The sequence below is a fragment of the Oncorhynchus mykiss genome, chromosome 12, assembly GCF_057628025.1.
Source record: "Oncorhynchus mykiss isolate SJ-2025 chromosome 12, ASM5762802v1, whole genome shotgun sequence".
NCBI lineage: Eukaryota > Metazoa > Chordata > Actinopteri > Salmoniformes > Salmonidae > Oncorhynchus > Oncorhynchus mykiss.
Genome location: NC_143033.1, coordinates 10,815,480 through 10,887,568, shown reverse-complemented (window position 1 = coordinate 10,887,568; position 72,089 = coordinate 10,815,480). Strand labels below are relative to the sequence as shown.

Below are 72,089 nucleotides of genomic sequence, written 5' to 3'. Positions count from 1 at the left end.
GATGAAAAAAAGACCGAAGTGTGATGACTGTTGCTTCTACATTGATAAAGTTTGATCGTAAAGTGACTGGTCCCCTCCTCTGGGACAAACACTTAAGGAGACGGCATTATTAACCCCTGAGAATCGATTGGCGCACACACACAAAAAAAATCCATCAGTTTAAGCTAGAGATATCTGTCTCAATCCACAACATCCGTCAGTTTCACACTTCCGCATCTGTGGTGAAAGATGGCTAGAGTGGTGTTTGTCAGACCATGAGACATCCTGAAAATCGGTCTTCTCACGAAAAACGTCTGTACCGTCCAAACAGTTGAACCTACAATCTATTACTAACTATTACCACTCTATATACCACTATATTACCACTCTATATACCACTATATTACCACTCTATATACCACCCTATGGAAAGGAGAGACTCTCGTGAACACGACGGTGTTCTCCATTTTACTCTATGACCCCCACAGGGGTCACGGAACTTGTCTAACGGTAACCGGTACTGTTTTCTGTAACGAATGGAAGTATGAAGGTAGCTTTGTGCCTAGCCAAAAAAAAGGGGTTAATATGTGTAAATATATATATATAAATCTCTCTCTATATATATATACAGTACCAGTCAAAAGTTTCTACATTGTAGAATAATAGTGAATCAAATCAAATCAAATCAAATCTTATTTGTCACATACACATGGTTAGCAGATGTTAATGCGAGTGTAGCGAAATGCTTGAAGTGAAGACAACATAACTATGAAATAACACATATGAAATCATGTAAACTCAGCAAAAAAAGAAACGTCCCTTTTTCAGGACCCTGTCTTTCAAAGATAATTTGTAAAAATCCAAATAACTTCATAGATCTTTATTGTAAAGGGTTTAAACACTGTTTCCTATGCTTGTTCAATGAACCATAAACAATTAATGAACATGCACATGTGGAGCGGTCGTTAAGACACTAACAGTTTACAGATGGTAGGAAATTAAGGTCACAGTTATGAAAACTCAGGACACGAAAGAGGCCTTTCTAATGAAACTGAAAAACACAAAAAGAAAGATGCCCAGGGTCCCTGCTCATCTGTGTGAATGTGCCTTAGGCATGCTGCAAGGAGGCATGAGTACTGCAGATGTGGTCAGGGCAATAAATTGCAATGTCCGTACTGTGAGATGCCTAAGACAGCGCTACAGAGAGTCAGGACGTACAGCTGATCGTCCTCACCGCATGTAACAACACCTGCACAGGATATGTACATCCGAACATCACACCTGCGGGACAGGTACAGGATGGCAACTAAAACAGCCCAAGTTACACCAGGAATGCACAATCCCTCCATTAGTGCTCAGGCTGTCCGCAATAGGCTGAGAGAGGCTGGACTGAGGGCTTGTAGGCCTGTTGTAAGGCAGGTCCTCACCAGACATCACCGGCAACAACGTCGCCTATGGGCACAAACCCACCGTCGCTGGACCAGACAGGACTGGCAAAAAGTGCTCTTCTCTGACGAGTCACAGTTTTGTCTCACCAGAGGTGATGGTTGGATTCGCGTTTATCGTCGAAGGAATGAGTGTTACACCGAGGCCTGTATTCTGGAGAGGGATCGATTTGGAGGTGGAGGGTCCGTCATGGTCTGGGGCGGTGTGTCACAGCATCATCGGACTGAGCTTGTTGTCATTGCAGGCAATCTCAACGCTGTGCGTTACAGGGAAGACATCCTCCTCCCTCATGTGGTACCCTTCCTGCAGGCTCATCCTGACGTTACCCTCCAGCATGACAAAGCCACCAGCCATACTGCTTGTTCTGTGTGTGATTTCCTGCAAGACAGGAATGTCACTGTTCTGCCATGGCCAGCGAAGAGCCCGGATCTCAATTCTATTGAGCACGTCTGGGACCTGTTGGATCTGAGGGTGAGGGCTAGGGCCATTTCCTCTAGAAATGTCCGGGAACTTGCAGGTGCCTTGGTGGAAGAATGGGGTAACAGCTCAAGAACTGGCAAATCTGGTACAGTCCACGAGGAGGAGATGCACTGCAGTACATAATGCAGCTGGTGGCCACACCAGATACTGACTGATTTGGACCTCCCCTTTGTTCAGGGACACATTATTCCACTTCTGTTAGTCACATGTCTGTGGAACTTGTTCAGTTTATTTCTCAGTTGTTGAATCTTGTTATGTCCATACAAATATTTACACATGTGAAACGCAGTTGACAGAGAGGACGTTTCTTTTTTTGCTGAGTTTAGTAACCAAAAAACTGTTCAACAAATTATAATATATTTTATATTTGAGATTCTTAAAAGTAGTCACCCTTTGCCTTGATGACAGATTTGCACACTCTTGGCATTCTCTCAACCAACTTCATGAGGTAGTCACCTGGAATGCATTTCAATTAACAGGTGTGGAATTTGTGGAATTTCTTTCCTTCTTAATGAGTTTGAGCCAATCGTTTGTGTTGTGACAAGGTAGGGTAGGTATACAGAAGATAGCTCATTTGGTAAAAGACCAAGTCCATATTAGGGCAAGAATAGTTCAAATAAGCAAAGAGAAACAACAGTCCATCATTACTTTAAGACATGGAACATTTTCAAGAACTTTGAAAGTTTCTTCAAGTGCAGTCGCAAAAACCATCAAGCGCTATGATAAAACTGGCTCTCATGAGGACCGCCACAGGAATGGAAGACCCAGAGTTACCTCTGCTGCAGAGGATGAGTTCATTAGAGTAACCAGCCTCAGAAATTGCAGCCCAAATAAATGCTTCAAGTAACAAACACATCTCAGCATCAACTGTTCAGAGAAGACTGTGTGAATCAGGCCTTCATGGTCGGATTGCTGCAAAGAAACCACTACTAAAGAACACCAATAAGAAGAAGAGACTTTCTTGGGCCAAGAAACACAAGCAATGGACATCAGACCGGTGGAAATCTATCCTTTGGTCTGATGAGTCCAAATTTGAGATTTTTGTTTCCAACTGTCGTGTCTTCGTGAGAGTCAGAGTGGGTGAACGGATGATCTCCGCATGTGTGGTTCCCACCATGAAGCATGGAGGAGAAGGTGTGATGTTGTGGGGGTGCTTTGCTGGTGACACTGTCAGGGATTTATTTAGAAATCAAGGCACACTTAACCAGCATGGCTACCACAGAATTTTGCAGCAATACGCCATCCCATCTGGTTTGGGCTTAGTGGGACTATCATTTGTTTTTCAACAGGACAATGACTCAACACACCTCCAGGCTGTGTAAGGGCTATTTGACCAAGAAGGAGAGTGATGGAGTGCTGCATCAGATGACCTGGCCTCCACAATCACCTGATCTCAACCCAATTGAAATGGTTTGTGATGAGTTGGACCGCAGAGTGAAGGAAAAGCAGCCAACAAGTGCTTTATCATATGTGGGAACTCCATTAAGACTTTTGGGAAAGCATTCCAGGTGAGGCTGGTTGAGAGAATGCCAAGAGTGTGCAAAGCTGTCATCAAGGCAAAGGGTGGTTACTTTGAAGGATCTAAAATATAAAATATATTCTGATTTCTTTAAAACTTCTTTGGTTACTACATGATTCCATATGTGTTATTTCATAGTTTTGATGTCTTCACTATTATTCTACAATGTAGAAAATAGTACAAATAAAGAAAAACCCTTGAATGAGTCTGTGTGTCCAAACTTTTAACTGGTACTGTAGGTGTTTCAAAGAGCTGCCAGTCAAGGCGAGCTCATGAATATAAGCTCCCCACCCACTCAGCCTCTCTATTCAAACTTCCTGGTCATTAAAACAATATATATGTTTTTCTCAAATGTTGAGCATTTCTACCCCCCCCCCCCATTTTATTTATTTATTTATTTATTAATATTGATATTGAATTACTCAAAAGGCTATTTTACATGGGAATCAGAATGACTTTTCGGGACCTTTAAACGTTTCCCAAACTTTTTGTTCAGTCTGTCATTTTACAAGTGTCTGTTGTGTGATCTCCAGAATTACTAAGTCTATAGAGAGGGAATAGTCAACCGTACCTGACCTGTATGTACACAACCATACTCTATTCCTCTCGGCTAACTGGACATTCCTTTCATATATACAGAGTTAGGTATATCAGCTTTTAGGGGGTGTTATGCCTCTTATTTGTGAAACAATCTTCAAAATGTTCTTAATTTTGATGTTTTGGTGCTTCTAGGACAATTCAGAAAGATGATTGAGGACCTTATTACTGATGAATGTGTTTGGTTTTATTGACTCTGTTTTTCTTTCTTTCTGTTTGCATTTTGTATTTCTATTTTGATGTGTGTATTTTCTGTCATTTCTGTCATTTAGGGGTAATCTGTAAAAGACGTCTCAGTATGACTCCCTGATAAAATAAAGCTTAAATAAAATACTCCTGACAACTATACCTACTCTTCTCTACCTACTCTACTCTACCTAACCTGTGGCCCCCGCACATTGACTCAGTACCGGTACCACACTGTATATAGCCTCGCTATTGTTATTTTACTGCTGCTCTTTAATTATTTTTTACTTTTATTTCTTATTTTTCTTTAGGTATTTTTCTTAAAACTGCATTGTTGTTTAAGGGCTTGTAAAGTAAGCATTTCACTGTAAGGTGAATGAATACCTGTTGTATTCGGCGCATGTTACAAATACAATTAGATTTGATTTGATAAAATGACACGACACCTACAATCTTAACATAGTCAGACAGCCTGACACCACTTTAATTCACATAAACCTGGTTAATAGTTACAGTGAGACTAGATAAGAATGTAGGAATTAAAGTGGTGGCAGGCTGTCTGACTAGATAAGAATGTAAGCACAGCGCTTCACAGGTAATGCCATCCCAAAGGCCAGGTTGTCTGAATACAACCTGCAGTCAATATCAGGTAAGGCTAGGTGAGGAGGCAAGGTGGGACAATCTGCAGTCAGTCTCAGGTGAGGCCAGATGAGGCCAGGCGAAGGTGGGACAATCTTCAGGATCTCAGGTGAGGCTAGATGAGGCCAGGCGAAGGTGGAACAATCTGCAGAATCTCAGGTGAGGCCAGGGGAAGGTGGGACAGGACAGCTGGCAGGTACAGTATGGGAATGAGGAAGGCAAGGAGCAGGATGTTTGCCTTGGGTGTGTCTGTCAGCTCGACAACCTCCTGAGGCTCAAGGGCCTAACCTCACCCACCCTTAACATATACCCTACAATGATCTACCCCTACGCTCTCCCTACCACTGACCCACCCTTAACATATACCCTAAAATGATCTACCCCTATGCTCTCCCTACCACTGACCCACCCTTACCTTATACCCTACCCTGACCCTACCCCTACGCTTTCCCTACCACTTACCGACCCATACCATATACCCTACCCTGACCCTCACCCTACCCCTACACTACCACTCAACCACTCTTACCGTATACCCTACCCTACCCCTACGCTCCTCCTACCCCTCACCCACCCTTACCTTATACCCTCACCCTAGCGGGGTGGGGGGTATAACTGTGGCAACAAATCCCAAGCATGTGCAGACAATTAAAGAGTTTCTTTTCTCGTCTATAGGCTACACTCATTGCACAGAGTTAATAATAGTGTTCTTCACCAAGTAACATTAGCCTATGGAAAATGAACGATTACCCCGCTGAAATGAAATCAAAAGTTCAGTGCTATCTTACAACATTACAGAAAAACAGGCTTCATTTTTTTTATCAATATCATGCAAATCATTACATGTGGTAAAAGCTCATTGCTAGTGAAAATGTGGGTATTAGTGAATGCAAATCAAATGTTATTTGCACAGAATACAACAGGTGTAAACCTTACTGTGAAATGCAGAATACAACAGGTGTAAACCTTACTGTGAAATGCTTACTTACAAGCACTTAACCAACAGGTGTAAACCTTACTGTGAAATGCTTACTTACAAGCACTTAACCAACAGGTGTAAACCTTACTGTGAAATGCTTACTTACAAGCACTTAACCAACAGGTGTAAACCTTACTGTGAAATGCTTACTTACAAGCACTTAACCAACAGGTGTAAACCTTACTGTGAAATGCAGAATACAACAGGTGTACCCTTACTGTGAAATGCTTACTTACAAGCACTTAACCAACAGGTGTAAACCTTACTGTGAAATGCTTACTTACAAGCACTTAACCAACAGGTGTAAACCTTACTGTGAAATGCTTACTTACAAGCACTTAACCAACAGGTGTAAATCTTACTGTGAAATGCTTACTTACAAGCACTTAACCAACAGGTGTAAACCTTACTGTGAAATGCTTACTTACAAGCACTTAACCAACAGGTGTAAACCTTACTGTGAAATGCTTACTTACAAGCACTTAACCAACAGGTGTAAACCTTACTGTGAAATGCTTACTTACAAGCACTTAACCAACAGGTGTAAACCTTACTGTGAAATGCTTACTTACAAGCACTTAACCAACAATGCTGTTCAAGAAATATAATTAAGAAAATATTTACTAAATAAACTAAGGTAAAAAAATATATATATTTTTAAAAGTAACACAATAAAAAATGACATAACAATAACGAGGTTATATACAGGGGGTACCGCCGGTCAATGTCAATGTGCGGGGTATAGGTTAGTCGAGGTCATTTGTAAATGTTGGTAGGGATGAAGTGACAATACATAGATAATAATCAGCGAGTAGCAGCAGTGTAAAACCATGGGGGGGTCAATGCAAAAAGTATGTGTGGCCATTTGATTAATTATGGCTTGGGACGTAGAAGCTTTTAAGGAGCCTTTTGGACCTAGACTTGTCGCTCCGGTACCGCTTGCCGTGCGGTAGCAGAGAGAACAGTCTATGACTTGGGTGACTGTAGTATTTGACCATTTTTGGGGCCCTCCTCTGACACCGCCTGGTACAGAGGTCCTGGATGGCAGGAAGCTTGGCCACAGTGATGTACTGGATCGTACGCACTTCCCTCTGTAGCGCCGTATGGTCAGATGCCGAGCAGTTGCCATACCAGGCGATGATGCAATCGGTCAGGATGCTCTCGATGATGCAGCTTTAGAACTTTTTGAGGTTCTGAGGACCGAAACCAAATCTTTTCAGTCTCCTGAGGGGGAAAGGTGTTGATGTGCCCTCTTCACTACTGTCTTGGTGTGTTTGGACCATGATAGTTTGTTGGTGATGTGGACCCAAGGAACATGTTCGGCTCTCATTTTCCTGTAGTCTGCAATCAGCTCCTTTGTTTGGACCATGATAGTTTGTTGGTGATGTGGACCCAAGGAACATGTTCGGCTCTCATTTTCCTGTAGTCTGCAATCAGCTCCTTTGTTTGGACCATGATAGTTTGTTGGTGATGTGGACCCAAGGAACATGTTCGGCTCTCATTTTCCTGTAGTCTGCAATCAGCTCCTTTGTCTTGCTCACATTGAGGGAGAAGTTGTTGTCCTGGCACCACACTGACATTTCTCTGACCTCCTCCCTATGGGCTGTCTCACCGTTGTCTGGGATTAGGCCTACAACTGATGGTGTTGGAGCCGTGTTTGGCCACACAGTCATGAGTGAACAGGAAGTACAGCAGGGGACTAAGCACGCACCCCTGCGGGGCCCCGGTGTTGAGGATCAGCGTGGCAGATGTGTTGTTGCCTACCCTTACCACCTGGGGGTGGCACGTCAGGAAGTTCAGGATCCAGTTGCAGAGGGAGGTGTTAAGTCCCAGAGTCCTTAGCTTAGTGATGAGGTTTGTGGGCACTATGGTGTTGAATGCTGAGCTGTAGTCAATGAACAGCATTCTCACATAGGTGTTTCTTTTTTCCAGGTGGGAAAGGGCAGTGTGGATTGAGATTGAGTCATCTGTGGATCTGTTGGGACGGTATGCGAATTAGAGTGGGTCTAGGGTTTCCGGGATGATGGTGTTGATGTGAGCCATGACCAGCCTTTCAAAGCACTTCATGGATACCGACGTGAGTGCTACGGGGCGGAACCACCAAGACTCTTTATAGAACTGGCTGCCCGGACAAAATGAGCAATCGTGGGAGAAGGGCCTTGGTCAGGGAGGTGACCAAGAACCCGATGATTCCTCTGACAGAGCTCCAGAGTTCCTCTGTGGAGATGGGAGAACCTTCCAGAAGGACAACCAACTCTGCCGCACTCCATCAATCAGGCCTTTCTGGTAGAGTGGCCAGATGGAAGCCACTCCTCAGTAAAGGGCACGTGACAGCCCGCTTGGAGTTTGCCAAAAGACACCTAGAGGACTCTCCATGAGAAAGAAGATTCTCTGGTCTGATGAAACCAAGATTGAACTCTTTGGCCTGAATGACAAGTGTCACATCTGGAGGAAACCTGGCACCACCCCTGTGGGATGTTTTTGAGCGGCAGCGACTGGGAGACTAGTCAGGATCGAGGGAAAGATGAACGGAGCAAAGTACAGAGAGATCCTTGATGTAAACCTGCTCCAGAGCGCTCAGGACCCCAGACTGGGGTGAAGGTTCACCTTCAAACAGGACAACGACCCTAAGCACACATCCAAGAAAACGCAAGAGTGGCATTTGGACAAGTCTCTAAATGTCCTTGAGTGTCCCAGTCAGAGCCCGAACTTGAACTCGATCGAACATCTCTGGAGAGACCTGAAATTAGCTGTGCAGCGATGCTCCCCATTCAACCTGACAGATCTTGAGAGGATCTGCAGAAAAGAATGGGAGACACTCCCCAAATAAAGGTGTGTCAAGCTTGTAGGGGCATACCCAAAAGACTCTAGGCTGTAATCACTACCAAAAGGTGCTTCAACAAAGTACTGAGTAAAAGGTCTGAATACTTATGTAAATGTGATATTTCGGAGCTCTATGGATAATTCCTTCGACCTCACGGCTTGGTTTTTGCTCTGACATGCACTGTCAACTGTGTGCCTTTCCAAATCATGTCCAATCAATTGAATTTACCACAGGTGGATTCCAATCAAATTGTAGAAACATCTCAACGATGTTCAACACAAAAAAGGATGAACCTGAGCTCAATTTCGAGACTCATAGCAAAGGGTCCAAATACTTATGTAAATAAGGTATTTCTGTTTATATTTTTAATAAATGTTTTCATTTTGTGTGTAGATGATGATGACACGTTTTCTTTATTTAATCCATTTAAAAATAAGACTGTAACGTTACAAAATGTGGAAAAGGGGAAGGGGTCTGAATACTTTCCGAATGCACTGTACATGTATACTTTCATATAATTATATGCTGCTACTGCACTGTACACTATTCCACTCCAGTCACATGGGAAAACAATGTCCATACAAAATTGTGGCTATTTTTTTAAAATGGTATTTTCAGTTATATGTTATATTTATATCTGCATGCCTCTTGTACTTGATTTAGTTCATGTTGTCCTTTTTATTAGGCCCTACGCTGTTATTAATTTACAATTTCACTTATTTGCTTGCTTTCCTGTGTTACTTATTTGATTACTTTGTCACCTTTGTCACCATTGCACTACTGTGTGAGAAGCCTGCAAGTACATGACAATAACGTTTGATTTAGGTGGATTTGATTCGTCGTCACCAGTGGATCCACGTGACCAGGACTGGCCCTTGTTATCTGATATATTACACACATTAACAGTATTTTTCCACAAACCATTTTTAAATGGACATGGCATACAATGTATCTTAAATAATAAATATAAATATATAAGAAATAAGTGGTGTCAGGGTGTACGCATACCGCTGGCTTTGACGCTCCAACTGGCAGCTGTAGTGTACCCGGGAGAAGGGCGGCTGCCGCTTGACAAGTTGGCATATTCGCGGGCGCCCGGTGAACGTGAGGCGATGGGCAAAAAAACCTGGCGCCCGGCGCTCGACCACTTTGTTGGGATGCCGTTGTCCCGAGTGCTCATTGCAAATTGGGTCTTTGTCTGCTGTGTAAAGGGTTTTCATGTTTTCATCCTCCCAAGGGCCAGGAGTTTTTCCAGGAGTAAAAAAAAAACAACGTATGACCTGATTAGAAAAATTATCTGGTCCCATCATACATAGCCTAAATAAAACCTTTTTGTTTATTCCACTGATTTATGACTATGTCATAAGCTACAACTAGGGTCCAGAGTTGGTTTGGTTACCTTACTACCAGATCAGGAAAAACTCTGGGCACCAGGAAAATAATCCCCCCCACCGCTCTGGGACCTGTGGTACCACCTGTGAAATCAGAACACAATGTTTCAAATGAAAAAAACATATCCTATTTGTGATCTACATCAACAACAACAAAATGGTGGTGGAGATGGGCTTCCATAGTTCTACATGGCTCAGTGCAGCCAGCAGCTACTGCGACAATTTCAAAATGTAACAGGCTGTTACTGCAATTTCAGGTAAAAAAAACTAAATAAAACGAGTCTCAAATATCAAGAAAAGGTCCTTACATTCAGCTGTTTAAAAACACGACTCTACTAGTTACCATTTACCATTACTTAGACATATATAGGTGCCCGGTAGCCTATTCATTTTAGGTGCCGGTAGGCTACTGTTTAAATGCACAGGAGCTCAAACAATACTTTTGAGGCTACAGTAATGGTCTATGAGGAACAGGAGCTCAGTAGAAAATTGGAGGTGCCGGTAGCCTACTCAGCTCTGGTAAACTCCGGCCTAAATCAAGCACTGCCATTTACGTATAGCCTACTGAGTGTTGGCTCAACATGACACAACTGTCGGGTGACACGACGAACTGTCGTGCGCTACCACAAGGTAGCGGTTGAGACCTAGCAAGTCCGCAAGTTTACATTTGAGTAATATGTGTAGCCGACGGTAGGCTATTTTTACGAAAAGTGTAGCAAGTGTGAAACGGCTCTGTCTTTCTGCCTCTCACCGCTGCGCATGCATATCAGCCAACCAGACCGAAAATTGATGATGTAGGCTAAATCAAGTGTTAATCGAACGTTATGCTGATGTGGCAGTACCGTTGATTTTTAAACTAGGTAGCTTGCTAGCTACACACACTCGACCGGTGACTGCATTTCTCAGACAATGCATGTTTGGATACCGGGCGCGCGCAATCTCCATACAAAGCAGACTGGGGAAAGGCGCAACCGGTCTCCCTGTCTCCGCAACCAACGGACTGGTGACATTTATACAACAACTATTATACCACCAACCAAAAGGGCACTTTGGAGACTGAAATTGCAATGGGGAATGTGCTCTGTACAGGTAAAGTCCAATCTGTGCACGTGCCTGCCCTACACCTACCCTCTCCCTACCCCTCACCCACCCACCCTTACCTTATACCCTACCCTGTCCCAACCCCCCACCTACCCTTACCATATATCCTCCACTAACCCTATGCCTACCCTCTTTCTGCACCTCTCCCACCCACCCTTACATTATACCCTATCATAATCCCCCTACCCCTGTTCTCTCCATACCCCTCACCCACCTTACCACTATCCTCACCCACCTTACCACTACCCTCACCCACTACCCTCACCCACCTTACCACTACCCTCACCCACCTTACCACTACCCTCACCCACCTTAACACTACCCTCACCCACCTTACCACTATCCTCACCCACCTTACCACTACCCTCACCCACCTTACCACTACCCTCACCCACCTTACCACTACCCTCACCCACCTTACAACTACCCTCACCCACCTTACCACTACCCTCACCCACCTTACCACTACCCTCACCCACCTTACCACTACCCTCACCCACCTTACCACTACCCCTCACCCACCTTACCACTACCCTCACCCACCTTACCACTACCCCTCACCCACCTTACCACTACCCCTCACCCACATTACCACTACCCTCACCCACCTTACCACTACCCCTCCCCACATTACCACTACCCTCACCCACCTTACCACTACCCCTCACCCACCTTACCACTACCCTCACCCACCTTACCACTACCCTCACCCACCTTACCACTACCCTCACCCACCTTAACACTACCCTCACCCACCTTACCACTATCCTCACCCACCTTACCACTACCCTCACCCACCTTACCACTACCCTCACCCACCTTACCACTACCCTCACCCACCTTACCACTACCCTCACCCACCTTACAACTACCCTCACCCACCTTACCACTACCCTCACCCACCTTACCACTACCCTCACCCACCTTACCACTACCCTCACCCACCTTACCACTACCCCTCACCCACCTTACCACTACCCTCACCCACCTTACCACTACCCTCACCCACCTTACCACTACCCCTCACCCACCTTACCACTACCCCTCACCCACCTTACCACTACCCTCACCCACCTTACCACTACCCCTCACCCACCTTACCACTACCCCTCACCCACATTATCACTACCCTCACCCACCTTACCACTACCCCTCCCCACATTACCACTACCCTCACCCACCTTACCACTACCCCTCACCCACCTTACCACTACCCTCACCCACCTTACCACTACCCTCACCCACCTTACCACTACCCTCACCCACCTTAACACTACCCTCACCCACCTTACCACTATCCTCACCCACCTTACCACTACCCTCACCCACCTTACCACTACCCTCACCCACCTTACCACTACCCTCACCCACCTTACCACTACCCTCACCCACCTTACAACTACCCTCACCCACCTTACCACTACCCTCACCCACCTTACCACTACCCTCACCCACCTTACCACTACCCTCACCCACCTTACCACTACCCCTCACCCACCTTACCACTACCCTCACCCACCTTACCACTACCCCTCACCCACATTACCACTACCCTCACCCACCTTACCACTACCCCTCCCCACATTACCACTACCCTCACCCACCTTACCACTACCCCTCACCCACCTTACCACTACCCCTCACCCACCTTACCACTACCCTCACCCACCTTACCACTACCCCTCACCCACCTTACCACTACCCTCACCCACCTTACCACTACCCTCACCCACCTTACCACTACCCTCACCCACCTTACCACTATCCTCACCCACCTTACCACTATCCTCACCCACCTTACCACTACCCTCACCCACCTTACCACTACCCTCACCCACCTTACCACTATCCTCACCCACCTTACCACTACCCTCACCCACCTTACCACTACCCTCACCCACCTTACCACTACCCCTCACCCACCTTACCACTACCCCTCACCCACCTTACCACTACCCTCACCCACATTACCACTACCCTCACCCACCTTACCACTACCCTCACCCACCTTACCACTACCCTCACCCACATTACCACTACCCTCACCCACCTTACCACTACCCTCACCCACCTTACCACTACCCTCACCCACCTTACCACTATCCTCACCCACCTTACCACTACCCCTCACCCACCTTACCACTACCCTCACCCACATTACCACTACCCTCACCCACCTTACCACTACCCTCACCCACCTTACCACTACCCTCACCCACATTACCACTATCCTCACCCACCTTTTTTGTCTAAATGTTTTTATTGAACCTTTATTTAAGACATATAACACCCTCACCCAGGAAAAGGAGCTGCTTTATGTTCTGTGTGGACCCCAGGAAGAGTAGGTTCTTTATGTTCTGTGTGGACCCCAGGAAGAGTAGGTTCTTTATGTTCTGTGTGGACCCCAGGAAGAGTAGGTTCTTTATGTTCTGTGTGGACCCCAGGAAGAGTAGGTTCTTTATGTTCTCTGTGGACCCCAGGAAGAGTAGGTTCTTTATGTTCTCTGTGGACCCCAGGAAGAGTAGGTTCTTTATGTTCTGTGTGGACCCCAGGAAGAGTAGGTTCCTTATGTTCTGTGTGGACCCCAGGAAGAGTAGGTTCTTCAGGTTCTGTGTGTACCCCAGGAAGAGTAGGTTCTTTATGTTCTGTGTGTACCCCAGGAAGAGTAGGTTCTTTATGTTCTGTGTGGACCCCAGGAAGAGGAGCTGCTTTAGCAACAGTTAGTTGGGCTCCTAATAAAACACAGAAAAAAGTGAATGTCTTCCCTTTTAATGATCTATTCTCTTTCCAGTCATTGTCCTTGGTTTGTGATCAGAATGAAAAGGCCAACAGTAATTAGCCAGGCGTTTGAGACCTTGCTGAGGGGTTTTATGGTAATCAGTGTAGTAGTAGTGGCCACTGCTAATTGCATTGTTTTAAATCACTGTGTTGAGAGGGACTCATTACGTTTTCAATGATATTTCAAATTAAAATGACTCAACGTATGAATGTGTTTGTAGAAGTTAAAACAAGCAACAATTGTGTAACAGCATATTTCATTTGAAGCAGACATTCTTGTTTGTGTGCTATTCTATCACTAAGTATTTTAATAGTGCACAGCACACCTGTTTTCTAAGGCTGGTTCTTCACAAGCAATGAAAACCAAACATCCGATTTTGGGGCCATTTAATTGCAGTGCCCAACCTGATACTTGGGCCCCTCCCTTGTACGCCTCTGTGCTTTGGGAGGGTAATACTGGGAGACATAGATGTTGACAAATTTTCCAAAATAGTGGACACATTTACAAATTTGAGACAAAAATAAACAAGCAAGGAAACAAGAAAGATTTGTAGCTACTCTTTTAATACTGTACAGCTAAAAAGAAGAAAAAAAACTCAGCAGGCCGTATGAGGTCTGAGGCCCGACCTTGATCGACCCAAAGAATATAGGTATGCAGTAGGTCTATACTTGGTAAGCATTGACATCACTGATTACACCTTTTCATTATGTTCTCAATACGAGTCTAAAGAGCCTTCACAATGATGTGTGTTTCTACCTGCCACCAGGTACCAACTGACACACACCAGCACACACCCAACGCGATCACACAATCAGATAGCCCACCACACCACAGCACACACCCTGACCCAACATAAAAAGAAAGATAGCCCACCACACCACAGCACACACCCTGACCCAACATAAAAAGAAAGATAGCCCACTTATGTCATTGCCTTTCTTCACTGTTATTTGCCTTTGTAATATTATATGGCTTAATTCCTGGCAGCAAGGGCTTTGTATTGAGCCCCCACCACAACCCTAGACAACCCCAGTCCTAGCCCCAGTTCCAGAGCACCAATTTCAGCCTTAGCTCCAATCCCAAACCCAGTCCCAGTTCTAGAGACCCAGTCTCAGCTACTATTTCAGTTCCAGCCCCAGTCCAAACATACCCCAGTTCTATTCCCAGCCAAAGTCCCAGACCAAACCCACCTGGGTTTCAGAACCAGCCCTAGCCCCAGCTATTGTTTCAAACCTAAGCCACAGACCTGGCCAAAACAAATCCAGTTCTTGTCCCAGGCCCAGCCCCAATGCCATTACTGTGTGAGCAGGTTGATTTGTAGGCTTGGCCTGTGTGTGCGTCACTCTCCTACCCTCCACACAGCACAGGTGGACGTGTGGGGAACACTGCCAAATAGTTGGGCCTGGAGAGAGGGAGGGGTTTTGGTAGGTAGGTGGGTGGGTGTTCACATTTTAACTGTTGGTAATGCTCAATTTCCCCACACTTCCTAAATCAGTGACACACCTTCAGAGCAAAGTCGAGCTCTTCTGTCTCTGTCTACCTCTCTTTGTTTCTCTCTCACTTTCGCATGCCTGCCACAGAGGACAGGACTCTGCTTCCTGACAGACAGGGACTGAGAGTAGCGTGAGAAGAAGAAACTGAAATCCAGAACGCCTATCTGCTAAAAGGTCAGTAACATCTTTCGTTCACACCAACTCATTAGTAAAGATGTCTGTTGAAGTGAGTAGAGTTCAGTGTTCACATTATGATACATCCTCAGGGTTTATTTTACATTATAGGGTCTGCATGTACCCCACACTTACTGCCTAAACTGTGGCTGGTCTCATTTCAACAAGTCTCTCCTTTACTAGAAAGTCAAACTGTACAGAGGAAGCAGTACAATTGATGATGACTTGTTGACTAGATTGCAGTGCAGTCACTCTGTTGTGTGTTGGTAATTGTCAGAAGCATGTAATGTCTTAGTAATTACATCACAAAATCATACACATGAATGCACTTGTGGTAATATAATGCCTTGGCATGACAGTGACATCTCCTTGTTGTCTTGAGACTTCCTCAAGAGCATCTTCAATGGAATACTGGAACGGGTTTGAAAAAGGCTAACATAATAATAAAGTGACCGAATAGCACTTTCAAACAGTTATATCAGAAAATTATACAAAAACATTTTAGTAAATCTTACAGATTTTACATAACAGAAATGTATATATTTTTATTAACCACCCGCAACAACATTACACCCTCATAATCGTGTATAAATGTCATTATGCCCAGAAATAGAGACAATCCAGCGGGCCGGCTCTCAATGGACAAGGCTATATCAGGCTATATTAGGTTATATCATTCTATATCAGGTTATATCAGGCTATATTAGGTTATATCATTCTATATCAGGTTATATCAGGTTATATCAGGCTATATTAGGTTATATCATTCTATATCAGGTTATATCAGGTTATATCAGGTTATATCAGGCTATATCAGGTTATATCAGGCTATATTAGGTTATATCATTCTATATCAGGTTATATCAGGTTATATCAGGTTATATCAGGTTATATCAGGTTATATTAGGTTATATCATTCTATATCAGGTTATATCAGGTTATATCAGGTTATATCAGGTTATATCAGGCTATATCAGGTTATATCAGGCTATATTAGGTTATATCATTCTATATCAGGTTATATCAGGTTATATCAGGTTATATCAGGTTATATCAGGTTATATCAGGTTATATCAGGTTATATCAGGCTATATCAGGCTATATCAGGCTATATTAGGTTATATCATTCTATATCAGGTTATATCAGGTTATATCAGGCTATATCAGGCTATATTAGGTTATATCATTATATATCAGGTTATATCAGGCTATATTAGGTTATATAATTCTACATCAGGTTATATCAGGTTATATCAGGTTATATCAGGCAATATTAGGTTATATCAGGCTATATTAGGTTATATGATGTTAATTCAGGCTATATCAAGCTATATTAGGTTATATCAGGCTATATCAGGCTATATTAGGTTATATCATGCTATATCAGGTTATATCAGGCTATATCAGGCTATATCAGGTTATAGCAGGTTAATTCAGGCTATATCAGGCTATATCAGGCTATATCAGGTTATATCAGGCTATATCAGGCTATATCAGGTTATATCAGGCTATATCAGGCTATATCAGGTTATATCAGGCTATATCAGGCTATATTAGGTTATATCAGGCTATATCAGGTTATATCACTGACTGACAGATTCATATCAATGACTGACATATTCAATTATTCATCTAGCATTATTGTGCCCCCGTCACATTGCATAGACATCTGTTGTAGATGCACGCTAGTCTGAGATTTCCTTTCAAACCATAAGTGAGAATGGGTTTGGATCAGGGCTCCTTCATTCTCCCTACATGTCAGTCATTAGTCAATGATTGATATCTGATGATGATTACACCAGCAGACCCACCCTGCAGAGAAAGGTGTGTGTGTGTGTGTGTCAACACTCGAAAAGGGTTACTTAAGCAATATGGCCCGAGGGGGTGTGGTATATGGTCAATATACCACGGCTAAGGGCTGTTCTTATGAATGACACAACGCGGAGTGCCTGGATACAGCCCTTAGCCGTGGTATATTGACCATATACCACAAACCCCCGAGGTGCCTTATTGCTATTATAAACTGGTTACCAACTTAATTAGCGCAGTAAAAATACACGTTTTGTCATACCAATGGTATACGGTCTGATATACTACGGCTTTCAGCCAATCAGCATTCAGGGCTCGAACCACCCAGTTTATAATTGTGGATAGCCAACATGTGCCACCGTAGCGCACCACACCTCTGTCTATTGAATAAAACTACCAGGGCTCTTTAATTTCAGTCACTCACTGGGACAACAAGGTTTATCACAGTTGAACCTGATCCCAGAGGTTGTTTTGTTACAGCATTCCGGATACATTTACCCTGTGTGTTAACAATACAACCCAGGCACAGCCAGCCTCTTTCGCGTGTGTGTGCGCAGCAACAGGCAGTACAATGGGAATGCAACAGGTAGTACAATGCTCAGACAGGCATGTTTACAGTGGAGTACCAACATCCCACATGGCAACAACCCTGCCATGTCTCTTTCTACCCTCCCCTGCCTTTGACTCAAAACCACAAGTATGACCGCCGGGCACTTCAATCCATCCCGCAAGACATATATATCTTTTTTAAATACTTATTTAATATATATATATATATATATATTTTTTTTTACACCTTTTTTCTCCCCAATTTCATGGTATCCAATTTGTAGTAGTTACAGTCTTGTCCCATCGCTGCAACTCCCGTACGGACTCGGGAGAGGCGATGGTCGAGAGCCGTGTGTCCTCCGAAACACAACCCAGCCAAGCCGCACTGCTTCTTGATAATGCCCATCCAACCCAGCCGCACCAATGTGTCGGAGGAAACACCGTACACCTGCCGACCGCGTCAGCGTGCATGTGCCTGGCCCGGCACAGGAGTAGCTAGAGCGCGTTGGGACAAGGAATTCTCAGCCTGCCAAACCCTCTCCTAACCCGGACGAAGCTGGGCCAATTGTGCGCCGCCTCATGGGTCTCCCGGTCACAGTCAGCTGTGACACAGCCTGGGATCGAACCCGGGTCTGTAGTGACGCCTCTAGACCGCTGCACTACTTGGGAGGCCCCTGCAAATTGATTTTAACTAACAATTGGTCCCCCAAAAAATGCGTCCCTCCGTTGAATTTCAAAATCCCAAAGTGGCCCCCGAGCCAAAATGTTTGTCCACCCTGATCTAGACGGTCATTTAACAATAACAGTACAAGCTACACGATAATCCATTCATACAATACTGAGGTGTAATAATAGCAGCTAAATTATCATCCATAGTCCCATAGTGGACAGATAAATTATCATCCATAGTCCCATAGTGGACAGATAAATTATCATCCATAGTCCCATAGTGGACAGATAAATTCTCATCTATAGTCTCATAGTCGACAGATAAATTATCATCCATAGTCCCATAGTGGACAGATAAATTATCATCCATAGTCCATAGTGTTATAATGCCTGCTGAGGCCCTGTCCCATAGTGTTTTAATGCCTGCTGAGGCCTTGTCCTATAGTGTTATAATGCCTGCTGAGGCCGTGTGGCCCTGTCCTATAGCGTTATAATGCCTGCTGAGGTGTAGTGTTATAATGCCTGCTGAGGCCCGTTCCTATAGTGTTATAATGCCTGCTGAGGCCCTGTGGCCCTGTCCCATAGTGTTTTAATGCCTGCTGAGGCCCTGTCCTATAGTGTTATAATGCCTGCTGAGGCCCTGTCCTATAGTGTTATAATGCCTGCTGAGGCCCTGTCCTATAGTGTTATAATGCCTGCTGAGGCCCTGTGGCCCTGTCCTATAGTGTTATAATGCCTGCTGAGGCCCTGTCCCATAGTGTTATAATGCCTGCTGAGGCCCGTTCCTATAGTGTTATAATGCCTGCTGAGGCCCTGTCCCATAGTGTTATAATGCCTGCTGAGGCCCTGTCCCATAGTGTTATAATGCCTTCTGAGGCCCTGTCCTATAGTGTTATAATGCCTGCTGAGGCCTTGTTCTATAGTGTTATAATGCCTGCTGAGGCCCTGTCCTATAGTGTTATAATGCCTGCTGAGGCCCTGTGGCCCTGTCCTATAGTGTTATAATGCCTGCTGAGGCCCTGTGGCCCTGTCCCATAGTGTTTTAATGCCTGCTGAGGCCCTGTGGCCCTGTCACAGTAACATGACGAGAAACTAGCTCATGGTCTGCGGGCTTTAAGGGGCTGTCTCTGCAGTGTGTGTGAGTGTGTGTGAGTGGTCATGTGTGAGTACCATCCTCTTCCACCTCCTCATCAGGTTGTGTTGTGTGTGAGTAAGCAGCCATCACAGAGCAAAGCAGCTGAACAGAGGAAGTAGGAGGATACTTGAAAAGGGTGGGAGGAGACTTGAAGAGGGTGGGAGGAGGCTTAAAGAGGGTGGGAGGAGGCTTGAAGAGGGTGTCGTGGGTGGGAGGTCTGATCACTGCCAAAAAAGCAAGTTTGGGGGATTTGTGTACTCTGTGTTACTCACGAACAAACGCCGTTTTCAAATCGTCAGGCATACACTCACACACCCAGAGGTCTCACCCTCCCTCTCTTTCTGTCCCTCTATCTATTTCTGCTCCTCACACACACACACACACACACACACACACACACACACACACACACACACACACATACACACACACACACACACACACACACACACACACACACACACACACACACACACACACACACACACACACACACACACACACACACACACACACACACACAACCTATCTCTCTCCCCTTCTCTCTATTCAATTTAAATTTAGCTATCTTTCTCTCTCTCTCACTCTCACTCTCACGCTCTCCTTCTTGCCTCCTCTCTCTCTCTCTCTCTCTCTCTCCCTCTTGCCTTCTCTCTCTCTCTCTCTCTCTCTCTCCCTCTTGCCTTCTCTCTCTCTCTCTCTCTCTCTCTCTCTCTCTCTCTCTCTCCCTCCCTCTTGCCTCTTCTCTCTCTCTCCCCCTCTTGCCTACTCTCTCTCCTCAATTCAATTCAAATTGCCAAAGCAAGTGAAATAGATAATAAATAAGTGAAATAAACAATAAAACAATTAACAGTAAACATTACACTCACAAGTTTCAAAAGAATAGACACATTTCAAATGTCATCTCTCTCTCTCTTGCCTCTTCTCTCTCCCTCTCCATCTCACTCTCTCTCTCGCTCTCTCCTTGCTCTGAAGATTGAATAGACTGACATGCAATAGTGTATGGCTTAGTCAATCACTTGAGACAGTTTCCCTCCAATCCTGGTCCTCGACTCACACCGTCTTTCCCCCAATGCTAAAGGAATCTAAAATGACATACTGGTAATAGGCTAGTGTGAACCAAGTCTTTATACGGCCAAAAAACAACAACAAAAATATCATGGATCAGTTTAGGGATTTACAGTAAACTACTTATGATCATTTTATCTGAACTAGAATATCAAACCTCAAATATGAATGTTGTACAGTAATTGTCTTGAACACAAAGCATACTGTATGTGACATGATGGTGATAAAGTCCTTGAGAAGAGAATCTTTCTACTGTTAGTTATGTAGGAGTTTCCTGTGTGGACAAGCGAGCTCATCATAAATAGTCCTGGTAACCACTGGCAACCCCCTGAGCAGAGCTCACTTTCCACCTAGCCTCTCCTAGCCTGCACAGTCACGACTCTCAGACGATCAAGTGAAATGAACTCAAAGTAAATCAACAAGACAACAACAGACTGGAAGAACAGAAAATTAGACCACATCATTTGGTACGTCTTTCGAAGATCTGTGTTGAAGAAGTGGGTCTTACCAACCTGTGTGATGCGGGACATGGGGAGGGAAGGGATGTCCGTTTAAAGAAGACGTGAGTGTGTGGGCTGTAGTGTGTGCTGTACTTCGGAAGGCTGCAGTGATCTTCCCACCCACCGCAGACACACAGCAACTTGTATGGGTCTGGTTCATGAAAGCAGATTACTCTACAGTACATTCCCATGCTCAGAGAGACATGCTGACAAAACATTCCCATGATCAGAGAGACACAGTGACAGTCTGAAGATTGACACGGGACAAGGCTAGCCACTAGACTAGGATGGCCCAACCTGTACAGTATCTGATAGACACAGAGCACCTGCTACGGGCCAGACTGTGTGAGTGCATGTTTTAGAGTGTGGGTGGGGGCGCATTGTGCATACTTGTATACACGGATGTCTGTGTGTGACCATGTGTGTGCCTGTACTGTACTGTATGTGCCCACTTGTGTCTATCTCTGTCTGTGTGCATGTGTGTTTCTCGCTGTCTGTTGTGTACCGGTCTCTGTGTGCCTGCACTGTAAGTGTGTGTGTGCCTTGGCGTGACAAGCATCTGTCTGCCCTGCCCTACAGCCTGGCTGCTTTTAATTAGGAGGTGCCAGAGCGCCCCAGGGCAGACAGAGGCTCTCCGCCTCTCCCTCCTCTACTCTCGTCTCTCCTCCCTCCTCTCCTCTACTCTCCTCCCTCCTCCCTCCTCTCCTCCCTCGTCTTCTCCTCTCTCTTCTACTCTCCTCCCTCCTTTCCTCTCTCCTTCCTCCTCTCTCCTCCCTCCTCTCCTCTCTCCTCCTCCCTCTCTTCTCTCCTCTCCTCCTCTCCTCTCTCCTCTCATCTCCCCTTGTCTCCCTCCCTTGTCTCCCTTTTCTGTCCTCTCCACTTCCTCCTCTATCCTCTCCCTTCCTCCTCTCTCCTCTCTCCTCTCATCTCCCACCTTTCATCTCTCCTTTCCTCTCCCCTCCACCCCCTTATCTCTCCTCCTCTTCTCTCGCTCCTCTCCTCTATCCTCCTCTCCATCCCTCCTCTCCCTACTCTCTCCTTTCTCCTCCTCTCCCTCCTCTATCATCCTCTCATCCCTCCTCTCCCTACTCTCTCCTCTCTCCTCCTCTCCCTCATCCCACTCTCTCTCTTCTCCTCCTGCCCCTCCCTCCTCTATTCCTCTCCCTCTTATCCTCCCCCTCCTCATCCCACTCTCCCTCTTATCCTCCCACTCCTCCTCCCCCTCTCCCTCATCCCACTCTCTCTCTTCTCCTCCCCCTCCCCTCCCCCTCCCCTCTCTCCTCCCTCCATTCCTCAGCCTGGCCTCCCCCTCGTTATCATCAGCAGAGCCAGGAGATGTCCTCACTCACCCCACAGACCCACACACTGGAAGCACACACACACGCACGCACGCACGCACACACACACACACACACACACACACACAAACTACGACCACCTGTGAAATAAGCCAGCCAAAGTATAGCTATCTCTCTGTCTGGCTGGTTATACTCATATATGGTTGTGAATAGATTGTGTATTACAGTACATCTCTCCAGAACATGTATATTTCTGGTAATTAAAAAAAAACTCCCAACCAGATTAGGATGTTTAGAAACAGACAAAACAAGAGGAATAGTTTCAGTATGTCAGCAGAAAAACAGCTCTGAGCCTGAACTCATCCTGAATAGTGGGCTACTTAGAGGTGAGCTGGTCTAATGACCTTGCTGTGTGTGTGTCTACTGTACTGTACTGCCTGTAAGCTGTCCTTGGAGATGGTTTTTAAGGAGGTCTGTCTGTCTGGTCTGGCAGGTGGGAGATGCGGGGTCTATCTACAGTGGGCATAATAGCTGGCAGAGCTGAACTGTGTGGGGGGGGTGGGGGGGGGCTCTTCCCCCCCCCTGCCTCGGCCCACGTCTGCTTCTTTTCCACAGCAACCTTGTCCTCCAGACAACAAGAGCCACATGGTGTGGAGTGGGTTGGGAGGTTGTGGCAGGTGGGGTGGTGGGGGGCAAGATGGCTGGCCTCTGGGTTGGCCTACTCTTACCCATGAAACTGCACTAGCAGCAGAACAGCCCAAACCCACAAGCCTCATTGGTTTACTTTAAGTGGCTGTAGAACAGATTTCTTTCCCCTTTGACCCATACAGTACAAACAGTAACAACGCAAACAGAAACACACATTTAGGCCTAAAGGCCTTGTCTCCCTTCAAATCAGTTCAGCTGTCGATGATCGAGAGAGCCTTGTTTGCTTAACTAATTTTATGTAAGATCTATGCCAGTCTCTGTGCCAGTCTGCCCCTCCTCATGGGTAAGAGATTGAGAGCCGATCTGCTGCTGAGAGCTGAGTATGGCATGCTGGGAACACAGCGGGTGGAAGCAAACAGGTACTGCAGTGCCCAACACTTACTCAGACCCAGCCTCCTGTGCAGTGTGAACAGACTGCACGAACCCTTAAAGACAAGTCCAACTGAGATGGACCAGTATTTAACCCCTTGTTAGGGAAGCTCTTCAGAGATGGAGCAGTATTTAACCCCTTGTTAGGGAAGCTCTTCAGAGATGGACCAGTATTTAACCCCTTGTTAGGGAAGCTCTTCGGAGATGGAGCAGTATTTAACCCCTTGTTAGGGAAGCTCTTCAGAGATGGACCAGTATTTAACCCCTTGTTAGGGAAGCTCTTCAGAGATGGAGCAGTATTTAACCCCTTGTTAGGGAAGCTCTTCAGAGATGGACCAGTATGTAACCTCTTGTTAGGGAAGCTCTTCAGAGATGGAGCAGTATTTAACCCCTTGTTAGGGAAGCTCTTCAGAGATGGACCAGTATTTAACCCCTTGTTAGGGAAGCTCTTCAGAGATGGACCAGTATTTAACCCCTTGTTAGGGAAGCTCTTCAGAGATGGACCAGTATTTAACCCCTTGTTAGGGGAGCTCTTCAGAGACTTGCGGAGAACAAACATTAGAAGATTATAGGAAATACTTGTTAAGTTGTTAAACATTAAAACAAACCTCAGATATGTGTCGCTAGTAACTAATTTGACAAATTTTTGTTATTTGTTTTGAAAATCTATACACAGTGCCTTCAGAAAGTATTCACCCCTAACCATATTCCACATTTTGTTGTGTTACAGCCTGAATTCAAAATGGATTAAATATACTTTTTATACTTTTGTTATTTTAATGTATTTATTTTATTTAACCTTTATTTAACCAGGAAGGGCTCATTGAGATTTAAAATCTATTTTTCAAGAGCGTCCTGGCCAAGATAAGGAGCACCAAGTCATTACAAAAATTACAGACAAACAACATGAAAAACTACAAGTAATCTAGTAAAAACCATAGAATTCTCACCCATCTACACACAATACCACATAATGATAAAGTGAAAACATGTTTTAGATTTTTTCGCAAATTTATTGAAAATGAAATACAGAAATATTGAATTTACTTAAGTATTGTTAGAATCACCTTTGGCAGCGATTACAGCTGTGAGTCTTTCTGGGTAAGTCTCTAAGAGCTTTGCACATCTGGATTGTACAATACTTGCACATTATTATTATTTTTAAATTCTTCAACCTCTGTCAAGTTGATTGTTGATCATTGCTCGACAGCTATTTTCAAGTCTTGCCATAGATTTTCAAGCCGATTTAAGTCAAAACCGTAACTAGGCAACTCAGGAACATTCAACGTCATCTTGGTAAGCAACTCCAGTGCATATTTCTGTTTTAGGTTATTGTCCTGCTGAAAGGTGAATTTGTCTCCCAGTGTCTGTTGGAAAGCAGACTGAACCAGGTTTCCTCTAGTATTCTGCTTGTGCTTAGCTTTATTCCGTTTCATTTTTATTGTTCTTACTCCTGAGTCCTTGCCAATGACAAGCATACCCACAACACGATGCAGCCACCACCATACTTGAAAATATGAAGAGTGGTACTCAGTGATTTGTTGTGTTGGATTTGCCCCAACATAACGTTTTGTATTCAGGACATAAAGTGAATATATTTGCCACATTCTTTGCAGTATTTATTTAGTGCCTTGTTACAAACAGGATGTATGTTTTTGAGTATTTGTATTCTGTACAGGCTTCCTTCTTTTCACTCTGTCATTTACAGTAGGTTGGTATGATGGAGTAACTACAATGTTGTTATTCCATCCTCAGTTTTCTCCTCTACTCTGTAGCTTTTAAAGTCACCATTGGTCTCATGGTGAAATCTCTGAGCGGTTTCCTTCCTCTCCGGCAACTACCAATATTTGCCATTCTTTTCGAGGCATTGGAAAACTTCCCTGGCCTTTGTGGTTGAATCTGTATGTGTAATTCACTGCTCTACTGAGGGACCTTACAGATGTGTGGAGTACAGAGATGAGGTAGTCATTCATTATTGCACAGAGAGAGTTCATGGAACTTATTATTATGTTACACATTTTAAACTGCTGAACTTATTTAGGATTGTCATAACAATACTTATTGATTTAAAACATTTCAGCTTTTCATTTTTTATTAAAAAATAATAATAATTCTAAAAACATAATTCCACTTTGACATTATGGGGTATTGTGTGTTGGCCAGTGACACAAGATCTCAATGTAATTTTACATTCTGGCTGTAACAACAAAATGTGGAAAAAGTCAAGGGGTGTGAATACTTTCTGAATGCACTGTATGGCGTGATTATTCTACGTATATATTGATATACAGTTATCTAACAGAGAAATCTGCTGAGAGTTTATATGACAACAGCAGACAGAGAATTTGGATAAGCAGTCCTCCTGTGCAGGTTGTGATTGTTGCTTGACTCGCCGGCTGGTTGGTCTGCTAATATTTAGTGGCTTACCTGTTTATATATACCAAGACTCCCTCTCTGTTTATATATACCAAGACTCCCTCTCTGTTTATATATACCAAGACTCCCGCTCTGTTTATATATACCAAGACCCCCTCTCTGTTTATATATACCAAGACTCCCTCTCTGTTTATATATACCAAGACTCCCTCTCTGTTTATATATACCAAGACTCCCTCTCTGTTTATATATACCAAGACTCCCTCTCTGTTTATATATACCAAGACTCCCTCTCTGTTTATATATACCAAGACTTCCTCTCTGTTTATATATACCAAGACTCCCTCTCTGTTTATATATACCAAGACTCCCTGGCTGTTTATATATACCAAGACTCCCTCTCTGTTTATATATACCAAGACTCCCTCTCTGTTTATATATACCAAGACTCCCTCTCTGTTTATATATACCAAGACTCCCTCTCTGTTTATATATACCAAGACTCCCTCTCTGTTTATATATACCAAGACTCCCTGTCTGTTTATATATACCAAGACTCCCTCTCAGTGTACTTAAACTCTCACAATGTGGGCTACAACACATTGCAACCACCAGGAATAAGGCTGTGGTCTCGCTAGACACTCCTAAGGGGACGTTGGCCTACGGTATGCATGAGGACAAGTCTATCTTGCTACAGAATGTGAGGAAGCATGTGAGCATTCAAGTACTAACATAACACATGTTCCTATAACGACACAATAATTCACTATAAACAGACCCATCTAGGTTTTGGCAAGAACATTTTTAGGATGTTGATTTGATTTAAACGATATAGGGTTGTTTAACAAGCTTTATTCTGCTATGCCAAACGCCAACTTGTACCATTTTAGTAGTGACCTTGACATGAGTAGAAGTCTATTGTAGAGAATGGGGAGATCTGAGTTAAACATCCTTATGTAACTAACTCGTATTACTTGTTGTTATTGGCAGAGAGGTTTGGAACTCTCTTTCTTATTGGTCTACTAACTCATTTACCTCTTGGTGATGTCACCATGGAAGGCCGAAACTCCATCCCACCAAAACAGTCTGAAATTTCAAGCGGTCTTTTCAAACAGCTCTTACACTGAAAGGGCATTATCATAATTTTCACAATTTCACAGTATTATTCCAACCTCATAGTGTACATAAATCACAGGAAAATACATATTGTTTGACTGCACTGGGTCTATAATAACATAATAAACATATTTGTTTAACAAGATTAATTTGACTAAACCAAACTCTGGTACCACATAAAAACAACAACATTCAGAACCTGTTTAGATTCTAATTTTGATGAGCGAAATTGCAAGAATTGACCTAAATCCTATAATACTGGTCATTACATATTAAGCAATAGAGTTGATCTAGGAAATGATATCCTAATGGGCCAGTCTGTCAGTAACAGAAGCTATCCTGTGAAAGTGTCCTGTCATGGTAAAACAAGGGGCTTGTAAAATTCAGGAAACACTGGGAGAGAATGAGATCTACATTGTTATGTTTGTCCTGGCTGTGATGCCATAGACACCGAGCAGTGAGTTCATTGTTATGAGACAAGAAAAAATGACTTCCTTTGCCATCTCACTTTTTCTTTGCCTTAAAGTTCAGTGAAGCCCACCCCTCTGAGAGTGTGTGAGGTTTTTCAGTCTCTCTATTGCTCTCTTTCACTCTCTCTTGCCCACCTATCAAAGTCCACATGCCAGACAGATACTTTCCCTTTCTAAATTGAAGAAGCGGGTGACCACATCTTTTCTCTTTTTTTTTCTGTTCTATGTCAACACCCTGGTCTTAGGAGTCTGTCCTCCACCTCTACAGACGGGCTGAGCAGTATAATATAGCAGAGCAGTATAATATAGCATATAGCTGAGCAGTATAATATAGCTGAGCAGTATAATATAGCTGAGCAGTATAATATAGCTGAGCAGTATAATATGGCTGAGCAGTATAATATAGCTTAGCAGTATAATATAGCTGAGCAGTATAATATAGCTGAGCAGTATAATATAGCTGAGCAGTATAATATAGCAGAGCAGTATAATATAGCAGAGCAGTATAAAATGGCTGAGCAGTATAATATAGCTGTGCAGTATAATATAGCAGAGCAGTATAATATGGCTGAGCAGTATAATATAGCTGAGCAGTATAATATGGCTGAGCAGTATAATATGGCTGAGCAGTATAATATGGCTGAGCAGTATAATATGGCTGAGCAGTATAATATGGCTGAGCAGTATAATATAGCAGAGCAGTATAATATAGCAGAGCAGTATAATATGGCTGAGCAGTATAATATAGCTGAGCAGTATAATATAGCAGAGCAGTATAATATAGCAGAGCAGTATAATATAGCTGAGCAGTATAATATAGCTGAGCAGTATAATATAGCAGAGCAGTATAATATAGCAGAGCAGTATAATATGGCTGAGCAGTATAATATAGCTGAGCAGTATAATATAGCAGAGCAGTATAATATAGCTGAGCAGTATAATATAGCAGAGCAGTATAATATAGCAGAGCAGTATAATATAGCTGAGCAGTATAATATAGCTGAGCAGTATAATATAGCAGAGCAGTATAATATGGCTGAGCAGTATAATATAGCTGAGCAGTATAATATGGCTGAGCAGTATAATATGGCTGAGCAGTATAATATGGCTGAGCAGTATAATATGGCTGAGCAGTATAATATGGCTGAGCAGTATAATATAGCAGAGCAGTATAATATAGCAGAGCAGTATAATATGGCTGAGCAGTATAATATAGCAGAGCAGTATAATATAGCAGAGCAGTATAAAATGGCTGAGCAGTATAATATAGCTGTGCAGTATAATATAGCAGAGCAGTATAATATGGCTGAGCAGTATAATATAGCTGAGCAGTATAATATAGCTGAGCAGTATAATATGGCTGAGCAGTATAATATGGCTGAGCAGTATAATATGGCTGAGCAGTATAATATGGCTGAGCAGTATAATATGGCTGAGCAGTATAATATGGCTGAGCAGTATAATATGGCTGAGCAGTATAATATGGCTGAGCAGTATAATATAGCAGAGCAGTATAATATAGCAGAGCAGTATAATATGGCTGAGCAGTATAATATAGCTGAGCAGTATAATATGGCTGAGCAGTATAATATAGCAGAGCAGTATAATATAGCATATAGCAGAGCAGTATAATATAGCATATAGCAGAGCAGTATAATATAGCAGAGCAGTATAATATAGCATATAGCAAAGCAGTATAATATAGCAGAGCAGTATAATATGGCTGAGCAGTATAATATAGCTGAGCAGTATAATATGGCTGAGCAGTATAATATGGCTGAGCAGTATAATATGGCTGAGCAGTATAATATAGCTGAGCAGTATAATATAGCAGAGCAGTATAATATAGCTGAGCAGTATAATATGGCTGAGCAGTATAATATAGCAGAGCAGTATAATATAGCATATAGCAGAGCAGTATAATATAGCATATAGCAGAGCAGTATAATATAGCATATAGCAAAGCAGTATAATATAGCAGAGCAGTATAATATGGCTGAGCAGTATAATATAGCTGAGCAGTATAATATGGCTGAGCAGTATAATATGGCTGAGCAGTATAATATGGCTGAGCAGTATAATATAGCTGAGCAGTATAATATAGCAGAGCAGTATAATATAGCTGAGCAGTATAATATGGCTGAGCAGTATAATATAGCTGAGCAGTATAATATAGCAGAGCAGTATAATATAGCTGAGCAGTATAATATGGCTGAGCAGTATAATATGGCTGAGCAGTATAATATAGCTGAGCAGTATAATATAGCAGAGCAGTATAATATAGCTGAGCAGTATAATATGGCTGAGCAGTATAATATAGCAGAGCAGTATAATATAGCAGAGCAGTATAATATAGCTGAGCAGTATAATATGGCTGAGCAGTATAATATAGCTGAGCAGTATAATATGGCTGAGCAGTATAATATAGCTGAGCAGTATAATATAGCTGAGCAGTATAATATGGCTGAGCAGTATAATATAGCTGAGCAGTATAATATAGCTGAGCAGTATAATATGGCTGAGCAGTATAATATAGCAGAGCAGTATAATATGGCTGAGCAGTATAATATGGCTGAGCAGTATAATATGGCTGAGCAGTATAATATAGCTGAGCAGTATAATATAGCAGAGCAGTATAATATAGCTGAGCAGTATAATATGGCTGAGCAGTATAATATAGCAGAGCAGTATAATATAGCAGAGCAGTATAATATAGCTGAGCAGTATAATATAGCAGAGCAGTATAATATGGCTGAGCAGTATAATATAGCAGAGCAGTATAATATGGCTGAGCAGTATAATATGGCTGAGCAGTATAATATAGCAGAGCAGTATAATATGGCTGAGCAGTATAATATAGCATATAGCTGAGCAGTATAATATAGCTGAGCAGTATAATATAGCTGAGCAGTATAATATAGCAGAGCAGTATAATATGGCTGAGCAGTATAATATGGCTGAGCAGTATAATATAGCAGAGCAGTATAATATGGCTGAGCAATATAATATAGCAGAGCAGTATAATATGGCTGAGCAGTATAATATAGCAGAGCAGTATAATATGGCTGAGCAGTATAATATAGCTGAGCAGTATAATATAGCTGAGCAGTATAATATAGCAGAGCAGTATAATATAGCAGAGCAGTATAATATGGCTGAGCAGTATAATATAGCAGAGCAGTATAATATAGCAGAGCAGCATAATATAGCTGAGCAGTATAATATAGCTGAGCAGTATAATATAGCAGAGCAGTATAATATGGCTGAGCAATATAATATAGCAGAGCAGTATAATATGGCTGAGCAGTATAATATAGCTGAGCAGTATAATATAGCAGAGCAGTATAATATGGCAGAGCAGTATAATATAGCTGAGCAGTATAATATGGCAGAGCAGTATAATATAGCTGAGCAGTATAATATGGCAGAGCAGTATAATATGGCTGAGCAGTATAATATAGCAGAGCAGTATAATATAGCAGAGCAGTATAATATAGCAGAGCAGTATAATATGGCTGAGCAGTATAATATAGCAGAGCAGTATAATATAGCAGAGCAGTATAATATAGCTGAGCAGTATAATATAGCAGAGCAGTATAATATGGCTGAGCAGTATAATATAGCTGAGCAGTATAATATAGCTGAGCAGTATAATATGGCTGAGCAGTATAATATGGCTGAGCAGTATAATATAGCAGAGCAGTATAATATAGCTGAGCAGTATAATATGGCTGAGCAGTATAATATGGCTGAGCAGTATAATATAGCAGAGCAGTATAATATAGCAGAGCAGTATAATATAGCTGAGCAGTATAATATAGCAGAGCAGTATAATATGGCTGAGCAGTATAATATGGCAGAGCAGTATAATATAGCTGAGCAGTATAATATAGCAGAGCAGTATAATATGGCTGAGCAGTATAATATAGCAGAGCAGTATAATATGGCTGAGCAGTATAATATGGCTGAGCAGTATAATATAGCTGAGCAGTATAATATAGCTGAGCAGTATAATATAGCTGAGCAGTATAATATAGCAGAGCAGTATAATATAGCTGAGCAGTATAATATAGCTGAGCAGTATAATATAGCTGAGCAGTATAATATAGCTGAGCAGTATAATATAGCTGAGCAGTATAATATAGCAGAGCAGTATAATATGGCTGAGCAGTATAATATAGCTGAGCAGTATAATATGGCTGAGCAGTATAATATAGCTGAGCAGTATAATATAGCAGAGCAGTATAATATGGCTGAGCAGTATAATATGGCTGAGCAGTATAATATAGCAGAGCAGTATAATATGGCTGAGCAGTATAATATAGCTGAGCAGTATAATATAGCTGAGCAGTATAATATAGCTGAGCAGTATAATATAGCAGAGCAGTATAATATAGCTGAGCAGTATAATATAGCTGAGCAGTATAATATAGCTGAGCAGTATAATATAGCAGAGCAGTATAATATGGCTGAGCAGTATAATATAGCTGAGCAGTATAATATAGCAGAGCAGTATAATATAGCAGAGCAGTATAATATAGCAGAGCAGTATAATATGGCTGAGCAGTATAATATAGCTGAGCAGTATAATATAGCAGAGCAGTATAATATAGCAGAGCAGTATAATATGGCTGAGCAGTATAATATAGCTGAGCAGTATAATATAGCAGAGCAGTATAATATAGCAGAGCAGTATAATATAGCAGAGCAGTATAATATGGCTGAGCAGTATAATATAGCTGAGCAGTATAATATAGCAGAGCAGTATAATATAGCAGAGCAGTATAATATGGCTGAGCAGTATAATATGGCTGAGCAGTATAATATAGCTGAGCAGTATAATATAGCTGAGCAGTATAATATGGCTGAGCAGTATAATATGGCTGAGCAGTATAATATAGCAGAGCAGTATAATATAGCTGAGCAGTATAATATGGCTGAGCAGTATAATATGGCTGAGCAGTATAATATAGCAGAGCAGTATAATATAGCAGAGCAGTATAATATAGCTGAGCAGTATAATATAGCAGAGCAGTATAATATGGCTGAGCAGTATAATATGGCAGAGCAGTATAATATAGCTGAGCAGTATAATATAGCAGAGCAGTATAATATGGCTGAGCAGTATAATATAGCAGAGCAGTATAATATGGCTGAGCAGTATAATATGGCTGAGCAGTATAATATAGCTGAGCAGTATAATATAGCTGAGCAGTATAATATAGCTGAGCAGTATAATATAGCAGAGCAGTATAATATAGCTGAGCAGTATAATATAGCTGAGCAGTATAATATAGCTGAGCAGTATAATATAGCTGAGCAGTATAATATAGCTGAGCAGTATAATATAGCAGAGCAGTATAATATGGCTGAGCAGTATAATATAGCTGAGCAGTATAATATGGCTGAGCAGTATAATATAGCTGAGCAGTATAATATAGCAGAGCAGTATAATATAGCAGAGCAGTATAATATGGCTGAGCAGTATAATATGGCAGAGCAGTATAATATAGCTGAGCAGTATAATATAGCTGAGCAGTATAATATAGCTGAGCAGTATAATATAGCAGAGCAGTATAATATAGCAGAGCAGTATAATATAGCAGAGCAGTATAATATGGCTGAGCAGTATAATATAGCTGAGCAGTATAATATAGCTGAGCAGTATAATATAGCAGAGCAGTATAATATGGCTGAGCAGTATAATATGGCTGAGCAGTATAATATAGCTGAGCAGTATAATATAGCTGAGCAGTATAATATAGCAGAGCAGTATAATATGGCTGAGCAGTATAATATAGCAGAGCAGTATAATATAGCAGAGCAGTATAATATAGCAGAGCAGTATAATATAGCAGAGCAGTATAATATAGCAGAGCAGTATAATATAGCAGAGCAGTATAATATAGCAGAGCAGTATAATATAGCAGAGCAGTATAATATGGCTGAGCAGTATAATATGGCTGAGCAGTTTAATATAGCTGAGCAGTATAATATAGCAGAGCAGTATAATATAGCAGAGCAGTATAATATAGCAGAGCAGTATAATATAGCAGAGCAGTATAATATAGCAGAGCAGTATAATATAGCAGAGCAGTATAATATAGCAGAGCAGTATAATATAGCAGAGCAGTATAATATAGCAGAGCAGTATAATATAGCTGAGCAGTATAATATGGCTGAGCAGTTTAATATAGCTGAGCAGTATAATATAGCAGAGCAGTATAATATAGCAGAGCAGTATAATATAGCAGAGCAGTATAATATAGCAGAGCAGTATAATATAGCTGAGCAGTATAATATAGCAGAGCAGTATAATATAGCTGAGCAGTATAATATAGCTGAGCAGTATAATATAGCTGAGCAGTATAATATAGCAGAGCAGTATAATATAGCAGAGCAGTATAATATAGCAGAGCAGTATAATATAGCAGAGCAGTATAATATAGCAGAGCAGTATAATATAGCTGAGCAGTATAATATAGCTGAGCAGTATAATATAGCAGAGCAGTATAATATGGCTGAGCAGTATAATATAGCTGAGCAGTATAATATAGCAGAGCAGTATAATATAGCATATAGCAGAGCAGTATAATATAGCAGAGCAGTATAATATAGCTGAGCAGTATAATATAGCAGAGCAGTATAATATAGCATATAGCAGAGCAGTATAATATAGCATATAGCAGAGCAGTATAATATAGCAGAGCAGTATAATATAGCATATAGCAAAGCAGTATAATATAGCAGAGCAGTATAATATGGCTGAGCAGTATAATATAGCTGAGCAGTATAATATGGCTGAGCAGTATAATATGGCTGAGCAGTATAATATGGCTGAGCAGTATAATATAGCTGAGCAGTATAATATAGCAGAGCAGTATAATATAGCTGAGCAGTATAATATGGCTGAGCAGTATAATATAGCAGAGCAGTATAATATAGCATATAGCAGAGCAGTATAATATAGCATATAGCAGAGCAGTATAATATAGCAGAGCAGTATAATATAGCATATAGCAAAGCAGTATAATATAGCAGAGCAGTATAATATGGCTGAGCAGTATAATATAGCTGAGCAGTATAATATGGCTGAGCAGTATAATATGGCTGAGCAGTATAATATGGCTGAGCAGTATAATATAGCTGAGCAGTATAATATAGCAGAGCAGTATAATATAGCTGAGCAGTATAATATGGCTGAGCAGTATAATATAGCTGAGCAGTATAATATAGCAGAGCAGTATAATATAGCTGAGCAGTATAATATAGCAGAGCAGTATAATATAGCAGAGCAGTATAATATAGCTGAGCAGTATAATATAGCAGAGCAGTATAATATGGCTGAGCAGTATAATATAGCAGAGCAGTATAATATGGCTGAGCAGTATAATATGGCTGAGCAGTATAATATAGCAGAGCAGTATAATATGGCTGAGCAGTATAATATAGCATATAGCTGAGCAGTATAATATAGCTGAGCAGTATAATATAGCTGAGCAGTATAATATAGCAGAGCAGTATAATATGGCTGAGCAGTATAATATGGCTGAGCAGTATAATATAGCAGAGCAGTATAATATGGCTGAGCAATATAATATAGCAGAGCAGTATAATATGGCTGAGCAGTATAATATAGCAGAGCAGTATAATATGGCTGAGCAGTATAATATAGCTGAGCAGTATAATATAGCTGAGCAGTATAATATAGCAGAGCAGTATAATATAGCAGAGCAGTATAATATGGCTGAGCAGTATAATATAGCAGAGCAGTATAATATAGCAGAGCAGCATAATATAGCATATAGCTGAGCAGTATAATATAGCTGAGCAGTATAATATAGCATATAGCTGAGCAGTATAATATAGCATATAGCTGAGCAGTATAATATAGCTGAGCAGTATAATATAGCTGAGCAGTATAATATAGCAGAGCAGTATAATATAGCAGAGCAGTATAATATAGCATATAGCTGAGCAGTATAATATAGCTGAGCAGTATAATATAGCTGAGCAGTATAATATAGCTGAGCAGTATAATATAGCTGAGCAGTATAATATGGCAGAGCAGCATAATATAGCTGAGCAGTATAATATAGCAGAGCAGTATAATATAGCAGAGCAGCATAATATAGCTGAGCAGTATAATATAGCTGAGCAGTATAATATAGCAGAGCAGTATAATATAGCTGAGCAGTATAATATAGCAGAGCAGTATAATATGGCTGAGCAGTATAATATAGCTGAGCAGTATAATATAGCAGAGCAGTATAATATAGCAGAGCAGTATAATATGGCTGAGCAGTATAATATAGCAGAGCAGTATAATATAGCAGAGCAGTATAATATGGCTGAGCAGTATAATATAGCAGAGCAGTATAATATAGCAGAGCAGTATAATATAGCTGAGCAGTATAATATAGCAGAGCAGTATAATATGGCTGAGCAGTATAATATAGCTGAGCAGTATAATATAGCTGAGCAGTATAATATGGCTGAGCAGTATAATATGGCTGAGCAGTATAATATGGCTGAGCAGTATAATATAGCAGAGCAGTATAATATAGCTGAGCAGTATAATATGGCTGAGCAGTATAATATGGCTGAGCAGTATAATATAGCAGAGCAGTATAATATAGCAGAGCAGTATAATATAGCTGAGCAGTATAATATAGCTGAGCAGTATAATATAGCAGAGCAGTATAATATGGCTGAGCAGTATAATATGGCAGAGCAGTATAATATAGCTGAGCAGTATAATATAGCAGAGCAGTATAATATGGCTGAGCAGTATAATATAGCAGAGCAGTATAATATGGCTGAGCAGTATAATATGGCTGAGCAGTATAATATAGCTGAGCAGTATAATATAGCTGAGCAGTATAATATAGCTGAGCAGTATAATATAGCAGAGCAGTATAATATAGCAGAGCAGTATAATATAGCAGAGCAGTATAATATGGCTGAGCAGTATAATATAGCTGAGCAGTATAATATAGCAGAGCAGTATAATATAGCAGAGCAGTATAATATAGCAGAGCAGTATAATATGGCTGAGCAGTATAATATGGCAGAGCAGTATAATATGGCTGAGCAGTATAATATGGCTGAGCAGTATAATATAGCTGAGCAGTATAATATAGCAGAGCAGTATAATATAGCAGAGCAGTATAATATGGCTGAGCAGTATAATATAGCTGAGCAGTATAATATAGCAGAGCAGTATAATATAGCAGAGCAGTATAATATGGCTGAGCAGTATAATATGGCTGAGCAGTATAATATAGCTGAGCAGTATAATATAGCAGAGCAGTATAATATAGCAGAGCAGTATAATATGGCAGAGCAGTATAATATAGCTGAGCAGTATAATATGGCAGAGCAGTATAATATAGCAGAGCAGTATAATATGGCTGAGCAGTATAATATGGCTGAGCAGTATAATATGGCTGAGCAGTATAATATGGCTGAGCAGTATAATATAGCAGAGCAGTATAATATAGCTGAGCAGTATAATATAGCAGAGCAGTATAATATAGCAGAGCAGTATAATATGGCTGAGCAGTATAATATAGCTGAGCAGTATAATATGGCTGAGCAGTATAATATAGCAGAGCAGTATAATATAGCTGAGCAGTATAATATGGCAGAGCAGTATAATATAGCAGAGCAGTATAATATGGCAGAGCAGTATAATATAGCAGAGCAGTATAATATAGCAGAGCAGTATAATATGGCTGAGCAGTATAATATAGCAGAGCAGTATAATATAGCTGAGCAGTATAATATAGCAGAGCAGTATAATATGGCTGAGCAGTATAATATAGCAGAGCAGTATAATATGGCTGAGCAGTATAATATAGCTGAGCAGTATAATATAGCAGAGCAGTATAATATAGCAGAGCAGTATAATATAGCTGAGCAGTATAATATGGCAGAGCAGTATAATATAGCAGAGCAGTATAATATAGCAGAGCAGTATAATATGGCTGAGCAGTATAATATGGCTGAGCAGTATAATATAGCTGAGCAGTATAATATGGCAGAGCAGTATAATATAGCAGAGCAGTATAATATGGCTGAGCAGTATAATATGGCTGAGCAGTATAATATAGCAGAGCAGTATAATATGGCTGAGCAGTATAATATGGCTGAGCAGTATAATATAGCTGAGCAGTATAATATGGCAGAGCAGTATAATATAGCAGAGCAGTATAATATAGCAGAGCAGTATAATATGGCTGAGCAGTATAATATGGCTGAGCAGTATAATATAGCAGAGCAGTATAATATAGCAGAGCAGTATAATATGGCAGAGCAGTATAATATGGCAGAGCAGTATAATATAGCAGAGCAGTATAATATAGCAGAGCAGTATAATATGGCTGAGCAGTATAATATGGCAGAGCAGTATAATATAGCAGAGCAGTATAATATAGCAGAGCAGTATAATATAGCAGAGCAGTATAATATAGCTGAGCAGTATAATATGGCTGAGCAGTATAATATGGTCTCACTGCTGTGATCTCTGACTCAAACTGAAGAACCTGTCACCTCTCTGATCGTCCTAAGTAGACTTTGAATCACTTGCAGGAAGTCAAACAAGGGATCATATCATGAAATGTCATTTAATTAAATACATATGCAGTTCAAATCTTTAGTTTCTGTTTTGGATTTAGTCTTGCACAAAATGTATTTATATTTTTTACATACAAAATATTTATTAAAATATGTATTCGTACAACATCTTCTAAAAATGATCCAATAAATCCGAGTGAGCGACGTAGTGGAGTTTGACTAGACGTTAATCAACAGGAAACAGACAGGTTGTTAAAGAACAGATTGGAGAGCTGCTCCAGATTATAAACTCAGATTAGCATAGTGTGTCTCCAAGGCCATAGTGAGCGTTTACGAACAGACTGAGTTTGTGGTGTGACGGAGCCACAAATAGAATATCCATTAAGGGTGCGAAAAGGTTGAATGACAGAAAATTGTTCGAATTGAGACCGTAGTCACTGAAGGGCTACAGGACTGTAATGTATCATGTCTTATTTGACAAAGGAAAACATACCAATCACATTTTGGGGTTTTAATCTTAAATCTTGAAGTTGTTGCTTCACCTCTGATCTCTACTCTGTTGCTTCACCTCTGATCTCTACTCTGTTGCTTCACCTCTGATCTCTACACTGTTGCTTCACCTCTGATCTCTACTCTGTTGCTTCACCTCTGATCTCTACTCTGTTGCTTCACCTCTGATCTCTACTCTGTTGCTTCACCTCTGATCTCTACTCTGTTGCTTCACCTCTGATCTCTACTCTGTTGCTTCACCTCTGATCTCTACTCTGTTGCTTCACCTCTGATCTCTACTCTGTTGCTTCACCTCTGATCTCTACTCTGTTGCTTCACCTCTGATCTCTACTCTGTTGCTTCACCTCTGATCTCTACTCTGTTGCTTCACCTCTGATCTCTACTCTGTTGCTTCACCTCTGATCTCTACTCTGTTGCTTCACCTCTGATCTCTACTCTGTTGCTTCACCTCTGATCTCTACTCTGTTGCTTCACCTCTGATCTCTACTCTGTTGCTTCACCTCTGATCTCTACTCTGTTGCTTCACCTCTGATCTCTACTCTGTTGCTTCACCTCTGATCTATACTCTGTTGCTTCACCTCTGATCTCTACTCTGTTGCTTCACCTCTGATCTCTACTCTGTTGCTTCACCTCTGATCTCTACTCTGTTGCTTCACCTCTGATCTCTACTCTGTTGCTTCATCTCTGATCTCTGTTGTAGTGACCAGTGGAGGTTCATAAATAGCATTTTTTAAATATCATTTTTTACATTTCTTTCCTTAATTTTTTTGTTATACCCTAAACCCTTACTGCTTCACCCCTCTCCTTCCATAATGCAATTCACTCTAACAAAACAACAAATTCATTTTGTCTGACCTAAATCAGAGGGTGTCTGAGCCATGAGTTTATAACACACTGTGCTTAACTTGTGTTGTGGAGGAGGGCTGGGGTATTATTATCTTTCAGCTACCCACCCTGCTATAAAAACTAGTGGTGCAACATCTCCACATAGCAGTAATGCTGCTCTGCTCTCCCTCCCTACTGTGAATCTGACAAGCCTGCCTTCCCTGCCTGCCGTCTCTCAACTCCTCTGTTGCTCTGCTCACCAGCCTGTTTACGTCTGCCAGGGACACACACACCTCTCTCCGCTCCGGTCCGGTCTGGCGGTCCACTGTTAACCTCCTTTAGCTGCTACTTGTCTTTGTATTTGGAAGTGTTGGATATTTCCTGGTTTTTGTGAATGGGCGGCCGATGCGAGGTGGCTGTGACTGTGAATGGACTGACTGTGTCAGCTCTGGGTACACTATTCTGAAGAGGCAATGTGACAGGTCTCTGGACACCACTGGTAGACTCTGAATTATAAACAAACGGAAAGAAAGGAATTAAGAAGGTAGGTAAATGAGGATTCCATTTAGAATTCTAAGGATTCTTGTTTTTCAATTCTGCTGACTTGTGGCATGCTGAAAATTCTGTATCTACTTTGGATACGTTTGTGTTTGAGTGAGTGTGCCTGCTTATTGCTGCAGTGAATGAGTCTTTCTTTACTACAGTACATGTGTACAGTGCACCTGTTCAGTGTGTGTATGTGTTTGTGTGTGTGGAGTTAGGTATGTTTTAGGTGTTTAGAGCGCTGTCTGTTGTGTTGTATTCCTCCCAGGTGCAACACTCTGAAAGTGCCTCATCTCCAGGTGTGGATACATACATTTATGACTCACATAATTGTTTTGGATAGCACTATGAGACACCGTCTTGAGAAAATGAGGTTGCCAAGACCTCTTTCGCAATAAAAATGTGGAGACAACATGAACAGGAATTTATTTTACTGGGTAGAAGAAATGTTAAATACAGTATTTTGGCTTTAACATTTTAAAATCTTATTGTATTCTCCTGATGGGGTTTAATTTAATTCATTATTTAGTCAAAACACACACTTGCGCTGGTGGATTTGTGGCAAAAAAAAAGCTGAATAAAATGTGTAAGAGAATTTAACTCTTACATTGCACTGGGGCTAAGATATAACTCCTAAAACAAAAGTTTTTGTAAGTTGAAGTAGGAGAGTGTTGAGAGAATAAGAACTGAGGGGTATCGAAGATGACTGTTTGTGACACTCTTATCCCCTCAAAACATAGGGATTAGGCTAGCTTGTTTTACAACAACTGTTTCTTGTCTACTTTTTTTTAAATCATTGGAGTACTGTAAATATATATAAAAGAGATGTTGAAACATTCAAGTCAAATTAGCTACAAGGATTTGTTCTACGGAGAAGCAAATATGAAAATATATTTTGTAAAGCCATTATCCGTTGACAGTAGCCTCATCTGCTATCTGGTTGACTCTTAATGAGACTGTCTGAATTATAATTAATTTGTCATAAATCACTTAAACTCACAACAGGAGGACAGGTTGTGAGGATTGATCAAAGTGGTTGTCAAGGAGACACCAACAATTCTTTAAAAACGACCATCTCTGCCATGGGATCATCAATCATTTAATTAAAAGCATCAGTGGTCAAAATTGAACTCATTAATTTAAATTTAAATATTGCATTATCATAAGTATATCATCAGTAAATTAATATCTATTCATGATTTATAATGGTTCTATAACTGAATAATAGTAGCCAATTAACTAATTATAAACCCTTTATGAATACAAACTTATTGTAAAGAATGATATCTTGCTAAATCATATTTAATAAAGTGGATACTCTTTTACATAAAAAGTTACCAGAATGGATTCAATGAAACCAAAGGTTGTCCTCTGAGACCTAATAAAGTACCAAAACAATGTATTGACTGGTGCAGATAATGGTGTGAACCTCGGGGCTCTCCTGGAGGCTCAGTGGATGGCTCCATAATAAACTCCTATAGGATTGGTCTTTATTTAAACAAACAAACTGTACGATTGGCTTATAGGTTTAATGAGCTTTCAATTCACTAGTGCAAAACATTGACTGTTTCTAGTACATTCTCATTACACATTCCATAATCAAAAATACATTGTTGGAATTAACATAAATATTCATGTTGTCAATATTTTTTTCTGTAGCGCACCAGCTGATAATATGTATGTTATACTGTAGGTAAAAGTATGCATCAGAGATGTCTTAATATACAGTATACAGTATCAACTATTTATATCTTTAAATTAATTTGTCCTCCCCAAAAATGCACTATTTCTATATGAACATTTTGTCTATAGAAAAAAGCCACTTCATCAACTGTATGTCACAGGTGCCGTCGATCCAGACGAGTAGTTTCATATCAATATCCTTTATATTCTGTGACTCTAGTAGTTTCATATCAATATCCTTTATATTCTGTGACTCTAGTAGTTTCATATCAATATCCTTTATATTCTGTGACTCTAGTAGTTTCATATCAATATCCTTTATATTCTGTGACTCTAGTAGTTTCATATCAATATCCTTTATATTCTCTGACTCTAGTAGTTTCATATCAATATCCTTTATATTCTGTGACTCTAGTAGTTTCATATCAATATCCTTTATATTCTGTGACTATTCAGTTAAGAATAAATTTGATTTAAAACAATCAACAACAAAAAACACAAAATCATAAATGAAGCATATATAAGTTATGAACTTTGTTCGAGTGTATCTGTGGACGGCTCTGTGTTTACCTGTAGTAATATTATTGGGAGTCTGATAGTGTACGACAATCTATATATATATATTTTAAATCAGGGGTGGAAAAAGTACTCAATTGTCATACTTGAGTAAAAGTAAAGATACCTTAATAGAAAAAATGGCTCAGGTAAAAGTGACCCAGTAAAATACTACTTGAGGTAAAGTCTAAAAGTATCTGGTTTGAAATGAACTTAAGTACATTGGTGGAAAAAGTACTAAATTGTCATACTGGAGTAAACATTACAAGTTAATAGTAAATGCTATGTAAATGCTATAGTAAATGCTATGTAAATGCTATAGTAAATGCTATGTAAATGCTATAGTAAATGCTATGTAAATGCTATAGGAAATGCTATGTAAATGCTATAGTAAATGCTATGTAAATGCTATAGTAAATGCTATGTAAATGCTATAGTAAATGCTATGTAAATGCTATAGTAAATGCTATAGTAAATGCTATGTAAATGCTATAGTAAATGCTATGTAAATGCTATAGTAAATGCTATGTAAATGCTATAGTAAATGCTATGTAAATGCTATAGTAAATGCTATGTAAATGCTATAGTAAATGCTATGTAAATGCTATAGTAAATGCTATAGTAAATGCTATGTAAATGCTATAGTAAATGCTATGTAAATGCTATAGTAAATGCTATACATCAAATTATTTTATTGAGCAAACCAGACGGCACAATGTATGTTTTTTGTTTATTTTTACGGGCACACAGGGGCACACCAACACTCTGACTTCATTTACACACACAGTGTTTGTGTTTAGTGAGGCCGCCAGACAGGGATGACAGTTTACACACACAGTGTTTGTGTTTAGTGAGGCCGCCAGACAGGGATGACAGTTTACACACACAGTGTTTGTGTTTAGTGAGGCCGCCAGACAGGGATGACAGTTTACACACACAGTGTTTGTGTTTAGTGAGGCCGCCAGACAGGAATGACAGTTTACACACACAGTGTTTGTGTTTAGTGAGGCCGCCAGATAGGGATGACTGTTTACACACACAGTGTTTGTGTTTAGTGAGGGTTAGGGTTAGATAGGGATGACAGTGCTCTTTATTGGTATACATGTGAATTGGACCATGTTGCTGTCATGCCTGAGCATTCGAAATGGGACAAATACTTTTGGGAGTCATATTTTCTTCAGGAATAAGTTGTCAAAAATATAAATATTAAAGTAAAGTCCAGACACTCCCCCCCCAAAAAGATGTTTTACTTTAAGTCCTTTACACCACTGAAACAATTAATAACCAACTCATTCTAAACACAGGCTGTAAGTAAGTTTGGCTCTAAATGCCATTGTACAATGTTCTGAGTTAACTAAGTCTCCCAGCTAACACATTTAATATGCTATATACGGCATAGCTCAGTCCAGACAAGTGTTTCCCCCAGACAGTGGAGCTTGGTGGCCCTTGGTAGCCTTTGGGGGAGCTTGGTGCCCTTTGGGAGAGCTTGGTAGCCTTTGGGAGAGCTTGGTAGCCCTGGGGTCACTAATCAGAGGTGGTGATGGGGAGTTTGGAACACAGAAAGAGAACTATGTTACTGTTAGCCCCTGTCTGTCTGGCCCCTGGCAGCCTCTAATGATGACACTGCCTGCCACAGCACTAGAGGTGAGCGAGGACACAGTGTCAGTGGTGATTTGGGATGGGGGGTACATAGTGACTGAGGGGTCGGAGGGAAGCAGAGGAGCTGTGGATCCTGGATAGACCAACCTGCTCTCTCATTGTGACATCCTCTTCTGCTTTTCAAAACCTCATGTTCTTCCTGCTCATTAGCAATGATATACAGCACTATTAGGATTATTATAATTCAAATCAGGTAAAAAAAATACATGTTTTAATCCAAAACAGTATGTGATAGTCTTTATTTATTTTATTTTTTTTACATATTTGATTGTAATAGTTGCCTTGTAAGCATTACCTGGGACTATTTGACATTACCTGGGACTATTTGACATTACCTGGGACTATTTGACATTATCTGGGACTATTTGACATTACCTGGGACTATTTGACATTACCTGGGACTATTTGACATTACCTGGGACTATTTGACATTATCTGGGACTATTTGACATTATCTGGGACTATTTGACATTATCTGGGACTATTTGACATTACCTGGGACTATTTGACATTATCTGGGACTATTTGACATTACCTGGGACTATTTGACATTACCTGGGACTATTTGACATTATCTGGGACTATTTGACATTATCTGGGACTATTTGACATTACCTGGGACTATTTGACATTATCTGGGACTATTTGACATTATCTGGGACTATTTGACATTATCTGGGACTATTTGACATTACCTGGGACTATTTGACATTATCTGGGACTATTTGACATTATCTGGGACTATTTGACATTATCTGGGACTATTTGACATTACCTGGGACTATTTGACATTATCTGGGACTATTTGACATTACCTGGGACTATTTGACATTATCTGGGACTATTTGACATTATCTGGGACTATTTGACATTATCTGGGACTATTTGACATTACCTGGGACTATTTGACATTATCTGGGACTATTTGACATTACCTGGGACTATTTGACATTATCTGGGACTATTTGACATTATCTGGGACTATTTGACATTACCTGGGACTATTTGACATTATCTGGGACTATTTGACATTACCTGGGACTATTTGACAAAGCATAGTGGAAAAGGTACTCTATGGGCTCTATTGAGAACAAACACTGGATTGATGCTGTCTTTCCATTGACTGACAGACAGACAGGACAGGCAGAGACTGCCAGAGCAAATCATACAAAAATAAGGGGTTATCAGGCCCTTTGACAAAAGTTTACAAATGTCCCCACCCTGAGGGAGGGAGGGAGGGAGGGAGGGAGGGAGGGAGGGAGGGAGGGAGGGAGGGAGGGTTAAATTAAGGAAGACGGTGTGATGAAACAGTGATCTATGCAGGACTGTGAGGTGGGAAAGCAGTGCTCTCCTCTCCTCTCCTCTCCTCTCCTCTCCTCTCCTCTCCTCTCCTCTCCTCTCCTCTCCTCTCCTCTCCTCTCCTCTCCTCTCCTCTCCTCTCCTGTCCATGTGGCACATCCCCCTCAGATCCTCTCCAGGACATAGTAATTAGCCCGGGTGTGTTAGCGTTAGCTAGCGTTAGTGCTGGAGCAGAGAGAGAGAAAGAGTGGGGTGGAGTGTTGGCTACTGCCTGGCTAGCAGCCCATGTTCCCAGGGTGGGGGAGACAGGCTAAGTCCTAAACGGCACCCAATTCCCTATATAGGGCACCACTTTTAAGCAGGGCCCATTGGGTTCTGTTCTAAAGTAGTGCACTATAAAGGGAATAGGGTGCCATTTGAAAACAGATAGAGACCAACAGCGGCCTCCCTCCCAGGTCCTCTCAGGCCCCTCTCTTATCCACTCTGTTGTTCTAAGCGCCACACCAATTGTTTGACTTGGCTGGGTATTCCAGGGAGGGGCTCCTGGTCCTACACAGCGCTGGTTTTAATGCAGCCTGTCAGGGAGGGGCTCCTGGTCCTACACAGCGCTGGTTTTAATGCAGCCTGTCAGGGAGGGGCTCCTGGTCCTACACAGCGCTGGTTTTAATGCAGCCTGTCAGGGAGGGGCTCCTGGTCCTACACAGCGCTGGTTTTTATGCAGCCTGTCAGGGAGGGGCTCCTGGTCCTACACAGCGCTGGTTTTAATGCAGCCTGTCAGGGAGGGGCTCCTGGTCCTACACAGCGCTGGTTTTAATGCAGCCTGTCAGGGAGGGGCTCCTGGTCCTACACAGCGCTGTTTTTTATGCAGCCTGTCAGGGAGGGGCTCCTGGTCCTACACAGCGCTGGTTTTTATGCAGCCTGTCAGGGAACTTTGATGGTCATTCGATACCTTTTTCTCTCACTCTCTCTCTCGCTCTCTCTTTCTCGTTCTCTCTCTGTCCCCCCTCCTCTCTCTCTTTCTCTCTCTCTCTCTCTCTCTCTGTCCCCCCTCCTCTCTCTCTCTCTCTCTCTCTCTCTGCCCCCCTCCTCTCTCTCTCTCTCTCTCTCTCTGCCCCCCTTCTCTCTCTCTCTGTCCTCCCTCCTCTCTCTCTCTCTCTCTCTCTGCCCCCCTTCTCTCTCTCTCTCTGCCCCTCCTCCTCCTCTCTCTCTCTCTCTGCCTCCCCCCCCCCCTCTCTTCCCTCTGTCTGTCCTCTGTGTTGAACGAATGCTGAGTGTTACACTTACGGAAATGTGGTGAAGTCAAGACCCTAAAGCCCACGAATCCGATCCCTCTTGTCTCCTTTCCTTGTATTGTTACAGAGCTGACCTTTGACCCTTTGACATGCCATCTCTTCCTTACCAAGACCTAGAAGATGATTAGGTCCCTTGTGTCAACATCAGCTGCTTCCAAGAATAATGTTAATATGGTACAGCAGATGAAAGATGTGCTAGACCTTATTGATCTAATGTCCATGAAGGTTATTAGTACTGTATGGATACATATTTTATAATGATGCAACTTGCCCTTTCTATGAACTGACAGAACAGAAACAATAATCTCACTGAATTCCACTTCGTCTTTTGTTTCAAGTTGCTCATCAAAGATTCTTCATCTTCCACTGTATAGCTGTAACTTATATATTCGCCTATAGGTCTTCCACTGTCTACATCTGTACCATAATCATAGCAACTGTTCCTTAGCAACAAGATCGAGAACACATTTGATTGGTAACTGAGCACAATGCCACCTGGAAATTAATTAAGGAGATGTTTTAAATATTTATCCCGTGTGACGTATAGAGAGAGTGTTAATATGGGGTCGGAAACTCATAGCGTACATACACGGATTCTTCTGTAATGTTAACTATGGACCATTGAGATCCAATCACACAATGCAGCTGTGGCAAGAAGCCATCTGAAAGCCTCTATCCACATACCCGTTCTAGAGGAGGAGAGGAGCGGACAGCTAAATTGAACCTCTATTCATAGACAAGACATGAATGGGCGAGAAACTGTCCCAAACCGTTTTTTTCACTCACTGTAAACATGACCTAGAATGAACAAGACCATTTAGGATAGCATTCAACACCACTTTGACTATAATCAAAAGACAATGAATGGATCGTTAGCCGTGGTCCGTGCAGCTCTGTTCTGTCTCTATGTGCTCTGAATGAACTTGCCTGGTGAAAGAATGTTTTATACATTTTATAAATTAAATTAAATGTTTACCTCTTTGCCACTGGGTTTCTGCTCCCTCTTTTGGATCTAGGCAGGGTTACTGTAAAGCTCTTTGGGATCTAGGCAGGGTTACTGTAAAGCTCTTTGGGATCTAGGCAGGGTTACTGTAAAGCTCTTTGGGATCTAGGCAGGGTTACTGTAAAGCTCTTTGGGATCTAGGCAGGGTTTCTGCTCCCTCTTTGGGATCTAGGCAGGGTTACTGTAAAGCTCTTTGGGATCTAGGCAGGGTTACTGTAAAGCTCTTTGGGATCTAGGCAGGGTTACTGTAAAGCTCTTTGGGATCTAGGCAGGGTTACTGTAAAGCTCTTTGGGATCTAGGCAGGGTTACTGTAAAGCTCTTTTGGATCTAGGCGGGGTTACTGTAAAGCTCTTTTGGATCTAGGCAGGTTTACTGTAAAGCTCTTTGGGATCTAGGCAGGGTTACTGTAAAGCTTTTTGGGATCTAGGCAGGGTTACTGTAAAGCTCTTTGGGATCTAGGCAGGGTTACTGTAAAGCTCTTTGGGATCTGGGCAGGGTTACTGTAAAGCTCTTTTGGATCTAGGCAGGGTTACTGTAAAGCTCTTTTGGATCTAGGCAGGGTTACTGTAAAGCTCTTTGGGATCTAGGCAGGGTTACTGTAAATGCTCTTTTGGATCTAGGCAGGGTTACTGTAAAGCTCTTTTGGATCTAGGCAGGGTTACTGTAAAGCTCTTTTTGATCTAGGCATGGTTACTGTAAAGCTCTTTTGGATCTAGGCAGGGTTACTGTAAAGCTCTTTTGGATCTAGGCAGGGTTACTGTAAAGCTCTTTTGGATTTAGGCAGGGTTACTTTAAAGCACACTTTTATCTAGGCATGGTTACTGTAAAGCACTTTGGGATCTAGGCATGGTTACTGTAAAACACTTTTATCTAGGCATGGTTACTGTAAAGCACTTTGTTATCTAGGCATGGTTACTGTAAAGCACTTTGTTATCTAGGCATGGTTACTGTAAAACACTTTTATCTAGTTATGGTTACTGTAAAGCACTTTGGGATCTAGGCATGGTTACTGTAAAGCACATTGTTATCTAGGCATGGTTACTGTAAAGCACATTGTTATCTAGGCATGGTTACTGTAAAGCACTTTGGGATCTAAGCAGGGTTACTGTAAAGCTCTTTGGGATCTAGGCAGGGTTACTGTAAAGCACATTGTTATCTAGGCATGGTTACTGTAAAGCACTTTGTTATCTAGGCATGGTTACTGTAAAGCACTTTGGGATCTAAGCAGGGTTCCTGTAAAGCTCTTTGGGATCTAAGCAGGGTTCCTGTAAAGCTCTTTTGGATCTAGGCATGGTTACTGTAAAGCACTTTGGGATATAAGCAGGGTTACTGTAAAGCTCTTTGGGACAACTGTTGCTGTAAAGAGGACTATAAATATGTAATAAATGTGATGTTTTGTCCCTGTGCTATAAATCAGAATATTGCCTGATTTAACAGAACTGTATACCTTCATACACTATTAGTTCATGTCTGTCTCCCTGTTCTGTAGATCAGTGAGAGGAGAAGGATGGGCCACAGTGAAGATGACCTGATTGGGATTCCGTTCCCCAACCACAGCAGTGATGTCCTGTGCTGCCTCAACGAACAGCGGCGCGCCGGGTTGCTCTGTGACGTGGTGCTCATCGTACGCGACCAGGAGTACCAGACCCACCGCTCGGTCCTCGCCGCCTGCAGCCTGTACTTCAAGAAGCTCTTCACCGTGGCCTCGGACGGAAGGGACAAGCACAGTGTGTATGAGATAGACTTCGTGGCCCCGGAGTCACTGACGGCCATCTTGGAGTTCGCCTACACATCTACGCTAACGGTGACGGCGTCCAACGTGAAAGAAATTCTTGGAGCGGCTCAGATGTTGGAGATCCCCTGCATCGTCACCGTCTGTCTGGAGATTATGGACTCTGGCAAGGGAGGAGGAGGAGAGGGAGATGAGGAGGAAGACGAAGAGGAGGAGGAACAGGAGGGGGAGGAGGAGGAGGAAGAGTCGAGGAAGGACGAGCAGGAGGTTCATGAGGAGGACAACGCCAGTGAGTGGTCAACGAGGTCGTCAGAGAGTCAGGACCAGGCCGAGTCGGAGAGAGGAGCACCACCCAGTACCTCTCAGTACCAGCACCAGTATGAGCTGCAGAGGAACAGGAAGTGCACAGACAAAGACTCTCAGTGTGAGAAACCCAGCCCGGAGCATGAGCGCATGGAGAGCCGAGCCCTCAAGGACTTTTCCATTGAGTCTCTGCTACAGGAAGGGCTGTACCCTAAACTGCCATCAGTCCTGGACAGGAGGGACAACTTTTCCCCTCTGCTCCCTGGCTTCTACCCTCCCATGTGGGCTGCAGAGTTCCCAGGATTCCCCCCGCAGGTCCTAGACCCCAGCCACCACGCCCAGACCCCGACCCTCCACCGTTCCTCCCACCCTTCTCAACTGGACAACCGACCCTTAGACCTGGCCGTGAAGAGAGAGGTCGTCAAGGAGGAGCTGAAGGAGGAAGTCCCTCCCAGCATGCTCCACAGTGACTTCCTGAAAGACTTAATGACCTCCGGCCTGGGAGTGGGGGTGGTACGGTCCGAGGGGCCTCACCTCCACCCGGGTCAGATAAAGCAGGAGGAAGACTTCCGCTCATACCTGAGCTTCCTGAGTGCATCAAGCCACCTGGGGGCACTGTTCCCTCCCTGGCAGATGGAGGAGGAGAGGAAGATGAAGCCCAAAGCATCCCAGCAGTGTCCCATCTGTAACAAGGTGATCCAGGGAGCAGGGAAACTACCCAGACACATGAGGACTCACACAGGAGAGAAACCATACATGTGCACCATCTGTGAGGTGCGCTTCACCAGGTATGACAAACACTCTTGATACTGTAGGTCTTACCATCTTCTGCAAGGAGATTATAAAAGCCAATAAACACAGTAACTGACACACACAGTATCCGTTAGTGATGCCACGAATGTGCATAAGTGGCTAAGTGATTAGGTAAAAGTGTTGCCTGATCATATTCTAAGATAATAATCAAAATGCCTACATGTAAAAAAAAAAAAAAAAAGATATAAATCATTAACACGTGATATTGAGAGGTTTTTTTTGGACAAAGATTATAGTATTACGGTAAGGGAGTGTTTTTGTGGTTAAGGCGTTTGATTTGTATCCTCTCATCTGAATATCATCCGAGACCTATAAAGTGGAAACCCCCTGTCTTTCTTTCTAGTCACTTCCTGCCTCTGCTCTGGCATGATTGTTTCCCCTGGCACATTTAATACATACCCCAGAGTATACCCACCAACAATGCTTTCATCTCTGATACATCTTTCAGAATACAGTTGAAAGGGCAACACATTGAAAATATATATTTTGACCTCAATGGGACAACCTGGTAACATAAAAGTGAACTAAAGTAAATAATATAAGCTTATATTTTTTCTTTTCAGGCAAGACAAGCTGAAGATCCACATGCGGAAGCACACAGGAGAGCGGCCCTACGTCTGCCTCCACTGCAACTCTAAGTTTGTCCACAACTACGACCTGAAGAACCACCTGCGTATCCACACAGGGGTGCGGCCCTACCAGTGTGAGCACTGCTACAAGAGCTTCACACGCTCAGACCACCTGCACCGACACATCAAGAGGCAGAGCTGCCGCGTCTCACGCCCTCGACGAGGCCGCAAGCCCGCCGCCTGGCGCTCAGCCAACAACTTCCTGCAGGGCCCTCCTGACTCGGCCAATCACCACGAGGACGGCAAGGGCGGCTGCCGGCTTCTGCCCTCCTCCCATAGAGGCGTTAGAAGTCACGGTCTGGGCCTAGGGGAGAGAGAGAGACAGGCCCTGGGTGGTAAGGGCCTGGGCTATAAGGACTTGGACAGTGACAGCAGAGAGAGCCGGGAGGGCAGGGAGGCCAGAGAGGGCCGGGAGGCTAGAGAGGGCCGGGAGGGCCGGGAGGCTAGAGAGGTTCGGCATCACCAGTCAGACAGGAAGCATGTGGTTGACAAGGTGGAGCTGGAGAGACAGAGGGGCGTGTTCACCTTTGCCCTGGCGGGGCCTGGGGGGGAAGTCCTTACCCACCCTCCATTTTACACCCCGACCCCTGACCCCTGGACCATTAGACTGGAGAACCACGCCTCTCCCATCCCTGAGCCGACTAACTGACACAGATTAAAGATGTTAGAACAGAGAGAGTGCCGGCCAACTGACACCTGAACAGAGAGAGAGCCGGCCAACTGACACCTGAACAGAGAGAGAGCCGGCCAACTGACACCTGAACAGAGAGAGAGCCGGCCAACTGACACTTGAACAGAGAGAGAGCCGGCCAACTGACACCTGAACAGAGAGAGAGCCGGCCAACTGACACCTGAACAGAGAGAGAGCCGGCCAACTGACACCTGAACAGAGAGAGAGCCGGCCAACTGACACCTGAACAGAGAGAGAGCCGGCCAACTGACACCTGAACAGAGAGAGAGCCGGCCAACTGACACTTCCAACAGATAACTGATGCTTCATCTCAGACTTCTAAGAACAATACAGAACAGAAAGTTCTCTGCCTGATAGATGTTCCACCTGCTGTTTAGAGATACAAGGATATTAGGCTGAGGAGATGAGAGTTTGAGGGGAGTGATGTCTGGGAATATAAATGTATAGAAAACAGGGGAATTACTGGAAAACAGTTGATTTTAGACATCTCAGATCAAAATCACAAGGATTTTTATAAAAACATTTAATTTGTAGAAATAAAACTGGATGAATAGATGTTGTATGTTGCAAAAGTACACACACACAAAATAATACTCTCAGGACATTATATAATTGTTTATCTTTGGATTGTAATTGTTTATCTTTGGATTCACTACAATCAATGTAAATGTGTAATTCATAGTATACTTAATATTAGCAATAGGTTGTTTCTCAAATTCACAGTCTACAAAAAAATAAACCGATAATATCAGCCGTTATTTATAAACGACAAACAGATTCCAAATCCATCCAAAGTTGTAGACCAACATCAGTTCTAATGGGCAGGGTAGTGTAAGCCAACGAAGAACATTCAAAACCAGGACAAATTATTCACTTGACTTAAAAACAAATATATGTAATATAGATCCAAAACTTGTTTTCACCCTTGTATTGCCTTGTTCTCAGGTTTTGTAAATATCTACAAAATGTTTTAAAGATTTTGACCATAGTAATATTGAATATTGTTGTATTATATTTTTTTTTATCATCGATAACCCATCCAAAGGTGTGCCGTTTGATATTTCACACATTTTTCACAAGCCTTGTGTTACATATGATATCTGTGTTTCTTCTAAAGACCAAGACGTGTACGATTCGTTAGACTGATATACACTGAATTATTGCTTTAGCTATGCCCTGCTCCCGATTGGAGCGTTAAGACCTTGAAAGAGGATTCTACCCTATGTTCATATAGTGCTCTTAACTGATCTATGTACAAATATTGCTATTCAGAATTGTTTGAATTGAAATGAAATGGGAAACTATTTTCTTGCTATTTATGCATATTTAAATGAGCCTTGGCTATATTTAGCAAATATGTTGTTTTATAAAGACACTAAATGTTGTACTCCTGTGAGTCTAGGAGTCTCATTATCCTACTTTTCTGTTGTGTGCGTGTGTGTGTGTGTGTGTGTGTGTGTGTGTGTGTGTGTGTGTGTGTGTGTGTGTGTGTGTGCGCGCCTTTGTTGCAAATCTTTCATAAATGTAAATATAGTTTAGATTCCATTTTAGAGAACGGATATTTGACACACAATTAAATTAGGACTCTATTCAATCAGATCTGTTTTAGCTGACATCTGTATAGTGGCTGTTTTGGCAGTGTCTGAGGTGGAGCTGTCAAATCCACAAGCAGCTCCTAGTGTCATACCTAAAGCGGATAAGGCCGTTGGCTGCATGGAGTCACATTAAGAGAAATCCCATGCAGTCTTGTTTACAAATTGGAACACTGGAATGTGATGTAATCTACACCTCCATTAGGATGATAGATGTAATCTACACCTCCATTAGGATGATAGATGTAATCTACACCTCCATTAGGATGATAGATGTAATCTACACCTCCATTAGGATGATAGATGTAATCTACACCTCCATTAGGATGATAGATGTGATCTACACCTCCATTAGGATGATAGATGTAATCTACACCTCCATTAGGATGATAGATGTAATCTACACCTCCATTAGGATGATAGATGTAATCTACACCTCCATTAGGATGATAGATGTAATCTACACCTCCATTAGGATGATAGATGTAATCTACACCTCCATTAGGATGATAGATGTAATCTACACCTCCATTAGGATGATAGATGTAATCTACACCTCCATTAGGATGATAGATGTAATCTACACCTCCAATAGGATGATAGATGTAATCTACACCTCCATTAGGATGATAGATGATAGATGTAATCTACACCTCCATTAGGATGATAGATGTAATCTACACCTCCATTAGGATGATAGATGTAATCTACACCTCCATTAGGATGATATATGTAATCTACACCTCCATTAGGATGATAGATGTAATCTACACCTCCATTAGGATGATAGATGATAGATGAAATCTACACCTCCATTAGGATGATAGATGTAATCTACACCTCCATTAGGATGATAGATGTAATCTACACCTCCATTAGGATGATAGATGATAGATGTAATCTACACCTCCATTAGGATGATAGATGTAATCTACTCCTCCATTAGGATGATAGATGTAATCTACACCTCCATTAGGATGATAGATGTAATCTACACCTCCATTAGGATGATATATGTAATCTACACCTCCATTAGGATGATAGATGATAGATGTAATCTACACCTCCATTAGGATGATAGATGATAGATGTAATCTACACCTCCATTAGGATTATAGATGTAATCTACACCTCCATTAGGATGATAGATGTAATCTACACCTCCATTAGGATGATAGATGTAATCTACACCTCCATTAGGATGATAGATGATAGATGTAATCTACACCTCCATTAGGATGATAGATGATAGATGTAATCTACACCTCCATTAGGATTATAGATGTAATCTACACCTCCATTAGGATGATAGATGTAATCTACACCTCCATTAGGATGATATATGTAATCTACTCCTCCATTAGGATGATAGATGTAATCTACACCTCCATTAGGATGATAGATGTAATCTACACCTCCATTAGGATTATAGATGTAATCTACACCTCCATTAGGATGATAGATGTAATCTACACCTCCATTAGGATGATATATGTAATCTACACCTCCATTAGGATGATAGATGTAATCTACACCTCCATTAGGATGATAGATGTAATCTACACCTCCATTAGGATGATAGATGTAATCTACACCTCCATTAGGATGATATATGTAATCTACACCTCCATTAGGATGATAGATGTAATCTACACCTCCATTAGGATGATAGATGTAATCTACACCTCCAATAGGATGATAGATGTAATCTACACCTCCATTAGGATGATAGATGTAATCTACACCTCCATTAGGATGATAGATGATAGATGTAATCTACACCTCCATTAGGATGATAGATGATAGATGTAATCTACACCTCCATTAGGATGATAGATGTAATCTACACCTCCATTAGGATGATAGATGAAATCTACACCTCCATTAGGATGATAGATGTAATCTACACCTCCATTAGGATGATAGATGTAATCTACACCTCCATTAGGATGATAGATGTAATCTACACCTCCATTAGGATGATAGATGTAATCTACACCTCCATTAGGATGATAGATGTAATCTACACCTCCAATAGGATGATAGATGTAATCTACACCTCCATTAGGATGATAGATGATAGATGTAATCTACACCTCCATTAGGATGATAGATGTAATCTACACCTCCATTAGGATGATAGATGTAATCTACACCTCCATTAGGATGATATATGTAATCTACACCTCCATTAGGATGATAGATGTAATCTACACCTCCATTAGGATGATAGATGATAGATGAAATCTACACCTCCATTAGGATGATAGATGTAATCTACACCTCCATTAGGATGATAGATGTAATCTACACCTCCATTAGGATGATAGATGATAGATGTAATCTACACCTCCATTAGGATGATAGATGTAATCTACTCCTCCATTAGGATGATAGATGTAATCTACACCTCCATTAGGATGATAGATGTAATCTACACCTCCATTAGGATGATATATGTAATCTACACCTCCATTAGGATGATAGATGATAGATGTAATCTACACCTCCATTAGGATGATAGATGATAGATGTAATCTACACCTCCATTAGGATTATAGATGTAATCTACACCTCCATTAGGATGATAGATGTAATCTACACCTCCATTAGGATGATAGATGATAGATGTAATCTACACCTCCATTAGGATGATAGATGATAGATGTAATCTACACCTCCATTAGGATGATAGATGATAGATGTAATCTACACCTCCATTAGGATTATAGATGTAATCTACACCTCCATTAGGATGATAGATGTAATCTACACCTCCATTAGGATGATATATGTAATCTACTCCTCCATTAGGATGATAGATGTAATCTACACCTCCATTAGGATGATAGATGTAATCTACACCTCCATTAGGATTATAGATGTAATCTACACCTCCATTAGGATGATAGATGTAATCTACACCTCCATTAGGATGATATATGTAATCTACACCTCCATTAGGATGATAGATGTAATCTACACCTCCATTAGGATGATAGATGTAATCTACACCTCCATTAGGATGATAGATGTAATCTACACCTCCATTAGGATGATATGTGTAATCTACACCTCCATTAGGATGATAGATGTAATCTACACCTCCATTAGGATGATAGATGTAATCTACACCTCCAATAGGATGATAGATGTAATCTACACCTCCATTAGGATGATAGATGTAATCTACACCTCGATTAGGATGATAGATGATAGATGTAATCTACACCTCCATTAGGATGATAGATGATAGATGTAATCTACACCTCCATTAGGATGATAGATGTAATCTACACCTCCATTAGGATGATAGATGAAATCTACACCTCCATTAGGATGATAGATGTAATCTACACCTCCATTAGGATGATATATGTAATCTACACCTCCATTAGGATGATAGATGATAGATGTAATCTACACCTCCATTAGGATGATAGATGTAATCTACACCTCCATTAGGATTATAGATGTAATCTACACCTCCATTAGGATGATATATGTAATCTACACCTCCATTAGGATGATAGATGATAGATGTAATCTACACCTCCATTAGGATGATAGATGTAATCTACACCTCCATTAGGATGATAGATGTAATCTACACCTCCATTAGGATGATATATGTAATCTACACCTCCATTAGGATGATAGATGATAGATGTAATCTACACCTCCATTAGGATGATAGATGTAATCTACACCTCCATTAGGATGATAGATGTAATCTACACCTCCATTAGGATGATATATGTAATCTACACCTCCATTAGGATGATAGATGATAGATGAAATCTACACCTCCATTAGGATGATAGATGTAATCTACACCTCCATTAGGATGATAGATGTAATCTACACCTCCATTAGGATGATAGATGATAGATGTAATCTACACCTCCATTAGGATGATATATGTAATCTACTCCTCCATTAGGATGATAGATGTAATCTACACCTCCATTAGGATGATAGATGATAGATGAAATCTACACCTCCATTAGGATGATAGATGTAATCTACACCTCCATTAGGATGATAGATGTAATCTACACCTCCATTAGGATGATAGATGATAGATGTAATCTACTCCTCCATTAGGATGATAGATGAAATCTACACCTCCATTAGGATGATAGATGTAATCTACACCTCCATTAGGATGATAGATGATAGATGTAATCTACACCTCCATTAGGATGATAGATGATAGATGTAATCTACTCCTCCATTAGGATGATAGATGTAATCTACACCTCCATTAGGATGATATATGTAATCTACACCTCCATTAGGATGATAGATGATAGATGTAATCTACTCCTCCATTAGGATGATAGATGTAATCTACACCTCCATTAGGATGATAGATGTAATCTACACCTCCATTAGGATGATAGATGATAGATGTAATCTACACCTCCATTAGGATGATAGATGTAATCTACTCCTCCATTAGGATGATAGATGTAATCTACACCTCCATTAGGATGATAGATGTAATCTACACCTCCATTAGGATGATAGATGTAATCTACACCTCCATTAGGATTATAGATGTAATCCCCCATTAGGATGATAGATGTAATCCCCCATTAGGATGACAGAAACCCTCATTATTTTGTTGAGCGTCATTATTTAGCCTTCACTTTCTCATTCTGAACTTCAAACAGGTGTGGCTGCTCATTCTACAGCTCCAATGCAGTTACGGTTTTGACACCTCCGAAACATCCGCTATGCGGGTTCAAAACAACAGCAATGTGAGTGCAAAACATCCGCTATGCGGGTTCAAAACAACAGCAATGTGAGTGCAAAACATCCGCTATGCGGGTTCAAAACAACAGCAATGTGAGTGCAAAACATCCGCTATGCGGGTTCAAAACAAAAGCAATGTGAGTGCAAAACATCCGCTATGCGGGTTCAAAACAACAGTAATGTGAGTGCAAAACATCCGCTATGCGGGTTCAAAACAACAGCAATGTGAGTGCAAAACATCCGCTATGCGGGTTCAAAACAACAGTAATGTGAGTGCAAAACATCCGCTATGCGGGTTCAAAACATCCGCTATATGAGTGCAAAACAGGATCTTTGTGGATGCAAAACATCAGCTATGCGGGTGCCAAACATCAGCTTTGCAGGTGTCGGGTATCGCTGAATAATGCTTTGTTAGATTGAATCTAGACCTACAGTGCCTTGCGAAAGTATTCGGCCCCCTTGAACTTTGCGACCTTTTGCCACATTTCAGGCTTCAAACATAAAGATATAAAATAGTATTTTTTTGTGAAGAATCAACAACAAGTGGGACACAATCATGAAGTGGAACGACATTTATTGGATATTTCAAACTTTTTTAACAAATCAAAAACGGAAAAATTGGGCGTGCAAAATTATTCAGCCCCTTTACTTTCAGTGCAGCATACTCTCTCCAGAAGTTCAGTGAGGATCTCTGAATGATCCAATGTTGACCTAAATGACTAATGATGATAAATACAATCCACCTGTGTGTAATCAAGTCTCCGTATAAATGCACCTGCACTGTGATAGTCTCAGAGGTCCGTCAAAAGCTCAGAGAGCATCATGAAGAACAAGGAACACACCAGGCAGGTCCGAGATACTGTTATGAAGAAGTTTAAAGACGGATTTGAATACAAAAAGATTTCCCAAGCTTTAAACATCCCAAGGAGCACTGTGCAAGCGATAATATTGAAATGGAAGGAGTATCAGACCACCGCAAATCTACCAAGACCTGGCCGTCCCTCTAAACTTTCAGCTCATACAAGGAGAAGACTGATCAGAGATGCAGCCAAGAGGCCCATGATCACTCTGGATGAACTGCAGAGATCTACAGCTGAGGTGGGAGACTCTGTCCATAGGACAACAATCAGTTGTATATTGCACAAATCTGGCCTTTATGGAAGAGTGGCAAGAAGAAAGCCATTTCTTTAAGATATCCATAAAAAGTGTCGTTTAAAGTTTTAAATGTCGTTCCACTTCATGATTGTGTCCCACTTGTTGTTGATTCTTCACAAAAAATACAGTTTTATATCTTTATGTTTGAAGCCTGAAATGTGGCAAAAGGTCGCAAAGTTCAAGGGGGCCGAATACTTTCGCAAGGCACTGTAGATTAGGCCTATGGAATTATGGAAGTAAATAATGAATGTGCTCTGATCGTTTCTAATACTGCAAACCTGTTTATTAAATCACCACATTTTATTAAACACTTTAGTTAATGTTCCGTACATCAGATCTTCATCTGATTTAGATTTATATCTTTAAACTTTCCTCCATTCCTCCCATTTCTCCTCGCCCCATTTTTCTCAAAACTCATTGGGATCTTGGACGTTCTATGAGGAATCACAAAAATACAGATTGAGAAAGATCCAGTGAAGTGTTTTCATTTCTTTTTTTAACTAAGCTAGTCAGTTAAGAACACATTCTTAATTACAATGACGGCCTACATCGGCCAAACCCGGATGATGGGCCAATTGTGCGCCATCCCATGGGACTCCCAATCACAGCCGGTTGTGATACAGCCTGGAATCAAATCAGGGTTTCTGTAGCGACGCCTCTATCACTGAGATGCAGTGCCTTAGACCTCTGCACCACTCGGGAGCCCCACAACAAGTGACCAACCAATTTGGTTAATTACATCATCTGCTTTTGGCAATCAGGTACAGTACACTTTCTGGTCTTGTCTTCCTAATGTACAAGCAAGTAGCGCTTTGTTAGGTTAGATTACTCATTGGTTATTACTGCATTGTCGGAACTAGAAGCACAAGCATTTCGCTACACTCGCATTAACATCTGCTAACCATGTGGTATGTGACAAATAAAATTTGATTTGATTATTTACAGACGCAGACAGTAATTTCCTCTCGCCAATTTCTAGACTTTCATCAATCTGTAGCTCTCCATTGCTCTCTACTGGATGATTGACTGTACTACAGTTTTAATACACGTTTATAAACTAGATCTCGCCCTGTGGTGCAGCTGTGCCCCATTAGAGGGTGATACTCTATCACTTTTGATTTGAGAATACAAAGCACAGCAAGCACTGCTAGGTCATAGGCTACACTCCGCTAAACCCCCAAAATAAGTTTTGCGAAGAAAAATGATATTGATTTGAATAACAATCATTTATGAATAAACGGTTTTAGCACTGTTTCTCAATTTTTATAGACATTGATGTTTACTTTACTCTGGCTGCAACAATATTAGCACCAGCATGTCATTTTGGTCGACCCCATCTTTAAAAAATGTTTTTTGTTTGTTTGTTGGAATCACATGTATGTAATGATGTTATATCTTATCATATCATGTGGTACCAGAGAAGACTTTTGTGTATGCACGGTGAAACTAAACAGATACTATAGGAATACCAGTAGGCTACATGTTGCTGTGAGGCTGACCCTATGGGAACAGAAACCACATCCTACCTGTGCTGCAGTTGATGTTGTTTTTTGAGCAACGAGGGTCTGCATCGGGGCTGTCTAAGACCTTTATCCTTGGTATTAATATTTTCAGTTAGAAAATAGTTTTGAAGCTATAATAGATTAATTACTGTTTTTTTTCTTGTTTTGTTATTCGCCAACAGCAAGCTCTAGTAACACTGGAATATATACTGAACAAATATACGTATAAACACAATATGCAACAATTTCAAGCATTTTACTGAGTTACAGTTCATATCAGGAAATCAGTCAATTGAAATAAATTCATTAGGACCTAATCTATGGATTTCACATGACTGGGAATACAGATATGCATCTGTTGGTCACAGATACCTTAATAAAAAGTAGGGGCGTAGAGCAGAGAACCAGTCAGTATCTGGTGTGACCACCATTTGCTTCTTGCAGCGCGACACATCTCCTTCACATAGAGTTGATCAGACTGTTGATTGTGGACTGTGGAATGTTGTCCCACTCCTCTTCAATGGCTGTGCGAAGAGCTGGATGTTGGCAGGAACTGAAACACGCTGTCGTACACGTTGATCCAGAACATCCCAAACTTGCTCAATGGGTGACATGCCTGGTGAGTATGCAGGCCATGGAAGAACTGGGACATCTTTAGTTTCAGCTCTTGGAACATGGAACCAATAATTTACATGTTGCATTTAGATTTTTGTTCAGTGTAGAATATTCTGTCCTTGAAAAAAAAAACACTGAAAGTATGGGATGTACTGTACAGTGTTCACAGGTACTTCCTGTCACGACTTCTGCCGAAGTCGATGCCTCTCTTTGTTCGGGCGGTGCTCGGTGGTCGACTGTCTTCTAGCCATCATCGATCCATTTTTCATTTTCCATTGGTTTTGTCTTGTCTCCCTACACACCTGGTTCCAATCCCATTCATTACCTGTTGTGTATTTAACCCTCTGTTTCCCCTCATGTCCTTGTCAGAGATAGTTTGTTTTTTCATGTTCGTGAAGGTTGTATTGGTGCTCGATGGGTCCTGCTTTTATTATGTACTATGGTTTTGGAGCTGTGTTTTTGTTAAGTTATTAAACTACTCCATTGATACCAAGTTCGATTCTCCTGCGCCTGACTTCCCTGCCACCTATACACACAACGTGACACTTCCAGAGTAACTAATTCAAATCCTTTAAATACATGTTTTAATAAGAGAACATTTGAACAATATTGCTATTATTATTGTGTGGAAATTGTTGGTAACTTTAACACAGCGTCTCCACAGCCCGAAGTCTTCCCTCTAAAATAAGGAAAAGACATCAACTTTCCACCATTACACAGCTTTCCCCAAATTCCCCAAACCTATCTACACATGATTTGATAAGCCCTGTTCACATTCACAACGTTCAATACTAATCCATATCTTTATTGTCCAGGGGTAACCAGTCCAGACACTCGGCTTTAGACAAGTATGCCAACTACACAAAGCTTCTCCTTAGAAGTGTGTGTTCCAAATGGAACCCTATTCCCTATATAGTGCACTACTTTTGACCAGAGCCCTATGCACATAGTGCAATGTAGGGAATAGGGTGCCATTTGGGAGGCATACAAAGTCATAATAACACCATAGCCTGACTGGGAAGACGGACGTCATTGAAAATAGAAACAAATGTTAAATAACTTGTCCGTTTTTGAGTATACAATGCATTCAGAAAGTATTCAGACCCCTAGAATTTATCCACATTTTGTTACGGCCTTCTAAAATTGCTGAAATAGTTTTTTTTCTGTGGTGTTGTCAGTCTACACACAACACCACATGACAAACAGGTTTTTAGACATTTTAGACATTGCAAATGTATTAATAAGAAACTGAAATATCACATTTACACAAGTGTTCAGACTCTTTACTCAATACTTTGAAGCACCTTTGGCAGTGATTACAGCCTTGCTTCTTCTTGGGTATGACGCGACAAGCTTGACACACTTGTATTTGGAGAGTTTCTCCCATTCTTCTCTGCAGATCCTCTCAAGCTCTGTCAGGTTGGATGGGCAGCGTCGCTGCACAGCTATTTTCAGGTCTCTCCATAGATTTTTGATCTGGTTCAAGTCCAGGCTCTGGCTGGGCCACTCAAGGACATTCAGAGACTTGTCCCGAAGCCACTCCTGCGTTGTCTTGGCTGTATGCTTAGGGTCATTGCCCTGTTGGATGGTGAACATTAACCCCAGTCTGAGGTCCTAAGTGCTCTGGAGCAGGTTTTCACCAAGGGTCTCTTTCTACTTTGCTCCGTTCATCTTTCCCTCGATCCTGACTAGTCTCCCAGTCCCTGTCGCTGATAAACATCCCCACAGCATGATGCTGTCCCCACCACCATGCTTCACCGTAGGGATGGTGCCAGGTTTCCTCCAGACTTGGCGCTTGGCATTCAGCCCAAAGAGTTAAAACTTGGCTTCATGTTTTATTTCACTTTTTATTTCACCTTTATTTAACCAGGTAGGCTAGTTGAGAACAAGTTCTCATTTACAACTGCGACCTGGCCAAGATAAAGCAAAGCAGTGTGACACAAACAACAACACAGAGTTATACATGGAATAAACAAACAAGTCAATGACACAGTAGAAAAAAAAGAAAGTCTATATACAGTGTATGCAAATCGCGTGAGGAGGTAAGCCTATAAATAGGCCATAGTAGCGAAATAATTACAATTTAGCAGATTAACACTGGAGTGATAAATGAGCAGATGATGATGTGCAAGTAGAGATGCTGGTGTGCAAAAGAGCAGAAAAGTACATAAAAAAAAAATGGGGATGAGGTAGGTACTGTATATTGGGTGGGATATTTACAGATGGACTATGTACAGCTGCAGCGATCAGTTAGCTGCTCAGATAGCTGATGTTTAAAGTTGGTGAGGGAAATAAAAGTCTCCAACTTCAGCGATTTTTGCAATTCGTTCCAGTAACTGGCAGCAGAGAACTGGAAGGAAAGGCGGCCAAATAAGGTGTTGGCTTTGGGGATGATCAGTGAGATATTCCTGCTGAAACGTGTGCCAAGGGTGAGTGTTGTTATCGTGACCAGTGAACTGAGATAAGGCGGAGCTTTACCTAGCATGAACTTGTAGATGACCTGGAGCCAGTGGGTCTGACGACAAATATGTAGCGAGGGCCAGCCGACTAGAGCATTCAGGTTGCAGTGGTGGGTGGTATAAGGTGATTTGGTAACAAAACGGATGGCACTGTGATAGACTGCATCCACTTTATTGAGTAGAGTATTGGAAGCTATTTTGTAGATGACATCGCCGAAGTCGAGGATTGGTAGGATAGTCAGTTTTACTAGGGTAAGTTTGGTGGCGTGAGTGAAGGAGGCTTTGTTGCGAAATAGAAAGCCCATTCTAGATTTGATTTTGGATTGGGAGATGTTTAATATGAGTCTGGAAGGAGAGTTTCCAGTCTAACCAGACACCTAGGTATTTATAGTTGTCCACATATTCTAGGTCAGAACCGTCCTGGGTGGTGATGCTAGTCGGGCGGGCAGGTGCGGGCAGCGAACGGTTGAAAAGTATGCATTTGGTTTTACTAGCGTTTAAGAGCAGTTGAAGGCTACAGAAGGAGTGTTGTATGGCATTGAAGCTCGTTTGGAGGTTAGTTAGCACAGTGTCCAAGGAAGGGCCAGAAGTGTACAGAATGGTGTCGTCTGCGTAGAGGTGGATCAGGGAATCGCCCGCAGCAAGAGCGACATCATTGATATATACAGAGAAAAGAGTCGGCCCTATAGAGACTGCCAGAGGTCAGGACAACATGCCCTCCGATTTGACACACAGAACTCTGTCTGACAAGTAGTTGGAGAGGCAGTCATTAGAAAAACCAAGGTTATTGATTCTGCCGATAAGAATGTGGTGATTGACAGAGTCGAAAGCCTTGGCCAGGTTGATGAAGACGGCTGCACAATACTGTCTTTTATCGAAGGCGGTTATGATATCGTTCAGTACCTTGAGCGTGGCTGAGGTGCACCCGTGACCGGCTCGGAAACCGGATTGCACAGCGGAGAACATCTTGGCCATGTTCTGTTATAATCTCCACCCGGCACAGCCAGAAGAGGACTGGCCACCCCTCATAGCCTGGTTCCTCTCTAGGTTTCTTCCTAATTTTTGGCCTTTCTAGGGAGTTTTTCCTAGCCAACGTGCTTCAACACCTGCATTGCTTGCTGTTTGGGGTTTTAGGCTGGGTTTCTGTACAGCACTTTGAGATATCAGCTGATGTACGAAGGGCTATAGAAATTAATTTGATTTGATTTGATATCCTTCCAGGATACCCAGGCCAGGTCAATTAGAAAGGCCTGCTCAGAGAAGTGTTTTAGGGGGCGTTTGACAGTGATGAGGGGTGGTCGTTTGACCGCGGACCCATAGCGGATACAGGCAATGAGGCAGGGATCGCTGAGATCCTGATTGAAAACAGCAGAGGTGTATTTGGAGGGCAAGTTGGTCAGGATAATGTCTATGAGAGTGCCCATGTTTACGGATTTAGGGTTGTACCTTGTGGGTTCCTTGATGATTTGTGTGAGATTGAGCGCATCTAGCTTAGATTGTAGGACTGCCAGGGTGTTAAGCATATCCCAGTTTAGGTCACCTAACAGAACGAACTCTGAAGCTAGATGGGGGGCGATCAATTCACAAATGGTGTCCAGGGCACAGCTGGGAGCGGAGGGGGGTTCGATAGTAGGCGGCAACAGTGAGAGACTTGTTTCTGGAGAGATTAATTTTTAAAATTAGAAGTTCGAACTGTTTGGGTATAGACCTGGAAAGTATGACAGAACTTTGCAGGCTATCTCTGCAGCAGATTGCAACTCCTCCCCCTTTGGCAGTTCTATCTTAACGGAAAATGTTGTAGTTGGGTAAGGAAATCTCCACGTTTTTGGTGGCCTTCCTGAGCTAGGATTCAGACACGGGAAGGACATCAGGGTTGGTGGAGTGTGCTAAAGCAGTGAGGAAAACAAACTTAGGGAGGAGGCTTCTGATGTTGACATGCATGAAACCAAGGCTTTTTCGATCACAGAAGTCAACAAAAGAGGGTGCCTGGGGACATGCAGGGCCTGGGTTTACCTCCACATCACTCGAGTAACAGAGGATGAGGATGAGTAGGATGAGAGGATGAGTAGGATGAGGGTACGGCTAAGGGCTATCAAAACTGGTCGCCCAGAGCGTTTGGGACAAAGAATAAAAGGAGCAGATTTCTGGGCGTGGTAGAATAGATTCAGGGCATAATGTGCAGACAGGGGTATGGTGCGGTGCAGGTACAGCGGAGGTAAGCCCAGGCACTGAGTGATGATAAGAGAGGTTGTATCTCTGGACATGCTGGTTATAATGGGTGAGGTCACCGCATGGGTGGGAGGTGGGACAAAGGAGGTATCAGAGGTATGATGAGTGGAACTAGGGTCTCCATTGTAAACTAAAACAATAATAACTAACCTAAACAACAGTATACAAGGCATATTGACATTTGAGAGAGACATACAGCGAGGCATAAAGTAATCACAGGTGTTGATTGGAAGAGCTAGCTAAGACAACAACGGGTAAGACAACATCAGACCAGAGAATCTTAATGCTCATGGTCTGAGAGTCCTTTAGGTGCCTTTTGACAAACTTATAGCGGGCTGTCATGTGCCTTTTACTGAGGAGTGGCTTCTGTCTGGCCACTCTACTATAAAGGCCTGATTGGTGGAGAGCTGCAGAGATGGTTGTCCTTCTGGAAGGTTCTCCCATCTCCACAGAGAAACTCTGGAGCTCTGTCAGAGTGACCATCGGGTTCTTGGTCACCTCCCTGACCAAGGCCCTTCTCCCACAGTTTTTCAGTTTGGTTTTGCGGCAAGCTCTAGGAAGAGTCTTAGTGGTTCCAAACGTCTTCCATTTAAGAATGATGGAGGCCACTGTGTTCTTGGGGACCTTCAATGCTTCAGAAATGTTTTGGTACCCTACCGACAATTCCTTCGACCTCATGGCATGTTTTTTGCTCTGACATACACTGTCAACTGTGGGACATTATATAGACATGTGTGTGCCTTTTCAAATGACGTCCAATCAATTGAATGTACCACAGGTGGACTCCAATCAAGTTGAAGAACATCCAAGATGGCGTAGCAGTCAGACGTCTTTGTCTTTGTCTTGTCTCGTCCCATGTATATATATTTTTATATATTTTTCTTCGCATTCTTTTTAATATTTTTCCTAAACCTCAACTTCAAAATACTCTCCTGCAACCCGCCTCACCAATGTGGTGTGGATCGTTTTTTTTTTTCCTAAAGTATTTCTATTTACCTCTGAACTGAATTATCTCAACTGAAGTTAGCTAGCTAACTAGCTACCAGCTATCAGCTATCAGTCGGCTAACCTTTAGCTCGAAAAGCTCTCGCCAGTTCGTACAACGCGCTTCAAACCAGAGCATACCGGACCTATTTTTCTCTCCATATCCCCAGATTCCTATCGCAAACTCTGAACTGCTACAGACCTACTGTATATCTATTCTACCCTGCCTTTTTAAGGTCTTTGAAAGCCAAGTTAACAAACAGATTACCGACCATTTCGAATCTCACCGTACCTTCTCACTATGCAATCAGGTTTCTGAGCTGGTTATGGGTGCACCTCAGCGACGCTCAAGGTCCTAAATGATATCATAACCGCCATCGATAAGAGACATTACTGTGCAGCCGTATTCATCGACCTGGCTAAGGCTTTCGACTCTGTCAATCGCATGATTCTTATTTTCAGACTCAACAACCTTGGTTTCTTAAATGATTGCCTCGCTTGGTTCACCAACTACTTCTCCGATAGAGTTCAGTATGTCAAATCGGAGGGCCTGTTGTCCGGACCTCTGGCAGTCTTTATGGGCGTGCCACAGGGTTAAATTCTCGGGCCGACTCTCTTCTCTGTGTACATCAATGATGTCGCTCTCGCTGCTGGTGATTCTTTGATCCACCTCTACGCAGACGACACCATTCTGTATACTTCTGGCCCTTCGTTGGACACTGTGTTAACTAACCTCCAGATGAGCTTCAATGCCATACAACACTCCTTCCGTGGCCTCCAACTGCTCTTAAATGCAAGTAAAACCAAATGCATGCTCTTCAACCGATCGCTGCCCGCACCTACCTCATTTGCACATGCTGTATATAGATTTCTCTACTGTATTATTGATTGTATGTTTTGTTTATTCCGTGTGTAACTCTGTGTTGTTGTTTGTGTCGAACTGCTTTCCTTTATCTTGGCCAGGTCGCAGTTGCAAATGAGAACTTCTTCTCAACTAGCCTACCTGGTTAAATAAAGGTGAAATTAAAAAAAAAAAAAGTTTTTTAAAGTTGTAGAAACATCTCAAGTATGATCAACGGAAACAGGAAGCACCTGAGCTCAATTTTCAGTCTCATAACAATAAGGCATTTCTGTTTTTTTCTCTTTTTTTAAAAATATAAATTATCAAAAACTTCTAAAAATCTGTTTTTGCTTATGGAGTATTGTGTGTAAATTAATGAACATTTTTAAAAATAGAATTTAATCAATTTTAGAATAAGGCTGTAATGTAACAAGATGTGGAAAAAGGGAAGGGGTCTGAATACTTTCCCGAATGCACTGTAGATAACATTAATGATAATACATGTCATTAGCGCAATTCCAAAGAGACAACAACTCACGGTGCTGTATATAATCCAATAATAACCTAAATATACGTTTCAAGGTTTATTTGCTACATGCCCAAGTACAGTGAAATGCTTAACTTGCAAGCCCTACCCAACTTTGCATTATTCAATATCAAAATAGTGTAACTAATACAAAAAAAGAGAAACAAAAGAGGTGGCTTTATTCAGGGTAAGTTTACAATGTGCAGGGATTCTGGCATGTTGGAGGTAGATATGTACATGAAGGCGGGGTTTAGGATAAATAATAATAGTCAACAGTGTGGCAGCAGCATAAGAGGTGGGTGTGTGTATATGTGTCAGTGTAAGTGGATGCACAGAGCCATCAGAAAGTATTGACCCCTTGACTTTGTATTTTTGTATGATTCCCCTGAGTCAATACATGTTAGAATCACCTTTGGCAACAATTACAGCTGTGAGTCTTTCTGGGTAAGTCTCTAAGAACTTTGAACACCTGGATTGTACAATATTTCCAAGCTCTGTCAAGTTGGTTGACATTTACATTTGAGTCATTCAGCAGCTGCTCTTATCCAGAGTGATTTACAGTATTAAGTGCATACATTTTCACATTTTTTTTCATGCTGGTTGATTTGTTGATGTTGATCATTGCTAAAGAGCCGTTTTCAATTCTTGCCATAGATTTTCAAGCTGATTTAAACCAATTCAATGTGGTCTTGGTAAGTAATTCCAGTGTATATTTGGCCTGGAGTTGTGAATTCATCTCCCAGTGGAAAGCAGACTGAATTAGGTTTTCCTCTAGGATTTTAGCTCTATTCAGTTTATTTTTATCCTAAAAAAAACTACATTGTCCTTGCCGATGACAAGCATACCCATAAGATGATGCAGCCATCCACCATGCTTGAACATAATTTATGAAGAGTGGTAGGTACTCAGTGATGTGTTGTGTTGGATTTGCTCAAACAGAACACTTTGTATTCGGGAAAAAAATGTCATTTATTTGCCAGATTCTTTCAGTATTACTTTAGTGCCTTATTACAACAGGATGTGTGTTTTGGAATATTTTTTATTCTATACAGACTTCCTTGTTTTCATTGTTATTAGGTTAGTATTGTGGAGTAACTACAATGATCCATCCTCAGTTTTCTCCACAGCCCTTAAACTCTGTATGTCACATGTGCTCCCTCTCCGGCCTCGAGGTGACCAGGTCGCTCATTATGGCGCACACCTGTCACCATAGTTACGCGCACCTGCACGTCCTTAGACTCACCTGGACTCCATCACTTCCCTGATTACCTTCCCTATATACAGTTGAAGTCAGAAGTTTACATACACCTTAGCCAAATACATTTCAACTCAGTATTTCACAATTCCTGACATTTAATCCTTGTAAAAATTCCCTGTCTTAGGTTGGTTAGGATCACCACTTTATTTTAAGAATGTGAAATGTCAGAATAATAGTAAAGAGAATGATTTATTTCAGCTTTAATTTCTTTCATCACATTCCCAGTGTTTTCATACACTCAATTAGATTTTGGTAGCATTACCTTTAAATTGTTTAACTTGGGTCAAACGTTTCAGGTAGCCTTTCACAAGCTTCCCACAATAAGTTGGGTGAATTTTGGCCCATTCCTCCAGACAGAGCTGGTGTAACTGAGTCAGGTTTGTAGGCCTCGCACACGCTTTTTCAGTTCTGCCCACAAATTTTCTATAGGATTGAGGACAGGGCTTTGTGATGGCCACTCTAATACCTTGACTTTGTTGTCCTTCAGCCATTTTGCCACAACTTTGGAAGTATGATTGGGGTCATTGTCCATTTGCGACCAAGCTTTAACTTCCTGACTGATGTCTTGAGATGTTGCTTCAATATATTCACATCATTTTCCTACCTCATGATGCCATCTATTTTGTAAAGTGCACCAGTCCCACCTGCAGCAAAGCACCCCCACAACATGATGCTGCCACCCCCGTGCTTCACGGTTGGGATGGTGTTCTTCAGCTTGCAAGCCTCCCCTTTTTCCTCCAAACATAACAATGGTCATTATGGGCAAACGGTTCTATTTTTGTTTCATCAGACCAGAGGACATTTCTCCAAAAAGTACCATCTTTGTCCCCATGTGCAGTTACAAACCGTAGTCTGGCTTTTTTATGGCGGTTGTGGAGCAGTGGCTTCTTCCTTGCTGAGTGGCCTTTCAGGTGATATCAATATAGGACTTGTTTTGCTGTGGATATAGATACTTTTGTACCTGTTTCCAGCATCTTCAAAAGGTCCTTTGCTGTTGTTCTGGGATTGATTTGCACTTTTCATACCAAAGTACATTCATCTCTAAGAGACAGAATGGGTCTCCTTCCTGAGCGGTATGACGGCTGCGTGGTCCCATGGTGTTTATACTTGTGTACTATTGTTTGTACAGATGAATGTGGTACCTTCAGGCATTTGGAAATTGCTCCCAAGGATGAACCAGACTTGTGGAGGTCTACATATCGTTACACTGTAACTGTTATAAAGTCCCCATTTGGCCTCATGGTGAAATCCCAGAGCGGTTTCCTTCCTCTCCAGCAACTGAGTTATTTTATTTAACTAGGCAAGTCAGTTAAGAACAAATTCTTATTTACAATGACGCCTACCAAAAGGCCTCCTGCGGGGACGGGGGGTAAAAAAATAAAAATAAATCAGATGTAAATATAGCACTAACCCTAACCCTACATCACCCTACATTGGGGTGGCAATGGCGGCAGTGGCAATGGCGGCAGGGTAGCCTAGTGGTTAGAGTGTTGGACTAGTAACCGGAAGGTTGCAAGTTCAAACCCCCGAGCTGACAAGGTACAAATCTGTCGTTCTGCCCCTGAACAGGCAGTTAACCCACTGTTCCCAGGCCGTCATTGAAAATAAGAATTTGTTCTTAACTGACTTGCCTGGTTAAATAAAGGTAAAATAAAATAAAAAATGACAAGAGAGACAACACTGCACAAAGAGAGACCTAAGAGAACATAGCAAGGCAGCAAAACATGACAACACAGCATGGTAGCAACACAACATGACAACACAGCATGGTAGCAACACAACATGGCCACAACATGGCAGCAACACAACATGGCAGCAGCACAGAACATGGTACCAACATTATTGGGCACAGACAACAGCACAAAGGGCAAACAGGTAGAGACAACAATACTTCACACAAAGCAGCCACAAATGTCCTTAAGAGTGTCCATGATTGAGTCTTTGAATGAAGAGATTGAGATAAAACTGTCCAGTTTGAGTGTTTGTTGCAGCTCGTTCCAGTCGCTAGCTATAGCAAACTGAAAAGACAAGTGACCCAGGGATGTGTGTGCTTTGGGGACCTTTAACAGAATGTGACTGGCAGAACGGGTGTTGAATGTGAAGGATGAGGGCTGCAGTAGATATCTCAGATAGGGGGGAGTGAGGCCTAAGAGGGAGTGAGTTTTATGAAGGATGCCTGTATCTTTGTTGTGTCTTGGTGTATTGATACACCATCCCACATGCTCAAAGGATATTCAATGTCTGTTTTTTTTTCTCCCATCTACCAATAGGTGCCCTTCTTTGTGAATCATTGGAAACCTCCCTGGTCTTTGTAGTTGAATCTGTGATTGAAATTCACTGCTCGACTGAGGGACCTTGTAATGAACACGATGGGAGACAGAGAGCTGGTATCAAGAG

The 72,089-nt window shown here is 41.7% G+C and overlaps 1 protein-coding gene across 2 annotated transcripts; it reads left to right on the top strand.

Moving 5' to 3' along the window:
- The first annotated feature begins 15,260 nt into the window (after window positions 1-15,260).
- Window positions 15,261-53,157, top strand: zbtb7c (zinc finger and BTB domain containing 7C). Of its 2 annotated transcripts, none has more exons than XM_021622624.3 (3): window positions 15,261-15,587; window positions 49,092-50,425; window positions 51,014-53,157. In XM_021622624.3, exons 2-3 carry the CDS (start codon window positions 49,110-49,112, stop codon window positions 51,726-51,728), a joined length of 2,031 nt encoding a protein of 676 aa, XP_021478299.3. In that variant the 5' UTR covers window positions 15,261-15,587; window positions 49,092-49,109; the 3' UTR covers window positions 51,729-53,157. The 2 variants fall into 2 exon arrangements, with proteins under 2 accessions (XP_021478299.3, XP_021478300.3); XM_021622625.3 differs by lacking the exon at window positions 15,261-15,587 and adding an exon at window positions 39,705-40,111.
- Window positions 53,158-72,089: the final 18,932 nt, after the last annotated feature.

Excerpts from the sequence above, each read along its gene's own strand:
- zbtb7c (XM_021622624.3), top strand. The coding sequence starts at position 49,110 with ATGGGCCACAGTGAAGATGACCTGATTGGGATTCCGTTCCCCAACCAC. Across the intron at positions 50,426-51,013 it reads TGTGAGGTGCGCTTCACCAG|GCAAGACAAGCTGAAGATCC; the intron begins GTATGACAAACA and ends TTTTCTTTTCAG.